General features: G+C 42.8%; 1 protein-coding gene and 1 long non-coding RNA gene across 3 annotated transcripts in view; both read right to left on the bottom strand.

Moving 5' to 3' along the window:
* Positions 1-6,308: 6,308 nt before the first annotated feature.
* Positions 6,309-42,077, bottom strand: Slc35f5 (solute carrier family 35 member F5). Of its 2 annotated transcripts, XM_059280543.1 has the most exons (16): positions 41,771-42,064; positions 40,651-40,741; positions 40,381-40,522; positions 35,221-35,364; positions 32,150-32,212; positions 30,078-30,159; positions 28,619-28,809; positions 26,659-26,740; positions 25,367-25,454; positions 21,794-21,858; positions 18,736-18,840; positions 18,051-18,210; positions 15,779-15,869; positions 11,564-11,718; positions 10,436-10,529; positions 6,309-7,445 (listed from the first exon to the last, which is right to left on the bottom strand). In XM_059280543.1, the coding sequence occupies exons 1-15, from the start codon at positions 41,808-41,810 to the stop codon at positions 10,454-10,456; spliced, it is 1,575 nt and encodes a 524-aa protein (XP_059136526.1). In that variant the 5' UTR covers positions 41,811-42,064; the 3' UTR covers positions 6,309-7,445; positions 10,436-10,453. The 2 variants fall into 2 exon arrangements, 1 of the variants encoding a protein (XP_059136526.1); XR_009383199.1 differs by lacking the exon at positions 6,309-7,445 and having other exon boundaries at positions 11,564-11,690; positions 41,771-42,077.
* A 21,134-nt stretch (positions 42,078-63,211) lies between these two features.
* LOC131925818 (uncharacterized) overlaps positions 63,212-72,089 on the bottom strand; it is a 9,574-nt gene continuing 696 nt past the window's right edge. The window contains exon 2 of the long non-coding RNA XR_009383359.1: positions 63,212-63,371. This is a non-coding gene — a long non-coding RNA (uncharacterized LOC131925818). The remainder of the gene's footprint in view (positions 63,372-72,089) is intronic.

The following is a 72,089-nucleotide window of genomic DNA, read 5'->3' on the forward strand; positions in this document are numbered from 1 at the left end:
GGATAGTAGGAAGAAAAGACAGCAACCAATAACGCTTAGAGCGTCAATGGCATTTAATTCATTTGTTAGTAAGATTATAGAGAATATTGTTTCCTAATTAGCTCCTGTGTCCTTTAGGGAGGTTTTATTTATTCTGCAGGCATGCCGAGGATGGGTGGTATAGATCTGATGAGAAAAGTGGCTTCTAGAAAGTCCCAACCCCAAGTTGGTCTTCCATGATTGATATCAAAGTGGACATTAGCATTCTTCCTGAGACAAGGCCGGACACCTCTGAGAACATTCTCACTTAACCTTGTGAGCTCACTTCTCCTGAGACAATGAGTCCTATCCATCAGCTGCCAGGCAAAACCCAGTTTAATGTGAAGAATTAATTACACCAGCCTGACACAAGCCAGCATCTCAATAAAAACTTTGAAATTTACTTAAAGGCGACGCATAGATGCCCGACACATACTGAATAACCCTCCGAGTTGCTAGACACATTCATCCACGCTTTCCTGACACTGTCTCATTTCCATCTTGTTGTCCTTGGGGTTCTGATGGTCATCAACCAGGAACTTGTCCAGACAATACACAATCAATAGTGTCTCTCATGGAAGCATGAGGACCCCAGTTCAGATCCCCTGCACCCACAAAAAGCTGGGCATAGCAATTTATGTCTGCAAGCTAAGTGTTTGTGAGGCAGAGACTGGGAGAACTCTGGGGCTCACTGGCCAGCCCGCTTAGCCAACTGGAATCTGTCAGCTCCAGGTTTGGTGAGAGACTTTTGTTTCCAAAAATATGGTGGAGGCTGGAGCAACGGCTCAGCCCATGGAAGCCCTTGACACCAAGCCTGACAGCCTGAGTATAATGTCTGGGATCTGTGACAGGGGAGCACACACTCCTACAGGTTGTCCTCTGGCCTCCCCGGGAGTGCTGTGGCATGCACATGCACAGAAAGAAAATGAATAAATAAAAATGGCAAAAACTAGGTAGATTGTAACATCTACTGTGAATTCTGGCTTCCATCTGCACACATGTGCAGCTGTACACATGTGTACACACTTACACATAAAACAAAGCAAAACAAAAAACAAACAAACAAGAAACCCAAATCCTAAATACACTGCCTCCATTGGGGCCATAATTTGAGACACTGTAATAACCAGACTAGGAGTCTTAGCTAGGGTCATCTTTGTGGATTCCTGGGAGTTTCCCTGACACCAGGTTTCTCCCTAATCCTGAAATGCTGCCCCCATCAAGATGTCTCTTTCATTACTCTCCACCTCCATCCCACCCCTAACCTGCCTCCCTCATCCGGTCCCACCAGATCCCTCACGTCATCAGTCTAGGCCTGAACTGGCCTGCTCCTGTATCAGATTGATGACTATCCTGTCATCAGACAGCATTCATCCAGTAACTGATGGAAGCAGATGCAGAGACCCACAGCCAAGCACTGGGCCAAGAGTCCTGCTGAACAAAGGGAGGAGGGATTATAGGAGCCTGGGGGTGGGGTGGGGGGGTCAAGGTCATGACAGGAGAACCCACAGGGACGGCTGACCTGAGCCTCCTGGGAGCTCACCAACTCTGAACCTACAGTTAGGGAGCATGCCTGGGATTGACCTAGGCCCTCTGCATGTGTGTGTGACAGTTGTGTAGCTTGGTCTGTTTGCAAGGCTCCTAGCAGTGAGATCAGGGCCTGTCCCTGGCACTTAGCCGGCTTTTGGGAACCTGTTCCCCATGCTGGATTACCTTGCCCAGCCTTGATACAGGGGGAGGAGCTTGGTCCTGCCTCAACTTGATGTGCCATGCTTTGTTCACACCCAGGGGAGGCCTGCCCCTTTCTGAATGGAGAGGGAGGAGTGAATAGGGAGTGGGGTAGATGGGAGGAGCGGAGAGAGAACGGGAGGAGAAACTGTGGTTGTTATGTAAAATCAATGAAATAATTAATAAAAAAGAGAATGCTTTATCACGGCATCATAATAGCAAACTAGGATACTTGTTTATTTATAATTAATTTTTGAGATAGAGTCTTGCTACGTTATATTAGCTCTAAACTCCAGGGTTCAAAGGTTCCTCCTACTTCTGTCTCCTTAGTAGGTGGTACAGACTACGGTACCCAACTTTCGGCAATTTACTTTTTGAGATAAACCCTAAAATACGAATCACGGAGGAGAGGCATACATCTGTAATTCCAGCACTTCAGAAGTTTAGGCAGAAGGATTAGGAGTTCTAAGGAGAGAATTAACTAGATAGTGGTTCTGGGGCTACCCTGGGAGTAAGGCCATCTCAAAACAACAAAAAGAACAAGAAGAAGGAGATGGGGGGGGGGAGAAGGAGGAGACCAAAGAAGAGGAAGGAAGCTCTGAAGAAGGGGGTGGGGAGGAGGAGGAGGAGGAGGAGGAGGAGGAGGAGGAGGAGGAGGACAGACTAAAGGAGGCGGCTGCAGCGTAGACAGTTGCTCAGTCTCCAATGGCTACAGCATTTAAATATAAGAATTACCCAGATAGGGGCTGGAGAGATGACAGCTCAGTGTATAAGAGCATATACTGCTCCTACCAAGAACCCAAGTTCATTTCTCAACACCCACATTGGGTGACTCACAACTACCCATAACTCCAGCTCCAGGGGATTCAACACTCTCTTCTTGACCAAGGGCACTGCACTCATGTGCATATATCCACACACAAATATATACATATCCATATAATAAGAAAAATGGGCTTCCAGCTGGAGCAGGAAAGAGCAGGGGCTTCAGACATCCTGACCTCCATTGAGACTGCAGGTGATGCATATTAGTCCAGAGGTTATGGGCCACCAGGACTGGAGCCATGAACACTTCTTGTCAACTTTTGGGCAGGCCACAGCAGAACTAAGCCCAGGAAGGTGTGGGTTCTGTCGCACACTGTTGGCTTGACGTCCCAGAGGACCTGGAACCTATGGAAATGGCCTACCCTAATGTGGGGTCTTTATAGGAGCCCTGGATGGGAGGAGGTATTGCCACCAATACAGGAGCCAGTAGAAGTGGCTGCTAGGTGACTTGGGTGGGCTGAGGCTGAACCAGGGACATTGCTTTGGCCACTGTCTAATAATGTTAGAGTTCAGCGAGATGTATGCTGAGTTCATCATGGGCAATGTGCCTACCACCTGAAGGGCATGTGGAGATCCTACTGCTGAAACTTGACATGCTTTGGGAAAAATCCTGTTGAGACTGAGCTGAAAGTTTCCTCCCTGCTGGCTACCTTTCATAGTACTAGACGTGCTATGCAAGCTCTGAGGGAGAAAAGCCATCAACAGGCTTGCTGAACTGTGTGGACTCTATTGCTACAAACAGACCTGCAAAGCAATATGCCCACTGGAGTAATAATGGCATGACCATTAAGGGGAAAACCAACTACTCTAGTTGCATTTGAGGCTGTGTCCACCAGAGGGAATCCACTTGCTTATAGTGGATTAGTAGCCTTTGGCTGGGGACCTAGACCCTACTGAGAAGATCCTACTGTTGTCTCAGATGGGGTAGGGGCTCCTGGGACCCTACTCCACAAGGGGAGATAATAACAGGGGAGGGCTGCTGGGGGAAAGAAGGTCATTGTCATTAGTGATGGAGCCCCTGGTAAGTCACTTGTGAATCAGTAGACAGTGTCACAACGGCTCACAAAGCAAAAGCAAAACCAAAACATGAAAAAAAAAAAAAAACCCAAAACATGACAGTGAGATGAGGTCTTGGTGGAGGTATGGGGCGGGAAGGTGTTTGTGGGAGTAGGAGGGTAAAGGGGTGGAGAATGGGGGTACCAGAAAATATCATATACATGTATAAAATGATCAAAGAATAAATTAGTTTAAAAAATAATAAATCACCCAGAAAAATAAAACTTGAGGGGACAGATGGCAGGTAGGAGAGTAAAGTAGTGGTAATTCACCCCAACATTCACAATTTCAGTGGTGCTTCCTCCAGAGACCTGCTGCAGATCTTTCGCTCAGGTTAACTGAGGCTTACTCATCAGTTCCTGAATCCCAAGTGGCAATGGTCATCTGTGAGACATGCATGCAGAGTATGCAGAACCCACCCGTTCTGCCCACTGTATTTAGAAAATTATCTGATACTTGAGTTTTACTTCCATTAACTCAATTATTTCACCCTGGAAATTGCTGGAGATCTTTGTAAACTCTGTCAGCAAATCCAGAAAACTAGCTATGGATAATAAACAACCAGAATTAGTCTTTTGAGTAATTGACATGTGTGGTGGTTTGAATGTAATTGGCCCCCATAATCTCACAGGGAGTGGCACCATCAGGAGGTGTGGCTTTGTTCGAATAGGTATGGCTTTGTTAGAGGAAGTGTGTCAATGTGAGGGTAGGCTGAGGTTTCCCATGCTCAGGATACAGCCCAGTGTGACAGGTGACTTCCTGTTTCCTGCAAGATATAGGACTCTCAGCTATTTCTCCAAACTTAAGACAACATAATACTTCAGTAAGTTATTTCTAAAAGTTCCTCAGAAATCCACATTGTGTGTGTGCATGCACGTGCATGTGTTCATGTCTGCAGTAAGGATGTGTGTGCACATATGAAGAACGTGTGTAGGTCGTTATCAATTGCCATTCCTCAGGTACTGTCCACCTTGATTTTTAAGAATGTTATTGAGTATTCGTGTGTTCAGTCACACACAAGCCAAAGTGTGTGTGGTGACCAGGGAACAACCCTCAGGAGTTGCTTGTAGTTCCCACCTTGTTAACCGTTTCTCCCATTTCTGCATGCACTGCATACTTTATACTGGTCGGCCAGCCAGCTTCTGGCAACTCTTGTGTCTTCCCCTCCCACATCACCACAGGAGTGCAGGGTTTAGAGAGCCATATCACAACTGGCTGTTTTACATGGGTTCTTCATCCAAGTCAGATCAGCAAGCTGCTGCAGCAAGCTGAGTCATCTCCCTGGCCCCACAACTTGTTTTTTGAGGCAGGGTCTTCCACTGATTTGGACCTTACAAAGTGGGCCAGCAAGCCCCAGAGGTCCTCCTTCTCCATCACCACCACCACATCTGGCTATTTTTACATCAGTTCTGGAGATCTCACCCAGACCCACATGTTTGACAAGGCAAGCACTTTACTGACTGAGACATCTCCCTATCCTTTGTATGTCTTTTACCCTGCCAACCAGCATTGGTTTTAGCATTAAGAATTACTTGTGGCCTATTGTGGAATATTATTTTAAGATGTGTTACATTTGTTTATGCTGTGGAACATTTGCCTTAATGATGCAAAGATGGGTTGCATTCTTTTATGTTGCATTTGTTTAACTCTGTGAAGCTGTGATACTTTGCCTGTCTAAAACACCTGATGGTCTAATAGAGTTGAACAGCCAATATTGAGGCAGGAGAAAGTATAGATGGGCTGGCAGGAGAGAGAATAAATAGAAGGAGAAATCTGGAAGAGAAAGAAGAGCAAGAGAACAAGAGGAGGAGGATGCTAGGAGCCAGCCACCCAGCCATTCAGCCAGCCATGGAGTAAGAAAAGGAAAAAAACCCAGAGGCAAAAGGTAGATGGGATAATTTAAGAAAAGCTGGCAAGATCAAGCCAAGCTAAGGCCAGGCATTTATAATTAAGAATAAACCTCCATGTGTGATTTATTTGGGAGTTGGGTGGCAGGCCGCAAAAAGAGCCAAAAGAGTAAAAATAATAATAATAATAATAACCAACAACAGTGGCCCCCAAGTGAAAAACACAGCTGTCTGCTATTTAAATTAACATAATACAGAGGACTCAGGACTAAGCAGAAGGACAGCTAACCTTCATTTTAGATTCAGGTCAACACCAGACCAATTTTACGAATGTGAACAGGATAAAGTGGAATACTATAAAAGGAATTTTTAAAAATGAGATTCATTAAGTGATTTGGAGAATAGTTCTTGTTCTTATTTAACTTGAAACAGGATTGGATTCTGACTACCCAGAATACAGAGAATCCTCAGATATGAGCTCACTAACAAGAAGCAATTCCAAAAGCACACATACTGTGAGTATGCTTAAGACCTCAATTTAGGAGTCACAGTTAGGAGTATTTTATATGTACTTTGAGATAGGTCTCACTATCCAAGGCTGGCCTTAAATTCACTAGGTATCCATGCATGATTTTGAGCTCCTGATCCTCCTGCCTCCACCGCCTAAGTGCTAGGATTACAGGTGTGCACCACTTCACTTGGTTTATGCAGGCTAGGAATGGAACCCAGGGCTTCATGTGCCAAGCAAGCACTCTACCAACTGAGATGAACTCCCAGCCCCATAATTTAATAGTGATAGACAAAAGAATCAAATATCATCTTTTCACCAAAGTATCTCCTTGCCTTTCTTTTTTATTTTAACCATTTACATTTACTTAGGAACGTAAGATTGTTTAAGGAAGCAGCACCCAGTTTTAGAGTAATTTATATGTGGAAAGAATACAAAATTACTTGATACATCTTTAATACACAAATACATATACAAACATTTTATTCTAATAATATTCTTTATCACTTCAATTTAAACCATTCCATTATGAAAATTTCTTAATTGAAGAGAGAATATTCCTTTAAAACTCTAAATTAAACAGAGCTTTCTCAACTAATGTATAGCCACACAGCCTGTAGAAGTATGTGATTTTCCAGTTTCCAATTCTTCCCCTTTAAAACTGTTACCGCTTGTCACCTTTTCTTTTTTCTTTCTTTCTTTCTTTTTTTTTTTCTTTTTTTTTTTTTTTTTTTTTGAGACAGGGTTTCTTTGTGTAGCTTTGGAACCTGTCCTGGAACTCACTCTGTAGCCCAGGCTGGCCTCAGACTCACAGAGATCCACCTGCCTCTGCCTGCCAAGTGCTGGGATTAAAGGCATGCGCCACCACCGCCCGGCTGGCTTGTCACATTTTTTAAGAAACAAGGCACCGAACACCAGGGAGGAATCACACAGGGAGTAATCACACAGGGAGTGCACTTGGACCAGATCTTTTCTCAAACATTTGTCCTCTAAAGCACCGCCCCCTTTGCATAAACATACTTGTTACATTAACTAGCATTTCTTCTGTGTGGTTATCTTACAATCTACAAAACTCAAAAAGATAATCTGCACCCACTGAAGACAATGCAGTTAGTGTCTGCCTGTCAGAATGCTCATCTACTCACTTAGGTGATTTCCTGGAAAGAGTCTTCCTCGGTCTGAATGAGCATTTTTAAGAGTCCCCAGAAAGATTTTCTTCCTTGATTAGTTCCAGTGATTTCATGAACTGAACTGATACATAAGGCAAGTTGGTCCTTTAGAGCAACTGGACTGCACACAACCTACATGGAACATCCTTCATTTTGGAAATGAAGAAAGCAGACATGAGGAGAATGTATTTAGAGTTTCAAAGAATTGAAACTGGTATTGTTCAGACTAGGCACTGAAACACTTCTACAAAGAACTTGCCAGATTGTCTCTTCACCGTAGAATGTTCCATTACACTAAAAACAAAAGGATAAGAAGACGGTTATTTATCATTTACATCATTTTACTTTTCTGTAGCAGAGAGAGTCTGAGAAGCAAATTTTCTTAATGTTGAAATACCCATTATACACAATATATCTATTTAGTAACTAGATACTTGATCTTGAGTTGAGAAGAATTCAGGACAGGGACAGCAAGATAGCTCAGGGGGAAAGGTGCTTGCCACTGAGTCTGATGACCTGAGTTCAATTTTTGGAACCTACATGTGGAAGGAGATCCAAGTCCCTCAAGTTAGCCTCTAACCTCCATGTACATGCTGTGGCAGTGCACATGAGTATGTGTGCACATGTACGCACACACAAACATGCATCAAGTAAATAAACATTAGAAAAATTAGGACAAGTTCCATGGCAACAGCAGGTCTGACACCACACTACGTAAGTTTTATTCCTGGCACAGTCTACCGTTACCCTATGGTGACAAAGCCTCCACTCAGCCTCTTCTAGTCTGTGCTACTTGATGGCGTCCCACCTTCTCTACTCGTCACCAGCTCATCTTTCTCTGGCTCTGGCTTTTCCAACCACTGAAACGCAGGCTGGTTTGCGGGGAAGGGGGTGTTGAATGTGACTCTGAGAGGGATGACGAGCACTCCACAGAAAGATAACCCATAAAAATGCGATGACATGAAGACACTCTAAATACCACCTTCACAGTTGTTTGTAAGCTACAGATTGTATTCTATTTGTGTGTCTGTCTGTGGGTGTGTACACACGAATGCAGTGTCTGAGGCCAGAAAGGTCATGAGATCCCTCAGCTGGAGTTAGAGGCAGTTGTGACCTGCCTGGTGTGTGTGTTAGGAACCAAGCTCAGCTCCTCTGCAAGAACCCCAAGCACTCTTAGCACCGAGTCATCTCTCCAGCCCTATTATTTTCAATTTAAAGATGGCACACCTGTTCCACAAGCCTCACTTAAAAGACAGCAGACAATAAAAGGCCATTTTCCTTAGGAGGAATAAACTACATGAACAAAGAGAACAAACAACAGCAATCAACTCTTGGGTGGCCATGAAGAATACAACCAAGAAAGGGTAAGGAAGTAACGGCTAGCAGGAATCGGGACATACCGAACAGAATGTCAGCTATGGGGTCAGGCTTCCCTGACAGAATGGAGAGCTATCCAAATGATGCAGCAACTGTACAGAAGTGGTGGGGAACTGCTGTTTGTTCTGTTGTTTTCTGTTTGATTGTTTGTTTGGTTGGTTTTTTGAGACATGATTTCATGTGGCCCAGGCTGGCCTCAAACTCACTATGTGGTGCAGGATGACCTTGATCGCTTCCTGCTTCGACTTCCCAAATTCTGGGTTTACATCGTGTGTCACCATGCCCCACCAGATGATAGAGAGGACAGAATGACATGGAATCAGGAGGCAAGCATGTGGTGTGGGAACAGAGATCCTCATCTACCTTAGTAAAAATGTTTGTCCACTGGAGATGCCTAAAGCTGGACAGACAAGCAACAGAGACATGAGCATAGTCTGTGAAGAGACTGGCAGGTCCATGAGAATCAGCCACAACTGGGGGTGACAGGCAGTTAACATTTGGCTCCACCCCTTCCTAAGGAACTATGGGAAGTTCATGGCTGCTGAGGAAAGGAGAGATGTTTTCTTCAGTGCTACAGCAGGTTGTTCATGCTGTTATAAAAATAACGCCTCACCCATGTTTCTATAAGGAAACTCAAGTTCACACACACACACATTTGCACACGGTAGGGAGGGAGAAGAGATGTGATACGTTCTAAAATATTTTATTTTTTATTTTTTCCTTTTTCTTTTTTTTAAGATTTATTTACTATGTATACAGTGTTCTGTCTGCAGGCCAGAAGAGGGTGCCAGATCTCATTACAGATGGTTGGGAGCCACCATGTGGTTGCTGGGAATTGAACTCAGGACCTCTAGAAGAACAGCCAGTGCTCTTAACCGCTGAGCCATCTCTCCAGCCCTTTTCTTTGTTTATAGAAAGAGTTTATCATTAGAAGAAATGATTTACATGAAGGAAAATAGAACAGAGGCTGAGATGACTCAGCTGGGAAAGTGAGAGCTGCACAAGCATGAGGACCTGAGCTCAGACCCTAGAACCCACAGGAAAGCCAGGCAGCACGGCAGCACACGCCTGGAATCCAGTGCTGGGAGGTGGAGTAGGAGGATTCCTGGGATTTGCTGGCCAGCCAGCCTAGCTGTATCAGTGAGCTCCAGGTTCAGGGAGAGACTGTTGAGAGTGATAAAGGAAGAGAACAGATATCAACTTCTGGCCAGAGGCCATACAGAAACACATGCACGCACACACACACACACACACACACACACACACACACACACACACACACAGAGAGAGAGAGAGAGAGAGAGAGAGAGAGAGAGAGAGAGAGAGAGAGAGAGAGAGAAAGAGAGAGAGAGAGAGAGAGAGAGAGAGAGGGAGTTCAAACTCACTGATCATCTAAGGAGAGGAAGGCACTGGTGTGACACTTGGAACTCAGCACCTGTAAGACTGCTCTAGCCCAACGCCACTTCCCAAACAAAGAAACAGGCTCAAAGAGGCCAAGAAGGTCCCAAAGTGTCACACAGCCAGCTGTGGAAGAACCTGGAGATCTGGAACCCAAGTGGTTTGACTCCAGGGGTTGGAGCACTTTGGGCCACCTCAAGCAACTCATTCTAGAAAATCTCCTGTAGGGGCAGGATGTGGTGGTGTTGCACATCTTTAATCCCAATACTCTGGAAGTAAGAGGCAGGGGATCTCTGTGAGTTTGGGTTAGTCTGGTCCACATAACAAGCTCCAGCCCAGCCAGGGCTACATAAAGAGATCTTGTCTCAAAATGGAAAGATGGAAGGGAGGGAGGAAGTGGGAGGGAGAGGGAGGGAGGGAGGCAGGCTGACCAGCCCCACATTTGAACATTCTGGAGACTAAGAACACCACAAAGCATTGTGTTTTGTGGTGTTTGCTCGAATACACACCTGGGCTACAGATGACTGCTAAGTAGCTCCATCCTCCTGAGAAACGCTGTGCATAGAAATGAGGCTCTCACACTGTTCACTGTCTTCTGGAACTCTAAAGAGAAGGCAACAGTTAAGAGAGCTTTAACCTCAGAAATAGCCTGCTACCCTGTGTGAAGCTGGGAGGTCAAGACACAGTTAGTGGCAGAACCAGCAATTTCCTTCATGGTTTTGAAGTGCAATACAAAAAGCCTTCTCTCTTAAAAAGAAACTTAGAAAAGGAAATGTAAGACAGTGCTAACACAGTCTATTATGAACCGCACCCAAGCCAAAGTTTTCTATATTTAAATTAATTACAGACTACCTGTGAACCAAAACATTTGCTTCCTAAACATTAGCAGTGAAGAAATTATCTCATCATCCAAAGAATTCACACGCATCTCTTTTTCCTTATACAACACAAACTATGTAATCCACTCTTTCAACAATTCCTGTCAAAATCCCTAGAGCCAGGCCACTGTGGTGATCCTCAGTACACTTAGCCATCGCTGTTGTTTTGTCTGTTGAGACAGGGTCTCCCTCTGTAGCCCAAGCTAGCCCCAATCTCAGAATCCTACTGGCCCTCCCTCTTGAGTTGCTGAGATTACAGGAAAACACAGCCACACCCACCTGCAGACATCGTTCTTTAAAAATCTATGCTGTGATCCCAGTGCTCAGAAGACTGAGGCCAGAGGATCAGGAGTTCAGGGCCAGGCAGGGTTACTAAGACTATATTTCAAAAACACAAACAAGGGCTGGGAGATGGCTTGGTTATTAATGCTTGCCTCACAAGCATACAGAGACACAAATTCAATCTAACCCATGTAAGATGGCCAGGCAAGACAGAAGCATCTGTAATCCCAGTGGTGGAAACAGGAGGGTCCCTGGGGCTCGCCACCGGCCAGCATAGTCAAAATGGTAAGGCTACCCAAACTAGCCAACACCAGTGAAACACTCAACAAACTAAGGTGGAGCTCAGGAAAAACATTTGACATGGACCTCTGGTCTCTCCTCATGCACGTGCACATACATGTAGGTGCATGCAGACACAAATGAATGAATGAATGCACACATACAAGCTTAAAACAATCTTTGTGGGATAAAACATACCTCTGAATTCGATGTTTTCTGCATATAAAGGCAAAAATTCTTCTGACCCCGACCATCACAGGATCCCAATTATTATAATGGCATAGGAGAGTAACAATAAAAAATGAAAAGAACACAGGGATAGCGCCTGCAAAAAATAACCAAGAAAACTGCACCTAAAACAAAAGATTCAAATAAAACCTCAAAATTATCATTAAGGCAATTTTTACCTTTATTACACATTAAAATACCAAGAAGACAGACTAAACACTGATAATATGTTATAAGGTATTATTATATAAAAGGATTTAGGACTTCACTTTATAATTCTACTTGCCTAAGTAACTAGTAGCAATAGTTACTGCTCTAAAGGAATGGGCAAAAGAAAAGCAATGAAAATCTGCCGATATTTGCAGATGCAGTGCCCAAGGTGGGGATGTCCACACATGGGGTTTCTGTCTCCAGCACCATGGTGCCCATTTCCTCTGTAATGGTCACTCCTGCTCACAAGTGTATTTTTCTTCCTCAGTTTCTAACACTATCTTCAAAATTTCAGATTTGAAAATAACCGTTATGTTATAGCTGTGTTAACAGTTACATCACAGTTCTTAGTGTTAAAACCAATTAAGACCCTTACAGACAACTTGTGCAAGCCTTTTTGAATAATTTGTAATAAATTCTAATTATTTATAATTTTAGTCTTTGTTTGTTTTGTTTTTAGACAGGATTTCTCGGTATAACAGCCCTGGCTGTCCGAGAACTTGATTTATAGACCAGGCTGGCCTCAAACTCACAGAGATCCGCCTGCCTCTGCCTCCCGAGTGCTGGGATTAAAGGCATGAGCCACCACCACCTGGCTATTACTTATAATTTTGAATATTTATTTACTTATTGTAGTCATGTGTATGTATATCTCTGCTGGTGTCAGCAGGAGCCAGAACATGGCATTTGTTTCTCTGCAGCTGGAGTTGCAGGTGACTGTGAGCAACCTGACATGGATGCTGGAATTTGAACTCAAATCCTTTGGAAGAGCAACAAGTGCTCTTAACCTCCAGCCCCACAAATTCAAATTATAACACTCAAAACTGGTTATTTCTCTATCAACAGATGAAAACATGCTCAGGATCATGTCCAGAGAGAGAGCTCAGCAGGTAAAGGCATCTGAAGCCCAGCCCGGAGACATGAGTTAATCCTTGGGACCCATACAGTAGAAAGAGAGAACCGACTCCTGGGGTCCTTCTCTGACGGCCACATATACACGATGACACAAATCCATGCACACACACGCACAAATGAGAAAAACGTTCAGAATTTACTTCTGACCAAGTGAACAGGAGCAGGCAAGAAGCCAGGCTTCAGCACTAAAGAGCCCTCTGATGCAACCCTTATGATCCTCTCATCCATCACCGATCAAGGTCCTCAAGAAACTGAAGATAATGAAATGTCATAAAGCTTAAAAGTCCATCCTTTGTGTTTAGAAGTTACCTTTAGTATCTAGATCTGACTAAAGCATCCAAAACAATTTTCCAAGCAGCCTGCACTGACTACTGAGGCTGATGAGGGACACAGTGGTGATCTGTTTTACAGAAGGAAATAGCCATTCCTGTTTGCTAAATGAGGAAAAAAACATTTGTCCTCTTCTGACAGTTACAAAGAAAAATAAAGGACAAAAGAGATGGCTCAATAAAGTGCTTGACTTCATAAGCATAAAAAATTAAATTTGATCCCCAGAATCCTAATAAATATTCTGGGTGATCCCCGGAACCCTAATAAAGAAACTTGGGAAAGGTGGTGCACTTGAAATCCTAGCACTTAGGAGGTGAAGCCACAAGGATCTCTGAGCCCACTGGCCAGTTAGTCTACTCAGAAAGCTCCAGGGCCCAAGAAGAGACAGTCTCAAAAATAGCTGGACAGCACCTTAGGAACAACACCCAATGCTGTCCTCTGCATGCACATACACACATGTGCACACATGTACTCATTCAAACATACACATGCACAGAAAAGAAAGGGAAAAAGGAGAGTTTTCATAGGGAAAACACCCTCTGCTGGAAAGCACACACTGGCCCATTAACACCACCATTAACAGAGAAAACAAAATAATCCTCCAACCTGATTTGCACAGTACATGCACACAGAGGTTCAGTGACCCACAGAACACCCAGGAATGAGTCCTCATTAAGAGAAACTGAGAAGCCCACAGTTAGCTATCAAAGTATTGATAAAATGTAACATTTTTTGGAATGATTACCAGAACATCTAATAATCTACAAATATCAGCAGCACAGAATTATTTTGTAACGATTTATTTATGTGTATATGTGTGTGCCTGAGTGTATGTGGGCCACACGTGTACAGGTGCTGGCAGAGACCAGAAGAGGGTGTTGGATCGCCTGCAGCTAGAGTTACAGGTGGTTGTGAGCTGCCTGATGGGAACCGAACCCAAGTCCTCTGTACAAGCAGTAAGTGCTCTTAACCACTGAGCCATCTCTTATCCCTACAGAACCATTTTAAATAAAAAATATACACATCACTGAGATTTTTTTTGCTTTTATCCATAAGGTACACAAAGACCTAAATAAAAATAGCACTAAAAATAAGGTTACTAGAACACACTAGAAACCTGCAGCTTTCAAATATTTCCATTTTCAAATTGCATTAAGCCAATACACATGTGCACAATATGATTACTTATGACTTAAAATATTCAAATTCCAAATGCAGAGTGAGTGGCTGTCTCCCTCCTGAAGCTTTAGGCAAAGGCACACCTCTCTCCTCTGCCCCCTTAGAAGCACTAAAGAAACTTTTTCCATAGGGTGAGGTAGCACACGCCTTTAATTCCAGCACTTGGAAGGCTAAGGCAGGTGGATCCCTGTGAGTTCAAGGCCAGCTTGATCAATGTAGTGTGTTTCAGACCAGCCAGGGTAATACAGTGAGACCCTATCTCAAGAAAAAAAAAAAAAGAAAAGAAAAGAAATTTGTAACTCATTGCTCGAAGCTGCAGTCAGAGATGCCTCAGAGTGTTACTTCTGCACCATAATTTATCATCAGAATCCCCATGGCCAGACCAGGACATGGTATAAGAGGTCAGGGACACCTTGGCTAACTGTGACAGAGCTGAGCATTCTCCTGGAGTTCACTTCGACAGCAGTGTTAGCACAGCGTTAAAGCAAGCACTGGTGCTGACCTGAGAAGCCAAGTCACTCACACTAGTGTGCTAGAGCAATCTCCTATTGCACACAATGGACCTATACCAAAGACACCTGGAACAAAGAGCTACTCAAAAACTACAAGCCCTGAATAAAGCCACTCCCCTTAACCTGGAAACTAATGGGAAAATATTGGAAGACCAAAATTAAGATTATCTGTTTCTTTTGAATTTTATATGTTATTTATTTATATAATTTACTTATTTATTTAGTGTGTATGCATGTGCATATGGGTATGGGTGTATGTACATTTGATATGTCATGACGATAGAGACCAGAACCTTGGCTGTTGTGGTGGTTTGAATGGGTATGGCCCCACAGACTCATGTGTTTGAATAGTTGGCCCATAGGGAGTGGTACTATTAGGTGTGGCCTTGTTGGAGGAAATGTGTCACTGTGGTGGTGGGCTTTGAGGTCACATATGATCAAGCTATGGCCAGTATGGGACACAGCTGTTTCTGCTGCCTGCATATCAAGATGTAGAACCCTCAGCTCCTTCTCCATCATTATGTCTGCCTGCATGCCAACATGAAGACAAAACTAAACCTCTCAAACCCCAGTGAAATGTTTTCCTTTCTAAGAGTTGTCATGGTCATGGTGTCTCTTCACAGCAATAGAAACCTAAAATGGCTGTCTTTCCTTAGGTGATGTTTTTTGAAAGAAAGTCATTTACTGGCTTAGCCCTGTGGGCTAGGCTGGCTGGTTAGTGACAGTGAACCCCAGGATTCCTCCTTTGTCCACCTCCCCAGCCCTGGGATTACAAGCATACAACACTACTCCGGGCTTTTTTTTTTAATATGGATTCTGGGGATCAAGGTCCAGTCCTCACACTTGCAGAGTCACTCTATGGACTGAGCCATCTCCTTAGCCCCTACTGTTTATGTTTCCATGTGGTGGAGTCCCTTTTAGAGGGAGAAGCATCAAGTCTTATCCATCCCTGCTTCCCGTACTATTAAACACACCCTTAACTGTCCCTGTGTCTGCTGTAGTAACGTTCCTAGGGCATCACAGGAAGAGCCTGGCTTACCTTTTGCATGCACATGTCGGCTATGATGGAGAGAGGTATTGTAAGGCTTAGTGCAAGTGTGCCTATCAACGATGAGGTAAGAAAGCAGCCCCTGAAAAGAAGAAAGGAAACATAATTTCTATATTAAAAACATTTTTTAAAATGCCATGGAATAAATTGAACCAAGATGTCCTATCCTATAATACGTGCCTGAGAGATCCCAAGCAGAGTTGTGAAAGCTGAGTATGGACAGAGATACAAAAAATAATAGTTACTAAAATGACTCCAAAGTTTGTCCTCTACTCTTTAGAAATACAAACATGGAATTATACAGTGTTCTGGGTGCTTTATACTATTTTTGAAATCTGTTTGCCTATATTATTCAACTTTGGATATATAGATTATATTTCATTAATTTAAAAATTACTGAGCAGAGTTTTTAGTTTTTTGATGATACCTAACAAAACCACATTACCTTTCTTTAGATTTTAAAAACTAATTTTTAATTATGTGAATAAGGGTGGGTCTGTACATGTGAATGCAGTGTTCTTAGGGACCAGAAGAGGATGTAGGATCCCTCTGAAGCTGGAGTGAGGCAGGGGTAAGCTTCCTAACATGGATGCTGAGAAGTGAATTTAGGTCCTTCGCAAGACCAGCATGCACTCTTAAAGACGGAGACATCTCTCTAGCTCCCAAACAGAATTATTAAAATTGAAATCACACACAAACTTTTAGAAACTGATAAGCCTGTGCCACAAGGCCCAGCTCTCTGAAAACTTCAATGTGATAGAAACAGTATAAGACTATAATGGAAGTCTCACACACTCCATATGGGATACTGTGTTCCAACTTATTTTAAACTTATTGTCATTAAGTGAGAAAAATTCTAACATATTATAGTATGCTAGCATCCCAAGTTAACCCATTCATGATTTCTACATCTGACTCATTCATTTGTAAAGCTCTGAATATAAATGTAACAACAACAAAAAGCCTGTGAACAACCAAATATTCCCAAGGTCCCTACGTAAGCAACACCCCTGGAGTCACACTAAGAATCAGTGAATTCTTACATCTCACACAAACATATGATGTCCACTAGTCCATGGCTACTTTCAATTGTATAACACTAGGCTTTATATATTCACTTGTACATGTTCATGTGTGTGCATATGCACTCAGGTGTATGTACCCATGTGTGCATGTATAGGCCAGAGGTCAACATTCACCGTCTGTTTTACTCTTCACCTTATTTCGAGATTAGTTCTCTCACTGAACCTCGGTCACTGATTCAGCTAGACTGGCTGGCTAGTGAGTTCCATGGCTCTTCCCATCACTGTGCTCCCATGTTAGTGTTAGAGATGCACGACACCTTGCTTAGATATCTAAGCTCAGACCCTCATGTTTGTGCAGCAAGAACCTTATCAACTGAGCTATCATCCCAGCCCCCAACACTATACTTTAAAAGAAATCTTTTACTGATTGATAATTTCATATATGTAAACCAACTCCTTGAAAGCATTTTTACAAATTTAAACAATTTGTATTGTCCTAGTTGGCTTCAGCTCTCAACTTAACATAGCCTAGAGCAGTGGTTCTAACCTTCCTAATGCTGCAAACCTTTAATACAGTCCCTCATGTTGTGGTGACCCCAACCATAAAATTATTTCGTTACTACGTCATTAACTGTAACCTTGGTACTGTTATGGATCGTAATGTAAATATCTGATATGTAGGATATCTGACATGTGACCCCTGTGAAAGGGTCGTTTGGACCTCCAAAGGGGTCATGACCCACAGGTGGAGAACCACTAGCCTAGAGTCATCTGAGGAAGTCTCAACTGAGGGATTGGTTGGCCTGTGTTATGTCTGTTAAGATTGTCTTAATTGATGATTAATGTGAGCGGGCCTGCCCTGACTTCCCTCAGTGATGGACTGTGACCTGGAAGTGTTAGCCAAGAAACTCTCTCCTCCCCTAAGTCACTTTTGGTCAGAGTGTTTAGCACAGCAGCAGGAAGGAGACCAGAACAGTATTAGTTCACATAGTTATATTCACTCATTTATTAAACAAACACTTTTGAGTTTCTTTCTATGTATCCTCTTTGTGATGGACCCACAAAAGTTAAAATCACAATCCTTGCTCTATCAGAATAAATATATTCAACTACAAGTACCCGTGTGCAAGAGAAGCACACAGAAGGGACCCTCAGAACTCAGAAGACACAGAAATGTCCCAACTACTCCTAAGGCAACAAACTGACAACAAATGAAGTGCAGAAGTAACAGCACCTACCACAACCAAAGAAACTCTGAAAGAACTGTTCCGACGAGGCCATTGATAACGATACACAAAAGTACCACTTTATTGGGAAACTCGAAGTCCTCAAAGCCAGTATAATGAAGTAGAAAGAACCCCGGCCATAAGAGCAGCAGATTAAACAGACCTACAAAACCTGAGTGTAGAAGAGACACAGGGTTAAAATCATGACTGATTTCAATTTTCCAGACTTGATAATACTATTAGAAACAGATCTCACAAAGGGCTTCAGTGGCTTACTTAACTGGAACTTGTGTTGGTTTGAAGATTAGTTCTACAAACCGCTCAATTCCAGGAAAAAACAGCATCAGCACCTGGCGACTGGCGACTGCGCTTTGGCTGGGCAGATGGCGCAGTCAGTCAAGTGCTCGCTGCTCAAACATGAGTGCAGTCTCAGCACACAGGTGTGCTCACTTCTACCCTCAGCTCTGGGGACACGCAGACATGGCTCTCTAGGACCCAGTGGCCAGCTAGTCTGGCTGAACCGTGAGGCCCAGAAGGTTCAGTGAGAGACCTTGGAATCCACAATATTTCCAAGAAAATAAAAATAAATAAATAAAAATCATATGGAAGAGGAAAAAGGCCTCCACAGTCTCTCAAAAAATAACCTATATATTTACAATTTCAAGTAAATAGCCTAAAAGGTTAGACATATACTTGCCAAAGAACATTGGAATATCCAATTTATCTTCTCTGTCTACCTTTCTCTTGATCATCACAATGTAGACAGCATAGAGCATCGCTCCAGCAAGGGACCAAATGGAACCTGTAAAAACCAATACATGATTTAAGCTCTTCTATTCATTCATGAACTCATTCAACATACATTACTACATATATTAGAGTCTAATAATACATTGAATACTAAATTAAGAAATGAGAATGCAAAAATGAAAAAAAACTAACTCATTCCATCCAGCTCCTCCTGTAGGATAGGAAGGAACTGAATGGATAAATAAATTTATACAAAAGCATTTGCCTTAGTGACCTAACTGAACACCCACAATGAAAGTCAGATAAGTAACATTTTGTCTTTAATTTTGAAACATGCACTTACTTTTCTCTACATCAGTGGTTCTCAACCTTCCTAATGCTGTGTCCACTAATACAGTTCCTTATGTTGTGGTGTCCTCCAACCATAAAGTTATTTTCATTGCTACTTCATAGCTATAAGTTTGCTACTGTTATGTATCATAATGTAAATATCTATGTTTTCTGAGGATCTTAGGTGACCTCTGTGAAAGGGTCATTCCCAAAGGGTTGAGAAACCCATAGGTTAAGAACCACGGCTCTACAGGAACCATTTTGACACAGGCTTCTCTCCATCTCTAAGCCATTGTTGACCTTATTCTTCCCATCCCTCCATATGGATTTCCAGATACTCTACCACCACATCCATAAGGCCACACCTCTTCCACCCAGCATCCTTTCTACTCTGCCAAATTTCCATTTATTTCTCTTCTGTTAGACAATAGAAAGTCTACTAATATTAAATATGGTATTATGGGTTGGGAGATGGCCCAGTGGGCAAAGCACTTGCCACACAAATATGAGGACATGAGTTTGAATTCCCATGACCCACATCAAGTCAGCCATGGAAGTACATGCATCTGTAATCCCAGCACGCCTGCAATGAGATGGGAGGCAGAGACAAGAGAATCCTAGGAAGTTTACAAGCCAGCAGCCAGGCACACAGTGCAAATAACAAAAGACCCCTTCTCAAACAAGGTGGAAATCAAGGACCAACACTTGAGGTTGCCCTCTGACCTCCACACAAGCATGGTGTCTCATGTGCACCTATATTAACACACTCACGTGTACACATACACATACCATATATCCACACAAAGATAAAAAAAGTCATTAATTTATTCTCTAGTGGCTTTGTTTTATAATTCCTGTATCTTATTTTAAACCAGGAACTGTTTGAAAACTACAAGCACATAATGTTTTCTTATAATTGGTTGATAATGTGCAATATAATATGAAGCTCACAGTGTGTGACTAATTCCTGTCTTCATTAACTCGTGCTCAACAACCCTTAAGTAAGTCTTCATAAACAATTACCAATGCACCAAGTGACCACTCAATACTTTAATCTAGTCAAAGAACAATATTTATTAACTCTATTTTTTATTATTATCAAAAATTTTTAAGGCCTGTCAACAAAATCTTACAAAATATATATTATGGGTTTTTTTGTTCGGGGTTTTTTGTGGTTGTTGTTTGTTTGTCTGTTTGCATTTTTGGTTTTTCAAGACAAGATTTCTCTGTGTAGTCCTGTCTGTCCTGGAACTTGTTCTGCAGACCAGGCTGGCCTCAAACTCAAAATCCTCCTGCCTCTACCTCCCAAGTGCTGGGATTAAAGGCATACACCACTGCCACGGCCACTGCCGCCTAGAGAAATTAACTAAGTTGGGCTCTGCCTTTGTTTTTGCTAAATCCAGGCAGTAGATAAAAATTAAATGTTGGCCAGGCGGTGGTGGCGCACGCCTTTAATCCCAGCACTCGGGAGGCAGAGCCAGGTGAATCTCTGTGAGTTCGAGGCCAGTCTGGGCTACCAAGTGAGTTCCAGGAAAGGCGCAAAGCTACACAGAGAAACCCTGTCTTGAAAAACCAAAAAAAAAAAAAAAAAAAAATTAAATGTTTACTATAATAGTAACAAGACAAGGAACAAGACTGGATGAGAAAATTAATGAGTAAGACAACAGGATATTTCTATATCCTCACAGTATCTCCCCACAAGATGCTTGTTACTTCAACAACTAGTCACCTCGCCCTGGTGCTCCCAGACAGACACTACTTTAATACCGACATCACTAGCAAAAGGTTAAAGCAATGTCATGGGTCTTCAGAGAAGGCACCAACACCAATCAGATCAGGAAATATTACTGTCGTGGTATTACTACCAATCTGTACAACACCAATTTAACTAGAAAGAATTCTAGATGAACCCCAACTAGAATGGAGAAACACTGTACAAGACAAAAACGCTGTACCCTTCCTTAGTGTCAAACTCACAGAAGACAAGGAAGACTGCATTAGGATTCCTACTGAAGGGACTTTAGAGGAACAAGACAACCAAATGCAAATCAATAAAAGATCTCAGGCCATTATGGGAAAGATGGTTACATTAAGGATGGGTCTATAGCCCATACTATCAAAATTAAGTGTTCACTGTAGTAGTCACTGCTCATGAAAGATACAAAAGTGAATGAGAAAATTAGTAGGTAACATTCATTCCTGATTTCTATAATTGCTTTCTAGTTATGTAAGTTAAAATGTTGGGAGACTCTGGGTGAAGGTCATATAACAGCCTCTTTTTTGTTTTTATTTTTGTTTTTTAAGCATCACTTCCAAAGGGAAAGTTCAATTAAAACACAAATTTTTAAAGACTCTTGTTATTGGGTCAGTATAATGGCTTAGTCGGAAGAGTGTTTGTTTCCAAGCCTGGAACCTGAGTTCAATCCCTGGCGACCACAGTGAAAGGAAAGATTTGATTCTTACAGATTATCCTCTGACTTCCACACATAAGACGTGTCACATGCACGTGAGCACACACACACACACACACACACACACACACACACACACACACAAGTAAATGTAATAAAACTAAGTGCCTGTTAGTGACATGCTGTGTGTGCATGTATCTGCATGCAGAGCAGTATGCACAAAGCTTGCCTGAATGCCCTAGAAGAGCACAGTCACGTTCTTACCTATTGTGTCTCTTCCAGCAGACTTTTCAGACCCCGACAGATTCACCAGCACCACGCCTCCAATGCTGTGAGAGTAACATCCATTACTGATGAGCAATAATAAGCAAAAGACTAATCATCTAGATAAGAACTAAGAGCTCATCTTAGCTTTGGGTAACTGAGAATTTGGTGACTTTACTGATGAGTGCTCATGAGCTCATCAGCACAGTCCAGGAGAGTGCTGCACTGACAGTTAATCCTCACAAATGCACACTCATGGCTTATAGGGAAGGAATTCATGAAGAGGTGAAGTAACTTGACCAAGACCACATGACAGGGCTGGAACACAGGCAGCTTGTCCTCAAAGCCCAACATGCTTACATGCTACTGTCTTAATTATGGAAAAGATAACTTGTCGTCCCTTTGCCGAGCCTTCTTTCAAAGAGAAATAAGCCAGTTCCACATAAAGCTAGCGATGGCACTTTTTGTGCAAGTGAAACCTAAATAAACAGCAAGGCTGTTCTTTCACATCTGATGAGTCCGTTAACCCCAGGATTTTAATGGACCAAAAGACGACCGAAGGCTGTGGAGAAGTCAGGCCACTGATTCAACTGACTGTCACTGCTGAGCACCTAGAAGGAGCAAAGCAATGTGTCCCAGGGGACAAGATGGGTGTGTTCCTCTTCAAGGAACTTGCTTGGCCTTTCTACTTCCGGGTAGCTTATTAGTTGTGTATATTTTTTCAACACACAGAAATGCTGCAAATTTAGAAGACAGTCCAAGTCTCTTGCCTACTGATCAAAGAGACTCGGCACATTTGAGAAGCAGTATGGAAAAAGACTATGTTTCCCCTTATGGAACCATGTAATTAGAAGCAAACAGAATAGTCCTTACACTGGATCCTCCTACTCTCCTGCTATGATCATTGTTTGGATTAGAGTCAGCTGTTGTTTACTGAGTTCCCACAATATAACAGAAACCAGCTCATTTCCATTCAGAGGATGATGCCATGATGGTGCCTAAATAGACTGAGCACACGTTCTTAGAACCAGTTTACAAGTTTGACCTCATCCATCCGCATAACAGACCTATGAGACAAATTCCACTGTGATCCTCAGTTTACAGAAGAGGAAACAGGCAAAGAGATTTTAAAATAATGTGTAAGATCTCAAAACTAGTCATGGAGGTGGGACTGGATCACAGACAGCAGAATGTGATTTCTGAACTTTCATCAGATTTCTTTCAAGGCTGTAGCTATATCAAAGTCTATGCATGATCACAAAAATTCAATCTCATTGTTTAAGGACAATTCAGTACAAAGTAAGTATTAAATAGTGTTTATTGGAGTATTCTCAAGAGTGAAATTACACAAGAAAATTAAAATCAATTACCCTAAACTATAGTGATTTTTTTAAAGCACACAAAGTACTTTAGACTTGTGGCCATGTGGTTTCTCTTACAACTCTGCTGCCCCATAGCAGCCACAGATGATAAGCAAATGAATGAAAATGATTATGTCTCGATAAAACTTTATTTATAAAAACTGGCAGGCAGCTGACGTTAGTTTCCTAGTCCTCATTCTCAACCTACTTTTACAAGAATATTCTGTCACAACACTTGCAAACTCAACATTTTATATCCATTCCCTTCTTTATCAAACCTTTCTTTATTACATGGTACTAAGAAAAGTTAAAAACCAGCATCTATATTTCAGGTAAAGTTTAATAAAACCTTATTTACTTCCCCAACACAAATGTATTATATTTCCAAAATGCAAAAACATGTTTGGTTAAAACATTAGTCAAGCATACAAAAGAATATATCCCTGGTAGTTATAAAGACTAAATATAAATCAGTTGGGTCAGCCAGAGTGTCACTGAAACAGTCTTGATCAGCTTTCCCTTGTGTCTAAAAGCTGTAACACAGAATATAAGAAGAGCGACCAGTCATCTACAATTGCCAAGTGCTAGTCCCTCAGATACTTTCCAGACACAAAGCAGAACAGTTCTAGTCCTCTCTGCTGGACCAGAGCTTAGGGGAAGCAACAGAACTCTGACTCGGTCTCAGCTGCTGCTATGAAAGTCTCATCATTAAGTGCTTCTGTTACCCTCTTTGCTCTCTCGTTTTCCAAAAAGAGCTGCTTTGTCAAACTAAAGCATCTCCTTTGAGTACTGTCTACGGGAAAAGCTAGGCTCTTGGCAACACACAGAATCTGAAGTCAAGTTTCAGCCTTTAAAGGTTTACAGCCCAGCAGAGAAGACAAGAAAAACAAGCTCACAGTTACATATGAAAGACTGAATGTAGTTATTGACAATGTGGCTGCTGTGCCCTCAGATAAAACTGCCAAATGAATTAAACAGAAAGTAAGTGAAAAATCACTGCAGGCTAAGATAACTGGAGAAGATCCAATTCGATTTCTAGAAGAAAGGGACAAATAAAAGCCAACATAAAAAGAGGACTTGTGTCAAGAAAAGGAGATAGACAACTGATGATTACGTTGGAACATTACTGTTAAATGTGAAAGTTAGTTCAATACTTAGTAATTTTTCAGTCAATGAGAACCAGTGGATGAGAACCATAGCTGTCCTGGGACCTTTCCCTCCAGTTACCCTAATTTGACCCAGGGCTAAACAGCATCATGTCCATGGGAAGCCATCCTTTGCCTCATCTTTCTTTGCTTATGTATTATAACATAAATTGTTTCAACATCATATTTTAAAGACTTTATTATTTGTTTATGTCTTCATAAGTGTATGAGTGCATGTGTATAAAAATATGCATGCTTGTGTATGCGCAATGAAAGGCCAGATGAGGATGTTGGATCTGTCAGAGAAATGTTGTGAAATATTATTTTAACTAGGCAAAGATGTCTTACATTTGTTTATGCTGTGGAATATTTAACTGTGTAAAGGTGTGTTACATTTGTTTGTGCTGCGTTTGTTTAACAATGCAAGTATGTGTGTTTATTATGTAAAGATGTTGTTTCACCTTGCCTGCCTAAGGCACCTGATTGGTCTAAATAAAGAGCTGAACATCCAATAGCTAGGCAGAGAAAGGGTAGGTGGGGCTACCAGGCAGAAAGAATAAATAGGAGAAATCTAGGCTCAAGAGAAGAAGAGAAAAGAGAATGAGGAGAAAGGGAGACACACCCAGGGCAAGAAGCCAGGCAGCACCAGCCAGACACGAGAAGCAGTGAAAGTAAGATATACAGAAGGAAAGAAAAAGTAGAAAACAAACAAACAAACAAACAAATAAATAAATAAATAACCCAAAGCAAAGGTAGAAGAAGAGAAACAGGTTAATTTAAGTTAAAAGAACTAGCCAGAAATGAGCCTAAGATAGGCCGAGCGTTCCTAACTAATAATACATCTCTGTGTCATGATTTGGGAGCTAGTTGGTGACCCAAAAGAAAAAGCCTAGTACAAGAGAACACATTACAGGCTTTGTGGACTAGCCAGTTTGCTGCATGGCTGTTTAAATCTGACTCCCAGTCTTCATGATTGTCCAAGCAAGCTCTCTTAACTGCTGAGCCATCTTCCTGGATCTAAAATCTTATTTCTGAGCAGAACAAACTAGCATATGTTATATTCTTACCTTAAAATTACAGCTAACAGCTTAGAGAGGGTAAATCTGTCTCCACTGTTACTCGGAAATACAGCTGCAAGGATTAAAGTAAAAAGTCCTACAGGGAGGAAGAAAAAGGCAGAAGCTGATAAGTTTACTTCTACCACCAATACCGAGGGCGACATGAGCAAGTCACATATATAACTTTTAAGCTAATTGTTTTGCTCTTTTCAAACAATTAATACTGCATTTACTTAAGTGGAAATGTCCAAAGGTCAGATTAAGAAGAGCTTCTAAACTAAGCCACCTCTATTCTAGCAGTACAGATAAGGGTAGGCCTACTTATTTTTACACTGTAAGTACTAAGTTGAGCCTGCAGAGTAACACTGACCTCATCAGTCACGTCTGTGTTCTAAGTTATCTCTACAGCTTCAAAAATACTTCACTTAGCTTCCAGATTTGGAAGGTGAGTCAATGTAAAAAAATAAAACACCTACTAGAGTGCAAATTTTAGATATGAAATAAGCAGTGGCATTTAGCCAAAAGGATCTAGAAAAAGATCTCTGAAAAGGAAATATGCAGGAAAAGACTACCATAAAGGGAGGCTAGGCCTAGAAAACCGTCACACACTGCAGAATAAAACCACAGAGGGCTGGGTGTGGTGGTGCACACCTTTAATCCCAGCACTTGGGAGTAGGAGTAGGGGGATCTCTGAGTTGGAGGCCAGCTGGCCTACTAAGTGAGTACCAGAATATCCAGGACTACACAGAGAAACCCTGTCATAACAAAACGAAACAAAAACAAACAAACAAACAAAACCCACAGGAGGCCAAAGGAGAGCATGTGCCTAGCATGTACAGACCTAGAAAATGTTCATGAATTGAAGGATAAAAAACACAAATACCCAGTGTGTACTTGCGGGGGAGCGAGTGCCAGCATGCATAGGCCTGGGTTTGATCCCCAACACTGAACAAAAATAACTCCTGAGGGATCACCATTAACACAAAGTTCAGGCAGTCAACTGTAACCATGTAAACATGGTTGTACATGCCTCTAATACTGCTTAGAAGACAGACACAGGCTGGAGGATTGTCACAAGTTCAAAGCCAGCCTGGCCTAGTGTATACAGTAAAATAGTCAGAGCTAAATAGTAAGGGTCTCAGTAACAACACTTCCCCCCACCCCACCCCCAGTTACTTATAATATACTAATATACAGTATAACTAAAAACTTAGAAGATAGAATTGTGTCTAGGTACATACAAATATCACTAGATATGCATGCATCCATTCATAATACAGATTTTAAGACACATTTCTTACCAGAAGTTGAAGACAAAATATTCACTATGGCAACCTGTGTGTCTGAAAGTGCTTCTTGATATGACAAATTTGCCAAAAACCACTACACAAAAAGAAAAGAAAGTGAAACCTCATGAAAAAATTTATATCTGTCTGTTCAATTTACAGTCACCCCCTTCTAAGCACTATTACTATATGACATTCGTTTTTTGTTTTTAAGATTAAAAAAAAATCAAATGTTTATGTGTGTATCTGTGGGGATATGGGAAGTTGCACACAGTGCCAGTAGAAGCCAGCAGAGGGTGTCAGATCCCTTGGACTGTAACCACAGATGATTGTGAGCCACCCAGTACAGGTGCTGGGAACTAAACTTTAGTCCTCTGCAAGAACAGTATGTGCTCTGAACCCTGAGCCATCTCTCCAGTCCCCATAAGTGGTTTCAAAAGCTGCTCTTTGAGAAAAAAAAAAAAAAAAAAAAAAATCACAGGCCCCAAAATAAGAACAAGCATTAATGATGATACCTAAGATCTTGCTACTCAATTCTGAAGACACTAACCAGGCCAGACAGTGACACAAACCTGTGACCCCAGCACTCAAGACTGGGAAGATAAGTTCCACAAGTTGAAGTCTAGCCCGTGCTAGTGGAACTTTGTCTCAAAAGACAATTAAATTAAGTTTCAATAAAAACAAAAAGAAAACAAACAAAAAAAACCGAACTTCTCTAGCACGCAGAGAACCTGGTTTCAATTCCCAGCACCTCCGATAAAAAAGCATTCAGAGCTGGAGAGATGGCTCAGTAGTTAAGATCACTTGCTGCTCTTGCAGAGGACCTGGGTTTGGATCCCATCACCCACAATGCATGCCTCCTCAGAACTTCCTGTAACTCCAGCTCCAGGGGACCTGACACCTTCTTCTGTGCTCCACAGCACACGCACACACTGCTCATTCACACACAGAGACACACAATTTAAAAAGAAAAATCAGCATTCAGAGACTGTGTATGTGTAAAGGAGAGACTGAATATCAAATCCTTTTACGTTTGTTTATTCATGCACTGATCATACTCTACTAAGTTTATAGAGGGCAAACAAATCTGGGGAAATTATTTGACACTAAAACCTACAGGACCTAGAAAGATGGTTTAGTGAATGAGAGTATTTACTGTGCAATCATTTGGACCTGATTTTAGACCCCACATTTATGTAAAGAAACCAAGGATGGCCATGCCTACCCCTGCAATTTGTAAAACTGAGTGCAAGCATGGATTTGCGTGTATGCAGGTGTTGTGTTCTAGGCTCTGGCTTCATGTCTTCATTTTGTGGGGTGGTCTTTGTGTATAAATACACATGTGGAAGCCAGAGGTGAACTGTGGCTGTCATTCCTCAGGTGCTGTCCCTCATTTGTTGGGGCCTGGAACTCAATGGATAAACTAAGCTAGCTGGCCACTGAGCCCCAGAGATCCATGTCCCTGACTCCTTAGCATTGGGATTACAAGGGTATAGCATCACACCCAACTGTTTTACAAGGTCCTGCAATGGAACTGAGCTCCTTGTGCTCACAAGGCAAGCATTTTATCAGCTAAACTGTCTCTCCCACCTTAACTTCTAATTCTTTGAGGTATGACAAGTATTTACTGAGTTTGATATTCTAACATCCCAGTGTGCCAGATAGCCATTAACAGAAAAAAATAAAGAACTGTAGTAGATTTCTATTTCAATCATGCATTGTTGGTATGTGCACCATCTTAAATATATAAGAAAGAAAACAGGGCAGGATGGTTCAGCAGGTAAAGTATTTCCATGCAAGCCTGATGACCTGAGCTCAATTCCCAGAACATGCACAAATGTAGAAGGACAGAAGTGACCTCCTCAGGTTGTCCTCTGAGCTCCACACACATACTATGGCAGCCCCTCCCCCTCCCCACCATCCGTGTAGCATCCATATACACAACAATAGTAAACCTTAAAAAACAAACACCTACCACAAAGCAAAAAAAAAAGCTGATTTTTGCTACTTGGGTTGCAGTAAGTTTTCCTACAGTCTTCAGTATGGATTCGTGATCTTTCACAGTAGGATAAGACATTCGAGACAGCTTGGCCTCTAATGCATGGCTTGATGGAAGCTGTCGAATCTCCATGATATTGCTGAACCTTACACGGGACTTCTTGGGAGCTAAAATGGAAAGCATAATAAAACATTAAATGCACCCGCACATCCTACAAAAATGAAACAGAGTGTTTAATTTAATGATAAATGCAGACTATTCCATTCATTTATGATCAAAGTAAGGGAAAAAAAACCCACTAGAGTTATATTGTTACCTGGGGCAGCTTTGCTCAGTCAGAGGAGCTACTGGGAAAAAAAGATTTCATCTATGAAACGTTTTAAAGAGTTTAAAATAGGGCGGGCAAGACAGTTCAGTGGGTAACACCTACCACCAAGCCTGAGGACCTGAGTTTGATCCCCAGGAAATCAAATGGTAGAAAGAAAGAATTGACTCCTACAAGTTGTACTCTGATCTCCAAACAAGCATACAAAATAAATTAAAAATGTAATTTAAAATTTTTTGAAGAGTTTAAAATGATTAAAATTCCAACAAAAGGTTTACAGTTGTGTATATACACAACCACATGGCTCAGGATTTTACTATGTTTATTATTTTAGCATTTATAGCAAAACATGATTTTGATTATTCTTCATGGCTAGCAAATTGAGAATTACCTTCCCAGTAAAGCATTCTACACTACAGTCTCATGTCTTGCAATGGAAATAATAGATGAACACTTTGCTTTATACTATCGCTGACATTCTGGAAGAAACTCACCCAACTAGCAAAACTCAAGTAATGTTTATATTTGGCTCTCTGAGGACATGTTTATGAGACTATTGCTCATTTAAATGAATAAGTAAATAAAAACATATACATATATAGTTGAGACTGTGGCTCCATTGATAGAGTACTTGACTAGCTGGGCTCCTGGGTTCCATTCCCTAGCACTGACTAAACCAAGCATGGCAATATATACCTATAATCCTAGCACTCAGGATGTACGGATAGGAGAATCAGAAATTCAAGGTCATCCTTGGCACATAGTAAGGATAAGGCCAGCCTGGGCTACATGAGAGACAGTCTCAAAGCAAAATAAATAAATAAAATTTATTTATTAATCTATATACTAATTATTAATTTATAGGTTTCTTTATATATTATGATGATGAAACCATAGAGCTTCCTTGTATTTGGAAAATATTTCCTATTGAATTAATACAGATACTTTATTTTATCAGATTCACAATCCAATCAAACTTCCAGAAAACTAAGGCCATGTCAATACCCACAGAAGTCAAGACATACTGTATGAACCCCGTGAGCTCACAGTGGCTCAAAAGAAGCTAAATTTCCATTCACTCTCAAGCATGGAACCCTAAGCTTGACTCACTTTTTTCCGTTCCAATGTTTGTGCTCTCGAGCTTCTCACTTGGAAGATCATGAAACTTCACAGGAACATACAGGGGTTCACTCTGGAACATAATGTGAACAGAAACAAGCATGAGCAGCAAAATCCAAAGCCAAGCTATCAGGCAGAATTGAAGGGCAAGGCACGTAGACACAGGAACCACCACAACTCGACCGTTCCCCTGCACATCCATAGTCAGCACCACTTTCCCCAAAGACTGGGAAAGCAAACACAACCAGTCCACACACACACAAAAGAATGGTTTTAAAGTAGAAATGCCAGCCATGAGATGATGGCTCAACAGGCCAAAGTGCTTCCCACGTAAGTCTGAGAGCCTCTGTTCAATCCCTGCAATCCACAGTGGAAGGAAGGGAAGAGCCAGCTCCCCAAAGCCGTCTTCTAACCTCCCCATGTGTGCGCGCGCACACGCACACGCACGCACACACACACACAAACACACACACACACACACACATGCACGCCTCCCCACTCCCTCACTTAATAACAACAATAAATACATTAAAATGTAAAGTTCAGAAATGTAAAATGGTATCTTTGGCACATTCTGGGAACGAATACCTCAATATCATAAAAGTGATCCTCTCAGCCAACAGCAAACATTCATTCTTCAGATATACACACACAGCGTGCTGTGCTGAAGGAAGTACAAACACGAACCCCCTGCTACCTGGGCAGCTGAGGTGGAAGGATGGTCTGAGCCCACCTGTGTGGAGCCAGCCCATGCAACAGCGTGAACTCTCACCTCTCCCCACAAACAAAACAGAACAAAAGCACTCTGAGCACTCTTCCTAAACAGACACTGTTCTAAATCCTGTGACTAAGGGTGAGTAAATGAAGTTTCTTCCCTCATAAGCATGTACTCCAATAGGGAAGTCAGCCAAGGGACAAATATCCAAATACATAGTATAGCTGCATTTGTTGAATTCGTTTTACTATACGTAAGATTCAACAACAACAAAAGTCTTTTTGGGGTGGGCGATGGGTAGGGGTATGAGGTGTACATGTCTCTATGGTTACAGGTGGGGAGGCCAGAGCTCAATCTCAGTTGCGATTTCCCAGGAGCTGTCTCACTGGGAAATTCTTATTTAAAGTATAATTCCCCCCAATTAAACTGTTTCATTTTTAAAAATCAAATTTCTAAAATTTTCTTTGATTTTTATCTCCTGGTATAAAACAACAGCAGCACAACATATTCAGAAAACAAAATATATTCACTAACTAAATCAACGAGATCTAACAATTGACATGGTCTTTTTGCCACATAGAACTTTTTATTATAACATTTGGCCTAGACCAATTTGACTTACAGTCCCAGAGATAAAAGCAAAAACCATTGGAAGACTCGTCAGCACCTTGTGCACAGAACAAGGCAAATGGTATTAAATCATCTTGTTGATGCTTAAGACAGCAGAGAACAAACTTCTTCTCCAAGTTTACTAAAGTCTTCACAGTACCTGCTAACCCATCTGACACACAGTGTGGTTTAGAAACCAGATGAACAAACAACAACAGCGCAGTATTTTAAAAACTTGCTTTAGAAGAGCCAGTGAGATGGTTCAGCAAGAAGGCACTTGCCATACAAGCCTGATGACCTGAGTTTGATCCCCGGAGCTCAGATGATAAAAAGACAAAAGTTGTTCTCTGACCTCCACATGCACACTGTGGCACACACACACATACACACACATACAAAATAACTAAAGAAGTGTTAAAACAAACAAACAGTGTAGAATAAATGGATGAACAAATTTGCCCGTTCTCAGTGTCGAGCACCAATACTTGTTTCCAAATGGTAATAATAACGAGCATTAAGTTGAAAGTTGGTAGAGAGACAGGCCTGGCCCGTGCTTTATTATTTGCCTTCTGTAACTTGCTTCCCTCATCCCTCTCTCCTCAAGGGCAGCCTGCCTGCTCACCCCTCGGCCCTCAGTCTCCCTATGGAAGGGAAGTGCCGAAGCAATCCTCTCAGAGGGCACACAATGCTGAGCTGTCTGGCTATCCTGTTATGGCTGAACGAGAAAGGCAGCACTTACCAAAGAACTGCTCATACTCGTATCTGTTGTGCAAGCAGCAAAGTAACCCTCAGCGTCTGCAAACTGAAGACAGAGAACAGGACATCAGACTCAGAAACTCACGTCACCATGCAGGACTACTCACATAACTCGAATGAACACACAACACTCCAGAACAAAGTTACGCATCGAACTATTGTTCTCAACAACAGTAGCCAATGCCAAGGGTGCAGCCACGCAGAGTAAATTTTATCATCTTGTATTTCCTGATGAAGAAACTGAGGCTGGCTGTTTTGCCAAAGTAGCAGAACCTGGATTAAAACCGTGGTGTGTCATCCACGGCGAAAGCCTGGGCCCTTTTCCTTACACTATTGCACTATTTCAGACATGCAGAGAAAGACAGTGAGTCAGTGAAAGAAGACAGCAACCCTCTGGTATTGTTAGGAGACTAGCCTGACCTGACAAAGTCTCTGACACTTAATACTGTGCAAGTACGATTCCATTTCATAACCTCCGCGACGCTACCAACAAAGTACTATTTAAACCCACACAAACTTGTTGTAGAATATTATTTTAAGGTGTGTTACTTTTGTTTATGTTGCATGTGTTTAACTCTGTGAAGCTGTGTTACCATGCCTGTGTAAAACACCTGATGGTCTAAAAGAACTGAACGGCCAATAGCAAGGGAGGAGAAAGAACAGGCGGGGCTGGCAGGCAGAGAGAAAATATAGGGGGAGAACTCTGGGAGGAGAGAGAAGAGATGGAGGAGTGAAAAAAGGAGCAGCCAGAGAAGGAGGAGGACTCCAGGGGCCGGCCACCCAGCTACACAGCAAGCCACGGAGTAAAAGTAATATTTACAGGGCTGGAGAGATGGCTCAGTGGTTAAGAGCACCGGCTGCTCTTCCAAAGGTCCTGATTTCAATTCCCAGCAACCACATGGTGGCTCACAACCATCCATAATGAGATCTGGTGCCCTCTTCTGACCTGCAAGCATATATGTAGGCAGAACACTACATAATAAATAAATCTTAAAAAAAAAAAAAAAAAAAAGTAATATTTACAGGAGTAAGAGGACTGGAAAAGCCCAGGGGCAAAAGGTAAACAGGGTAAGTTAAGTTAAAGACAGCTGGCAAGAAACAAGCCAAACTAAGGCCAGGCACTCATAATTAAGAATAAGCCTCCATGTAGGATTTATTTGGGAGCTGGGTGGTGGGCGCCCAAAAGAGCCAAACCCTCCCAACAACACAAACTAACAGAAACAAACAGAAAAGTAGACCATGGTAACTAGAGACTAGGGAAGGAGAGATCAGGAATGCTTTTTTCTTTATTATGTTCTAATAAATCTTTATTTAAAGAACATTTGAGAGGTTGGAAAGACTGGATATTCTTGATTATTGGGCACAAAGTTTCTGTTTGGAAGAATACAAATTCCTAGAGATTGACAGTGCATAGCAAAGCAAATGCACTTGGTGCCACTGAACTGCACATCAAAAACAGATCAATTTGACATTATATATATTTTGCAATAATAAAAAGGGAAGGAAATGGCTAAAATTTGATGTTACATATATTTATTACAGTGGTGGAGAAAGGGAAATAATTTTTTAAAGAAAAAAATAAATTTGAAATAAAGAAAATAGAAAAAGAAAATGATAAAATCAAGAAGCTTTGATGACTGAAAAGCTGAACATCTTTAGGGGAACAAGAAATAAATATGGGCTTATTTAAAAAAAAAAAGAATGAATAGAAATGACAGTTTTATACTCTTCCTTCTCAAAAATGTAAGGTGCCTATTAAACAGAAGATAAGTTGCTACATAAGCTACCATAGTTTTCAATGAATGAAAAGCTTACAAAACATCAATGAAAGAATGTCCTAGCCCAGCGGTGGTGGCGCATGCCTTTAATACTAGCACTTGGGAGGCAGAGGCATGTGGATCTCTGTGAGTTCAAGGCCATCCTGGGCTACAAAGAGAGTTCCAGGACAGGCTCTAAAGCTACACAGAGAAACCTTGTCTCAAAAAAAAAAAAAAAAAAAAAAAAAAGAAAGAAAGAAAGAGAAAAAGCAAAGAATGTCCTTTGATTAATCAAATACCTGACACACACCCTGAAATAAAGAATTTTCACTTAATGTATGAAACTGAATTATCTCGTTTCTACAGTTAACTTTACAGCTAGTTTACACGACACTCATCTAAATGAGCAAAGACACTAGACATTGTTGTCATGCCTTCCTTTCTTCATCGTCTCCACAGAAGCTGATGAAGGCTACTTTAACGATCATTAACAACTCAAAGATGTCAGAAGAAAAGGGACAGAAAGTGACATACACTTCTGATTCCTCACAAGACATTCTGCTGCCAAGTTGGAAGAACACTTTAAAATTTTTAGACATGGGCTAAAGAGATGAGTCATTGGTTAAAAGTGCTTGCTCCAGAATCACAAGGATGGGAGCTCAGATCCAAGCACCCATTAAAAAGCCAGGCCTCACATAAATGCTTGTTAACTCCAGGTCTGTGGACGTGGACATCCTCTTCTAACCTCTGTGCATACATACCTATACACATGTGTGCGCTCTCTCTCTCTCTCTCTCTCTCTCTCTCTCTCTCTCTCTCTCTCTCTCACACACACACACACACACACACACACACACACACACACACACACTGGCCTCAAGAGATCCGCCTACCACTGCTTCCCGAGTGCTGAGATTAAAGGCCAGTGCCACCATTGCCTGAGTTTTGTTTTTATATTCTACCATTACATGCTCAAATGAACAATTTAAAAATCTGACTTTAAGAGCCAGGCAGTGGTGGTGCACGCCTTTAATCCTAGCATTCGGGAGGCAGAAGCAGGTAGATCTCTGTGAGTTTGAGGCCAGCCAGATTGGTCTATAAAGCAGAGTTCCAGAACAGCTAGAGCTGTTACACAGAAAAAACCCTGTCTCTTAAAAACCAAAAGCCAAAAGCCAAAAGCCAAAAAAAACCAAAAAAACAAACAAATAAACAAACAAAAAAAAACCTGACTTTAAGAAAACTGATAAACCACTAAACTTGGAAAAATAACATTTAACATACAAAATGAAAAACTTACAAAAGCAGCAGGCTTTCCTCGAAATCCTCTTGTACATTGTTGCCTCCAAGGTTTCCAAATGATGAAGCCCAAAAGGTACAGAACAAACATGGATGTCTTTGCAAAAGTGCTGAAGAACGGCTTGTTGTACTGAGTGAAGACATACTGTAGAGGAAATGTAACATTTTACACCAACAACCTTAGGAGGGTTAAAACCTTTCTGCACATCTCCATCTTGTCATCTCTTTGGAAGTCCATAAGGGTAGGAAGACCAAAGAGATCAAACAATACTTTAAATTCACCTCTGAATACTGTATATGTCTTGCACACAAGAGGTAATATTGTCAAATGAAGCAGCAACAACCATCAAAAAAAAAAAAAGCTTTTCAACACATCTACTGAAAACCTACTATGCAAAAGTACCTGTGTTAGGGACTAAAGAAGAACAAAGCAGCACTCCCTGCTCCTGAGGAGACACATGTGTGAAGAAATGTGCTGCTAAGTACCCATACAGGAGCTTCAGGGTACCACGGAAGTACCAAAAGGAGAAAACTGGTGTAGGGTTATGGAAGTTTTCAAAGAGGCTATCTCATATATTCTTCTCTCTCTCTCTCTCTCTCTCTCTCTCTCTCTCTCTCTCTCTCTCTCTCTCTCTCTCTCTCTCTCTCTCGGTTGGGGCAGGCATGTGTGTGCACATGCATGTGAAAGCCAGAAGGCAAACACTGGTGTCCTCTTCCAAAAGCCATCTGTTGTGTGAGCCGTAGCCTCTCACTGACCTAGAACTCACTGAGTAGACTAGAATGGCCATTAAGCCCCAGGGATCTGCCTGTCTGGGCCTCCCCAGCACTGAGATTACAAGTACACACCACCATGCCCAACTACTACACCTGGCTTTCAAAGATTATTCTTAAGATGTGTGTGGATGGCTGAAGAAAAGTCATACCATGCAGAAGAAATGGCATGAAGAAAATAAAGCAGATTAGCATATAACAAAAATATGAATGTTAATGTTATTAGGAAGCTATTTTTATGTGTAATTTTCTTTTAAATTGTGTGAAAACTCACCATATTTTAATTTTGTCTCCTAGGAAACAACAACAGCAACAAAACCTAGTTACATGCACCTAGAAAGATGACAAGTCAGGAAAAATAAAGAACTCCAAGACCCAGATGGCAGCCTGGACTATTTCCCACTGAAGAAAACACGGCTCTCAGTGACAATGGCCAAATCTGGGGATGGGGACAGATATGTACCAGATGAGCCTGGAGCATCTTGAGCCAGAAAGCAAATGAGATAAAGCTGAGATCATCTGAGAAGGATCCCAGAGCCAATCTGAGGGGCTCCTACTAAAGAAAGCTAGGGCAGTTTTAGCCTTAAAACAGAGTAATTATAATGGTTAGAGCTACATATAAAATATGTAAAAACCCATGAGCTACGATGGTTCTGAAAGGGATGTGTTGGGAGTTAGTACTAGAAGTTCCTCATAACTGTTCTCTAAAGGAGGTGAAATATCAAGATTTACCCAACATTTTATATATGACCCATGTTTCAGGATGGCCCAATAATAGTTGTAGAAAAGTTATCACTAAAAAGATTCCAGATAAAAAATACAGAAGGAATGGTTCTTTGACGAATCACCATTTGCAAATCCTAAAGAAAGAAACTCCCAGAGCAATCATCACAAAGACATTCAACTATTATCTAAAGGCTGGTGAGAAATTTTATTTTTTAATTATTTATTAACTTTGTGGGGTGGAGAGCATGTGTGTGTGAGAGTATAGTGGTCAATCAACAGCTTGTAGGAGCTGGTTCTCTCCATTTATTACAGGGGTCTCTGGGATCAAACTCAGGCAGTCGGGCTTGGGGGCAAGCACCTCTCCCCACTGAACCATCTCAGTAACCAGGTGATGAACTTTATACTACTTAAACTGACATCCCCCAAAACAGCTGTGCAGACATCATATGCCTCCTGTCCTGATGTCATAACCACCAAGATATCCTTGCCTGAAAACCAAACCTAAATCAAGACTTTCTGCCTAACTACACTTTATCCAAACTGAAAGAACGAGTTAGTTGACAGGATAAGGAAGCAATCAGCAAGGCCAAGGAGGTGATGTGTCTCACAGGACAATGACCTGGTTTCCCCAATACACAGAGGAGAAGAAAAAGGGGAGTGGCGTATTCTCAAACGTACAAAAAAAGCAATGTGGATCCTTGTTCAGATCCTAGCTGGGTTGTGTGTGTGAGACCTTGTTACATCAAGAAAAATGAACTGGTTATCAGGTGATTTTAATGAATTATAGTTAATTTTGTTAGACATGTTAGTAGCAGTGATTGTATTTTTAAAATAAAAACAATGTGATTTTCAGTGTGAGATAAGTAGGAAAGAAATTATATGGTGAGAGTTTGCATAAAGTATTCCAGGAAATTGGAATGACGTGATTGATGAGATTAGAAAGACTGATCACTGTTAAAGTGATGAGTCATGAGGATTTGTTTTTCCGCTTTAGTCTCTCCTTTCTTCTTGTGTCGGTGTCTCTAGTGTGTCTGTGGTGCACATGTGTGTACAGGTGTGTGTGCAGATGTCTGAAGCTGACATGAGGTATCTTTCTCCGTTCCTGTCTTCTTTATTATTGAGGAAAGGTCTCTCCCTGAACCTGTAGCTTGCCAATAGTCTAGTTAGTCCTGGGACCCCGAGCCCTGTCTCCTGAGCACTGCGATGGCAGGAGGCCCCACGCCTGCCTGGGCTTCACATCCGTTCTAGGGATCCAATCTCGGCTACTCCTGCTTATGGGCAAACGCTGTCTCCAAGTCAGATATGTTTACCTGGCTGAAGATTTAAACCTCTTACATACATATGTTCTAAGATGACAAAATTACGTATTTTTTTTCCACTAAAGCATGTTACTTGTTTAAAAGCTGACTTCTTTTCTGGCTTTGTGAAGTATAACTGACAAAGGAAAACGACGGCTGTGTACAGTGGTACACACAGATAGTCCCCAGCACGTAAGAGGAAACTGGCTGGGCTACATAGTGAGTTCCAGAGCAGCCTGGGATACACAGGGAGAACTTGTCAAAAGAAACTACTAAAAACTGAACACACAAAACCCACCTTAAAATGTATTTAACTGTGTACAATATAATGCTTCAATACAGGCATAGATTGTGAAATACTTGTCAGAAGCAAGTTGGTGGAATTTTTTTAACCTTTAGATATGAATTGCTAAATTATAATCTAATGCTTCCTTGTTCTAAATCCTTTCTTTTGTTGGGGGTGGCATGAGTGGGGCAGGGGTAGAGGGGAGTCAGAGTCTTGCTGTGGGCTGGAACTCACTCTCTAGACCACGCTGTCCTGAAAACTCAGAGATCTACCTGCCTCTGCCTCCTGAGTGCTATGATTTAAAGGCCTGTGCCACCATGCCCAGCCTTGTTCTAAAGCTTATTAGCTGATAAACAAAACCATTTATTTAATACTGCAAAGTTGAAAAGTTAAGTTCAGGACCCTCTCTCCTATTAAGGAGATTTCTTTGAAGCAAAATTATGGAATGTTAATCTAAAAAAAGATTACAGAGGAGTTTTCAAGTGAAATACAAAGGGCCTGTGGTGTTCCACCAGGGCCTAATCCCAGACAGGCAAAAAAATTATTTACTTACAAGGCATAACCTCAACTATTTACTTAGCTGTGGTGTGAGGTCCAGGATATCAAATGGCCTGTCCTGACATTTAAATTCATCGTATAAACTCAAGTTTCCTCTTGGATACTTCCTTATGACTGCAATATGTGAGTCCTATGTGATGAACTCTGAAAACAAAGGCTGTGACAGTGAGGTGGCTCAGTGGTGATGGTACCTGCCACCAAGCCTGACAACATGAATTTAACCCCTGGACCCCACAGCAGAGGGAGAGAACTGACTTCCACCAGCTGTCCTCTGATTTTTATATGAGTGTCGTGGCGCGCGCGCGCGCGCGCACACACACACACACAGAGTAGTCTAAATAAGTAAATAAATAAATATAATAAATACAAAATTGTTGTCTTCTTACAAAGATCACTAACCAAACAGAAGTATACAAATACAAAGTTAAACTGGCTTGCAAACTCAAAGAACCACACACTACCAAGGGGACATCAAGCAAAGCTTAGCTCCAGCCAATCATACACTGGGAATTTCATAAAAATGTGTGAATCAGCAAACACATAAATGTGGATTCACCAATGTATGCATGTGAATAACAGTGACTTGGACAATGAAAAATCCGATGACTCATGTTTACTTTTCCACTAATACTCTCTTTTTCAAATGTATTCATGTGTGGCAAGCAATCTCCTAAGCCATACACCTAGACCCAAAGTATCCCTGCTTTCTACTAGATGGTGAAAGACTTTCCCTCAATGTTTACTAGAAAATAGTATTTATGAAAAAATAGATTCAATTTTGATTAAAAAAGTACCTTTACCTAGTAAGAAAATATATTCTGAGTAATGCTCCCTACAAATATAAGAAAACTGTAGGTAGGGCTGGAGAGATGACTCAGTGGTTGAAAGCAGTGGCTGTTCTTCCAGAGGACCCAGGTTCAATTCCCAGCACCCCCATGGCAGTTCACAACTGTCTGTAACTCCAGTTTCAGGAGATCTGATGCCCTCACACAGACATACATGCAGGCAAAACACCAATCACTGCTCATAAAAATAAAAGTAAATAAATTATTTTAAAAAAAAAGAAGAAAAGAAAACTGCAGGTAGGGCTGTAGAAACGGCTCCATAATTCAAAGAGTTTACTGTTCCTTCAGAATTTAATCCCCAGCACCCATGTGGGGTGGCTCACAATTGCCTGTAACTTTACTTCCAGGGCCTCAGAAGCCCCCTTCTGGCATCCGTGAGCATGTGCACACACATGGGCATACATACAGACACAAACATGCACACATACAAAGCTTTTGTAACTTTGGGAAACAAAGAGCATCATCTGAGTTTCCACTTGAAATGACACTAATATTGAATCAAAGAAAAACAAAGAAGCCAACGTACTTAGAACACTGATTTCAGAAGCATGAGGCACTAATGGAGAAACATTACAGGTTGACATTGATTGCTACCCCAACGCAACGCCATTAGTGAACTACTACCCGTCAACGTTAATACTATCACCGCGCAACATCATTGGTTGAGACACACATACCGAGGTGAGTTCTGAAGATGCCACCCATATCACATCAACCAGCAGGAGAATCACTATCCCCAGGGCCATTCGCCTGCGCTGACAGAAGCCACTGTTCTGGGAATTCACTCGGTTCATGATAAATACACAAACCATTTGCAGTCTGTTAATTTAGAAAACAGGGATCTCATTAGAGTCTCTTTTAAAAGAACCACAGAAAAATCAGAAATTCGGTACAAGGAAACACCAGATATTTGCTAGTGAATGCTCACGATGAAGTGTACAACTTACCTTGTTGCCAGGGCTTCTCTGAGCTCCTCAAACGCAATGCCCACAAACCTGGCAGACTTCAGTCTTAATGGAGGTGAAGGACTCAGACCACCTACAACAGCACCACAGAAACTATGCTTAGGAAAAGTTCAAGTGTAAGATCACATCTTTTTCACTCTTCATCTTCAAAGACTATCAAAACGTGTACAACATAAGCCACACTCTGGGGATGTGGCTCAGTAGTAGAATGCTGGCCTAGCATGCATGAGGTCCTGGGTTCCATCCCAACCACTTCCCCAAACTGGACAAAGTGGCCCATACCTATAAGCATTTGGGAACTAGGACAGGAGAAGCGGAAGTTCAAGGTCAGTCAGAATAATACATAGTGAGTTCAAGGAAAGCATGGAGGACAAGAGACCGTATCACAAGACAACAACAACAAACAAACAAAAGACAGGCTGTGGGTGGGTGTAGCTCAGTTGGTACGGCGCTTGCCTAACATGCTTTAGCCCTGGGTTCATTCCCAGCACTGCATAAACCAGGTGTGGTGGAGCATGCCTGTAAGGCAGAAAGATAAGAAGTGCAAGGTTACCCTGGGCCACCTTCAAACATCGAGTTTGAAGCCAATCTCCCAAACGTGAGCCCTCCCGTGCCCACTCTTCTCCCCCAACCCCGCTCGCCCCATAAAAAGAGAGAAAAAAGATTACACTCCAAAAGGTCCTGGGTTCCAGGCAGGTAAAAAAAAGCAACGTTCAACATATGGCACATTTAAGAGTGCCATAAAAAGATCCTCGAAGTCTCATAAACCGATCCTCCCTTCAGGACCTTCGCCCCCCGGGCAGTCTGGACACGCGTGCGTGCATCAGAAAGTATCCTTATCCCCTATCTCCAGTGGACTGGGCTCGCTGACAGGAAGTGATGTGCGAGCTTCCACTCACCTCACGTGAGGACGACGATCGTCCTCGCTCCCCACCCGCCGGGTCACTTCTCCCCGGCCGGCCGCGGTCCCAGAGGACGACGGAAAACAGCGGGGACAAGGAAGGAAACGACGTGAGGAAAACCAAGCGTGCCGCCTCGTGAGGGGCGAGAGGACTCTGGCCCGTCCGCTATGGCCGCAGACGCCCGCCCGCCCGCCGCCTACCTGGCCTTCCTGCCCCTCGATGGAGTCGTGGCGGCACCATGAGCGGCCCCGGCCCGGCCCGCCGCCCAGCGCCGCCGTCTCACACCGCACGCACAGACCCCGGCATCGCGCCGCGCTACGGGCCGGACTTTCAGAAGCCGCGCTGCCCCCCTCGGCGCCGGGCAGCGGCTGTCACTCAAGCCGGGACAGAGGGGAGGGACCCAGGCCACCGGACCGCGCTAGCAGCGACAGGCCTGGAGGCCCGGATTGCGGCCGAGGCCCAGGCCCCGCCCCCGGCCGGCCAGCCAGCCGGGCCACGCCCATTGCTGGCCAAACAAGCCCTGCCCACTGCTGGCCAACCAGCAGGCCCCACCCCCGGCCCAGTCAGCGGGCCAGGCCCCACCCCCGACCTGTAGACCCGCCCCCAACCAATTAGCTTAGGCTACGCTAAGAGATCAGCCCGCCGTCCCTGGATAGTGAAGCTGCCCGGAGCACTCCGGCAGACAGGCACCACCCCACCCTTTCTGGGCCCCATCCCGGAGGCTCTAGGCCCCCCGCTTGTCCACCAACTAGGTGACGCCCTCCCCGTCACTCAGCGAGCCAACTGACTAAGCCCCGCCCCCAGATGATAACCCCGCCCTAGGCCTGGGTGGTCAGCCCCAGGGCCCCGCCCCCAGACCGTCCGGCAGGCTCCGCCCCGGCTCAGTCAGCTCCTGCGGCCCCGCCCCCTGCGCCAGGATAGAGGGCGCTCGGGTTACGTCACGCTGGGCGCGACTTCAGACCCGCCGGGACGCTACTCCTGATGGATGGTACGCTGATGTAGACTCCAGCCGCGTGTGCAGGCTTCTGGCGTGGAGACACAAGGGTGACGCGAAGGAAAAGAGATGTGAGGAGAGCGGAGGGAAGCGGGCGGAGGTGTCTAAGGGAGAGGCCAGCCCTGGCAAGGCGGCCAGACATCCCCAGAGCCCCACCCTGAAACGAAAGTTGGCTGCAGCATTTCCTCCAAAGTTCAGGCAGCATGCTTCCAGTATCCCTTTCTAGAAACGACAGGCCGAGTGACTTGGCACGCTTTGGATTCCTGGATCGTTTTGTCCGTAAACTAGATCTTCATTCTTGGAGTTAGAAGTTGTCTGGACCAAATTACTCATCTCCCTGGCTCTCAATTTCCTCATCCAAAAAGGCATAGGATCATGTCAATGCCTCCCTCTCTCCCTCTTTCTCTCCCTCTTTCTCTCTCTCTTTCTCTCTCTCTCTCTCTCTCGTGTGTGTGTGTGTGTGTGTGTGTGTGTGTGTGTGTGTGTTTACACTAAATAAATTATCTAATAGAATGGTATCAGGTCAGCCTGTGACACATAGGAAGAACTCTACAGATGCTAGCCTAACTAAACTATAGGATTTTGTTTTTATTTTTAAGTATCTTAAAGCTCCCATAAGAAAGAAAAGTTGGCCAGCATCCTGACTTGTATTTAGATAACAAACACGGGACTTAAGGCTTTCATAACCAGAATTGCATTGTTAGCATTTCTATCAAATGAGGCAAAGAAATAAAATTTTCTTGCTCGTGTAGTCATAATGTTGTTCATTCCTTCTCTTTAAACTTTTTGTCTACATAGTCTAGTGACTAAAAATAAGACGAACATTTTGTGTTATCTGGCCAGATTCTAATAAACAGTTGGCATCAAACACTTCCAGTCATTGAGAAACTCATCACTGGAGCAGAAGGGATAATTCAGCTGTGCAAGCACGAGGTCCTGAGTTCAGATCCCTAGCTCCCATGTAAACAGCTGGGCTTGGGCATATGCACCATGGGGAGACAGAGATAGGAGGATCAGTGCTTGCTGGTTGCCAGACTCTTCGGTTCAGTAAGAGATCCTTTCTCAGAGGAGTAAGACCGAGGATGACAGAGCAGAATACCAGATGCTTTCTGCCCTCTATATACGCTCCTGCACACAAACAAGCCCGTCCTTGCTTGGCCTTTTGGTTAAGATCAAGGAGCAAGCATACTGTCTGTTCTTACCAATTTAATATCTGATCCATCTTGTTTCAAAGAACAATAATGTAAATGGACTTTGGGAGCAAAAAAGGTGAAACCTGATCTGGTTCCATCAACTCCACACCTGAAATGTTTGCCTTCTTGGAGTTCTTAAAAGAAAAGAAAAAACAAAACATCATTCAGAGTAGAAAAAAACTATAGCCATATACATACACTTGAAATTACTAGGGGTGGGGAGTTGGTTATAGGCATAAATCATATAACCCTAGCACTAGTTTTTATGTCTCATTAACATTCTTTGGGAATCATAGTATGCTTAAGAATTTTTTCAAGACAGGGTTTCTCTGTGTGGCTTTGGCACCTTTCCTAGAACTCACTCTGTAGCCAAGGCTGGCCTTGGACTCACAGAGATCTGCCTGCCTCTGCCTCCCCAGGTCTGGGATTAAAGGTGTGTACCACCACCACCCGGCAGAATTTTTTATGCTACATATCTGATATAGTCCAGGAAAAAAGCATGGTGAATCAATCTCACTATCAAAGAGTAAAGGCCAGGTGTGATGTTGCATACCTTTAATCCCAGTGCTTATGAGGCAGAGGGAGACAGACCTCTGAGTTGGAGACCAGCCTGGACTACATAGTGAGTTACAGGACAGCTGGAGCTACATGGTAAGATTTAAAAAAAAAAAAAAAAAAAAAAAAAAGATGGAAGCCTCTGTGAGTTCAAGGCCAGCCTGGGCTACAGAGTGAGTTCCAGGAAAGGCACAAAGCTACACAGAGAAACCCTGTCTTGAAAAACCAAAAATAAAATAATATTTAAGAAAAAAAGGATGGGAGAATCAAGAAAAGTAGGTTCTAGGTTTTTTTGTTTGCTTGTTTTTTGAGATAACATCTCACTTGAAAGCCCTAGCTGGCCTGGAAGCCACTATGGATCAGCCTGGTCTTGAACTTAGAGATCTACCTGCCTCTGCCTCCTGAATGCTAGGATCAAAGGCATGCACTACCATACCCAGCACATGGGTTCTGAAAATCTGTTATAGAATCTTGAGGATTACCAACACTGTGCCTCAGTTGCTTCATCTATGAATATGGGTTTCTTAAAATGCTAGCACAAACATACGAGTTACCATTATTACCATGTGTCTTACTTAGGGTTTCTGTTGCTGTGAAGAGACACCATGACCACAGCCACTCTTACAAAGGAAAATATTTAATTGGGGCTGGCTTGCAGTTTCAGAGGTTTAGTCCATTACATCACGGTAGGACATGGTGGCATGCAGGTAGACATGGTGCTGGAGAAGGAGCTAAGAGTTTTATATCTGGATCCTCCAGCAGCAGGAAGAGAACTAGCTTGAACTTCTTAAACCTCAAAGCCTACCCCCAGCGACACACTTCCAACAAGGCCACACCTACTTCAACAAGGCCACAATTTCTCATTATGCCACTCCCTATCAGCCTATGTGGGCCACTTTCTTTCAAACCACTACACCATGTATTCCCAGAGCATCTACTAAATGACAGTGGTGCAGTGTTTATGTGGTGGAATAAAACCATTCTAGGTAGATTACTTTCATGTAGTCTCAAAACTAATGCAGTAATATTTTTCCCTTAGTTGTCTGAAAGAAATTCCCTAAGACTGCTCCATAAAACCAGGCTGTCCTGGTAAGAATTTTTTTTTTTTTTTTGGTCAACTTGACACAAGCCAGGATCACCTAGGAATAGGAAGCCAGGATCACCTAGGAAGTGGAAGTTGGGGAAATGCCTCCATCAGACTGGTCCAAAAGGTATTTTCTTCATTAATGACTGATGTGGGAGGGCACAGCCCACTGGAAGTGGTGCCATCCCTGGAGCATGTGGTTCTTGGTTGTATAAGAAAGCAGATTAAGGAAGCAAGGGGGAATAAGCCAATAAGCAGCATTCCCCCATGGCCTCTGCTTCAATTCCTGCTTTCAGGTTCCTGCCCTGCGTGAGTTCCTGTCTTGGCCTCCCTAAATGATGGACTGTGAACTGGGAATGTAAACTAAATAAACCCTTTCCTCCCAAGTCGTTTTTGGTCATGGTCTATAACAGCAGTAGAACCCTAACTAGGACACAGACCCTGCTATGTATGGCTTTTGTGCTGCAGCACCATCCTGACTGTGGTGGTTCATTTTATGTCAACTTGACACAAGCTCAAGTCACTTTAGAGATGGGAACCTTAATAGAGAAAATGTCTCTATGAGATTGGGCTGTAGACAAGACTACAGGGCAGTTTTTTATTTTATTAGTGATTCATGTGGGATGGCCCAGCCTATGGTGGGTGGTGCATCCTTGAACTGGTGGTCTTGAGTGCTATTAGAAAGCAATTTGAGGAAGCCATGAGGATCAAGCCATTAAGCAGCACTCCTCCATGACCTCTGCATCAGCTCCTGCCTCCAGATTCCTACCCTTCTTAAGTTTGTGCTCTGACTTCCTTTAATGATGAACTGTAATATGGGTCCTTTGATGATGAGCTATGATAAGCATCATGGCATTTTATCACAGCAATAGTAATCCTAACTAAGACACTGACCAACTCAGGCATTCCTTTCATTCTTGTCCCATGTGTATACCTATATTCTTTATTCAGGTTAAATCTTCAGTCACTTCAAGATCTTTCTGGAAAATAACTGTCTGTTGTCTGGTCTGGTAGCTCAAGTCCTTGTTGATTGTTTGTTTGTTTGTTTGTCTTTTTGTTTTCTCCCCAAGAGTTAGAGATCAAACTTAGAGCTTGAATATGCTAGGCAAGGTCACTACCATTTCTGATGTATGCTTATGGCTGTTCTCAAACTCCTGGGCTCAAGTGACCTTCCTTCTATAGAGTAACTGGCACCACCATGCATACACCACCATTCCTGGCCAGCCCCATCTCTCAATTATATGAGAGATAAGGAACATGTGTTGTTGCCTTTCCCTTCCCCAGATCTCAGTGGTATGCTTTCAAATATTATTTCCACAACAGCAAGGATTTGTGTTCTGTTCTCCACTGTGTACAAAATAGCACCAATCAACAAGCTGGTAGTCAATGTTTCTTAAATGAACTTGGGCATCTTATTGCCTCTTGATCATTTCAGTATAAAGAATTCCTTTCTTGTCTCCATTCCTATCTGCTTGTAGCTCTTTTTCTAGTTTCACAGGCTCTCTCTTTTTATTAATTTCCCTTTTACTCTTCAAAGTTGATCCCTCTAAAAGGCCCTGTGAAATCTATTATAGTTGGTTAAGATCCATCAAGTATTGAGTGTAATGCTTTTCAAAATATCCACAGAAATGCAGTGTAGTGAATGCAATCCCCCAAAGTGTTTATGCCATAAAAAGTTAAATTCGTGTGTGTCCAGCATAGTCCCTCCCTGATTCTCTAGTACATCAGCCTCATAGGCTACAGTTTAAGTTCAAGGCCTGGGAAATTACAGATTATTCTGCTCTTAGATATTGGATCTCAAAGTTGTTAGTTGAACCCTCCTTTTAAATTCATGAGTCACAAGTATGGAAATAAGTGAACACCTAAATGAAAAGAAGCAGAGATAATGACCATTCTTGTATCTATAGGTCATATGCCATGGATTTAACTAGCCACGGATAGAAAATGGTGAGGAAAATTGCACTGTATTGAACATGTGAAGACTTTCCTCATCATTTTTCCCTAAACAATGTGATATAAAAAACTGTTTATATTGCTAGAAAGATAAGTTAGTGGGCAAAAATACTTGGCATGCAAGCACAAGAACCCAAGTTCAATCCCCCAGAACCCAAATTTAAAAAAGAAAAGGCTAAAGGTGGTAGCACACTTATAATCCTAGTGCTGGGGAGGCAGAGATAGGCAGATTTCTGTGGGTCTCTGGTCAACCAGAATAACCCATTTGGCATGTTCCAAGTCAGTAAAAGACTGTTTCAAAAACTAAATGGGGAGCTGGAAAGATGACTCAGTGGAAACTATTGCTTTCACAGAGGACCTGGGTTCAGTTCCCAGCACCTATGGTTCAATTCCCAGTACCTGCATGGCAATTCAAAACTGTCTATAGCTCCAGTTTCAGGGGCTCAAACACCATTTTCTGGCTTTCACGGATACCGGGCATACTTGGTGCATATACATTCATACAGGCAAAACACTGATACACATAAAATAAAATAAAAGAGGATTGCACCTGGGGAATGATACCCAAAGTTGTCATCCAACCTTCATGTACACACACACACACACACACACACACACACACACACACACACCCCTATGAGCACAAGTGTTTGTACATTCATGACCTGCACACATGAACACAGAAAAACTACACAGCATTTACTTTGTATTAGGTACTGTAAATAACAGAGAAATTATTTAAAGAAGATAAAGGGAATATATGTGAACTTTATGCAAATAATACATATGTGTGGGACTTGAGTATCCCCAGAGTTTGGTGTATGAATGGAAGCAGACTCCCAGGAATGCAAAAGGGTCCACTTGTATTTAGGCTTGCTCCAGCTAGTCAGAGACCCAGCAGCAGTTGTATTTGGCAGTGCCTCAAAGCAAGGAAAGCTTTGGTGGGAGTGGAAAAAGATACAGGTATGCTCTCTAAACCTGGGAAACTCTTAGTAAATATAAGTTAGACTCCAGTTAATTAAAAGTAAGCATACAGCCGGGTGGTGGTGGTGCACGTCTTTAGTACTAGCACTTGGGAGGCAGAGGCAGGCAGATCTCTGTGAATTTGAGGCCAGCCTGGTCCACAGAGTGAGTTCCAGGACAGCTAGGGCTGTTACACAGAGAAACCCTGTCTCAAAAAATCAAAACAACAACAACAACAAAGTAAGCATACAAAAAGTTTGGCTAGGGGTGTGTTATTGACTTTCTCTAGTCTAGGAAGCTGGCAGTTCATTTTTTGGGTCCTGGCCATCTGGCATTGATTTGTTACAGATATCGTTACTTTATGTTCTGGTTGGGGCAGTTAGGGTCCTGGAGAAGTCCCACAAAAGACCACCATCCACATATGCAATCAACAGCAGCGTTTATCATCTCAAGAGTAAAGGTACCAGCATGCTGGGGCCACACATCCTACACAAAGGCAAAATGGCAACCCCCGAGAGAAGCTTGTAGGCTCCTTTTAAGCACAGCTAGGGGGAATTTTAGGGACAGTTAGGTCATCTCAGATATGACTGGATTATGCAAGTGGCAATCATAGAACACACTTATTAGTGTGTTCTAATTGGCTAGGGCTACCAGAGACTACAGTTTTTCAATTTAGGAGCAGGCCTGGACATGTCCCAGGCTTTGTCCTTATTTGTTTATTACCTTGAGCCACTGACTGTGGGGACTGGCTCAGTGGCCCAGGCTTGGTACGTGCTATCACCCTTATCCCTGCCATCAGGAGCATTGAAGACTGATTGTCCTTGGTTTGTGGCTTCCTCAGACACTGCCTGTCCAGTTTCAAAAGGCAGGAACTGAGACTCAATTCTTAACTGAGTTATTAGGAGCCTGCCATGATATTTGCCTGGCCTTCTCACACAGGAGGTAGGTCAGAGTCTTGTGTCTCTATGGGCCCCAGTTAGGGTTTGTGGCACATTCAGACTCTCTCCTGTGTTGACTGTATGACATCATACTTTCTGCAATACCTACCACCATGCTGGGCATATGGCTGGCTAGAGAAGTACCAGTTTATTTGATTTGCTTCTGAGAAATGATGAAGTGGGTTAGGATTCTTGATCTTTAGAAAACACGTGTATTGTTTTAACAAAGACTACTGGGGTCCAGCTCCTCCATAGCCTTTTCCCAGGGTCTGTGGAAAATCTACAACCAGCTGATAATCTAATCTTGGACTATATCAAATGAATCTACATACATGAAAATCTTTAGTCCGTTCACTTTATTTTTCTGAGTCAATTCTCTGTCTACACAGCTTCTTTCCTGCTCTCATGCCTAGCTCCTTTCTTGACTGATTCTCTCTACATTTTTCTGCTGTTCCCTTTAAGTGCTATCTTAGTTCCTTCATCTAGTTCTGCCCCATCTGGTTCTTCCTCATCGTCCATCTTGTTCTTCTAGTTCTCCAGTCTAGTCCTCTCCTAGTCTCTGAGGCTTACAGTTACATACCTATGCAACGGCAGTGCTCTGGCTAAGGCAAGGTCACCAGGCTTGAATTCCCTTCAGGTCAAAAGGAGGGACGATAAGATCCACACAAAGTGTAGTAATTGTCAGCTATCATAGCAACCTAAAAGGGAAGTGGCTAACGGGGAAAGAAGTCAACTAAATGCTAAATTGGGTTAATAGATCTGAAAAGGGAGATATATGTGCTCAAACTATATTCTTAGAAGTGGTTAGGTAAAATGCTAAGAGCCTATAATTTGCTAAGTCGCTGGTGAAAATAAAACTGCCTTATTTTCCTTAGGAGCTGTATCTGTCTCAGCCTAATCTTGGCTGTGCCATTTTTTGGCAGGTAGCTAGGCAACCTGAGTCACTGCTTGACATACCTGATAAGTAAAAACCCTTTATTTCTGAGTTAATTGATCTAGAACAGAGACAGCATTTGGAAGAAAGAAGGTTAGGCTTAATTAGCATATCCTCCAGGCCTTCTCAAACAGATAGTCTAGATGCTTAAGTCTGTTTTCAGGTAGTCTGGGAAGTATCTCAGATAAGATACTTTCATCAGGAGAAGGTCCTGGCCGGATGTTGTTAATGATGATAATTAAAGACAGGTCTGAAATTAGGGGTCTGGCTGTGTGACTGCTGTTAGCACAGTTGGGAGATGTTATCCAAATACTTTAATTGTATAGGGGAAATTGTACTCAATGAATGATCAAACACACTGTTCTTAGAAAAAGAAGTGAATGGAAGAGCTACAATAGCACATAAGAAATTCATTGCAGGAGACACTAATATTCAAAAGCCAATATCACCAAGACTTCCTTGAGTCTTGGCTTTATCCTCTGGAAATGCCCTTGACTTCTTCCAGGTATAACTTTGTCATAGTCAGCTGAATTCCTACTTCATATTTCTGCATCCCCCAGCCTTGTTTATACAATATTTCTTTTAAAACATGAAGTATATTGCATTTTATGGGTAAATACAGTGAGACAAATGTCATAAACTTGGGAGGTTCTTAGACACCTAAAGTCTGAAGTGTAATTGTATGCAATATAACCCTGAGTTCTGTGAAGTTTCTGGACAAGTTGGAGGAACAAGCCTGTGGGGTTTTAAAAATAGATCTGTATCGTTGTACTTTGCTCACATTCACCAGTCTTTTTTTTAAAAAAACACCCTTTTTTGTACCACCATCCCCACTGGTCTTCTTCCTGCCCCACACAATCTTCCTCCTACGTGCACATCTTGCATATCAATATTTTATTCTAACTTCCACAGTAAGAGAAAACATGATACTTGTCCTTATGAGTCTGACTCGCTTCACTTAAAATGAAGATCCCCAGGCTCATCTGCTTCCCTAAAAATGACGCGATTTCATTCTTTATGGCTGAATAAAATACCACTGTAAGTATATATGTGTATATGTGTGTATAGTGTACATGTACATACACAGTGCATATGTTCATAGGGTAGGTTATCTCTTAAGCAGTGCAAGATGTGTTCCTGTATATGAACTTGTGTGTGTATGTGTGTATAGTGTATATGTACACACATACACAGTGCATATGTACATAAAGTAGATATCTCTAAGTAGTGCAAGATATGTTCCCATATATGAACTTGTGTGTGTGTGTGTGTGTGTGTGTGTGTGTGTGTGTATGTGAGTGTGTCTTAAGCATGCTGGCCAAGTGTTCTACCATTGTTCTATAGTAATTTCCTCTCAGTTGAAATATTCCCTGCAGGAAGTGCGAGAGAGGTTCATGAGACTCGGAAAGTAAACACACCTCTCCTGTTGGGAAAGATGAAACTTAGAGGATTCAGGAATGCCCCTCCTCAAGGTTAGAGAAGCAGTAAACAATTGTTGGGGAGGAGACTGACCAGCTGAGCTGCTGAGAGGAGAGCCTGGGACCTGTTGAGCTGCCTGCAAGTCCTACAGAGAGCTCCAGGACTTGCAGCTTCTGTGAGAGGTCAGCATGGGGAGAGGGGCTTCTTAGTAATGCACGTGAGTGTTCTCTATTCCTGTAAGTAACAGCTCCCTCGTATCCTATAAATAACCCTAATACAAACTCATGTTTCGCCAAGTTGGACTTTTATAGAATCATTAATTTGACCTATTTTTGGTTCCCTATCTGGCATGAATAGACATGTGTGCATATGTTGTGTCTTCCCAGGAAAAGGCTTTCCACAACAACCGCTGAGCAACCTCATGAGCCTGGGGCTCAATTTTAACGATGGAGACACAATGTTAGGAAAGGTGAAAGTTTTTTTTTTTTTTTTTTTTTTTTTTAAAGTCAGTAAAAAAATGTATGAGGAAGAGGGAAAGGTGTGTCCAGAGAGAGTCAGAAAACTGGTTCGGCAGAGCAGAGTGAGTATGCAGTGAAGCAAAGGAAAATCAGGTTGGTCAGGTGATCCCTGGGGAGGCCAAAGTGTGCTCTAGAAACAAGGCAACAGGGTTTAGAGATTAAATCTGTGTGTGATGAGAATCTACAGGCTTTGGAGTAAGAGATGTGCACTTGTGGGCAAGCGTTCTACCAGGGAAGCTCCGTGCCCCGCTGGTGAGAAATAGTAAAGCAGACATAATCAAGTGTCCACTGAAGTTGAGCAGCATGGTGATCTCGTGGGAGTACCCTTGGGCCTGGCCTCAATGGAAATTATGTAAACAAAACTTACTGTCAAGTCAGGGTTGGTATTTGCTGAGCCAGAAGACAATAAATAGACATTTTTCAGGCACATAAAATGCCCAACAGATATATGAAAAATTCTCAAAACCACTAATCATTAGGGAAATGCAATTAAAAGCGGGTGAGGGAGCCGGGCGGTGGTGGCACACGCCTTTAATCCCAGCACTTGGGAGGCAGAGACAGGCGGATCTTTGTGAGTTCGAGGCCAGCCTGGTCTACAGAGTGAGTTCCAGGAAAGGCGCAAAGCTACACAGAGAAACCCTGTCTCGAAAAACCAAAAAAAAAAAAAAAAAAAAAAAAAGCGGGTGAGGGTCAGAGCGACAGCTCAGCAGGGAAAAGCACCTGGCACACAAGCCAGACAACCTGAGTCTAATCACAAGAAACCCTGTAAAGAGCCAGGAAGGATGGCTAGTGTCTGTAATCCCAGCACTCCAACTGCAAGATGGGAAACAGAGACAAGACTCACCAGGAAGCTTGCAGGCCAGCTAGCCTGGAGTACTTACTGTGGCAGAAACAAGAGGCCTGTCTCAAAAATAATGTGGGAAGTGGGAACTACTGACTCCCAGAGGCTGTCTTCTGATGTCTACACATACACTACAGCATGTATCTTCCCACCCTGGAAAAATAAATAAACGAGCACAGTATGAAAGCACCATGAAGTGCTAGTATAAATCCAACAGCTAGTATAAAAAGACAAAATGGGGACTGGAGAGATGGCTCAGCAGGGAAGAACTCTAATGCTCTTCCAGAGGACCCAGGTTTGGCTCCCAGCATCCACATGACAGCCCACAACCATCTGTGGCTCCAGTTCTAGGGCATCTGATAACCTCCTGGTCTTCATGGGCACTGTATGCATGTGGTGCCCTTACATACATGCAGGAAAAACACTCATCATATACCTAATATGTAAATAAACATTTAAAAATAAGTCATTAGAAATGAATCTTTTAAAAAAGACAGAAGGTAACTTTGGAACTGTACAGAGAGAAGGAGATTCTTATATGTCCTTGTTGAGAGCATGAATAGGTAAAGCATTCTGGAAGATAGAATTTAGGGTCCTCAAAATTTTTAAATTAGAATTATGGTATGATCCAGAAGTCTCATTACTGATGAAACCTCCAAAGGTAATTGAAGCATTTTGTTTGCACTCTTGTGTTCATTCAAGTTTTATTCACAACAGCTAAGACGTGTTATCAACTTACTTCTCCATCAACAAATACGTAAAGAAACTGGGTATCTATGTACAGAGTGGGATAGTGCCTTTAAAAACAGCAGCATTCCTTTAACAGAGAATTTCGTCCTCCATGACATAAATGAAGCTGAAAATATTAGGTAACTTAGACATAGACTGATAAGTGCTGCATGATTTTACTTCTGTGTGACATCTAAAATAGTTGAATTCATACAGTGAATGGCCTTGAATTCCCTATGTAGCTGAGGATACCCTTGAACCACTGATCTCCCTGATTCCACTTCCCAAGTGTTGAGATTACAAGCATGTGCTGCCACATCTCATTTATGAGGTGCTGGGGATTGAACCCAGGGCTTTGTGCATGGTCTGCAGGCACTCTATCAACTGAGCTACATTCCCAGTTATATAGAAAGTTGGAAGCCAAGGATGACCTTGACTTTCTGTGTCTCCTGACTCCACTTTTAAATGCTGAGATCACGGACATGTGCCACCACCCTTGGCTCTGCTAACAAGTTCTTGAGGAAGAACATTGTTCTCTGTAGTCAGTACCTACCTCACATTGGCACATAGAGGTATTCAGTAAATACTTGTTCAGTGAGTAAATAGAACCCTGTCTCTTCATTTACTACTTTCTTTCCCTGGCCGTCAATTTAAATTCTTGCTCCCAGAATCTTGCCTTTAGCCAAACTCTTATAGTTCTTTTCCAGCATTAATCACACTCCTGGATTTTTTCCAGAAATAAATACACCAGCTACTGGTTAGCAGCCGAGCCTTTGGCAGCCGAGGTGAAGGACGCAGATGCTGTTCTGAAATCTAATCTCTACAGCCTCAGAGGTGGCTTGCCAAGAAGCTGATTTCAGCCAGCCCTGGGTTCCCAGCCAGAACCTCCCATTCCAGGGTGGCTGGCCTTCCCACCAAGTCCCAGGGCATTTTTGTTCCCTTTAACTGTTCCTGTGTTCTTTATTGTGCCTTCGAAATCAACACACATTTCTTGGAGTTTAGATCAAAGAATAACCCTTATATAGATCTACTTTTATTATTCTATTTTATAATGTGTATGTGGTATATGTGTTTGTGTACCAGGTCATGCACGCATGTGCATATGGGTGTGTATGTCTGAAGAGTCCAGAGGTCTCTTTAATCACTCTCATAATTAATTAATTTAGATATGTGGTCTCTTACTGAACCAAAAACTTAACAATTTCCCTAGACTGTCCAGCAAGCTCTGAGGATCTGTCTGTCTCTGTGCCCCCAGCACTGGGTTTATAGGTACATGCTACCAAGTCCAGCTTTGTGTGGATGCTAGAGATCCACACTCAGGTGTTCACGCTTTCAAAATACACACTATATCAACTGGAGCCATCTCCCAAGCCCTAATAATCTATACTTTTTTTAATAGTAATAATAACAACAACCATTTTTATTGAGTATCCACTGTATTAGACATTCACATACACTAGTGTCTTTTTTAATTAATTAAATTTTTTTAAATTTTATTTTATAATTTAATTTTACATATCAGCCACAGATTCCCTTGTTCTCCCCCCTCCCATCCCCCCTCACCCCACCTTCACCCCCCACCCCCGCCTTCCCCCCAGTCCACCCCCCATTCCCATCTCCTCCATGGCAAAGACTCCCCTGAGGATTGAGTTCAACTTGGTAGATTCAGTCCAGGCAGGTCCAGTCCCCTCCTCCCAGGCTGAGCCAAGTGTCCCTGTATAAGCCCCAGGTTCCAAACAGCCAGCACATGCACTAAGGACAGGTCCCTGTCCCACTGCCTGGATGCCTCCCAAACTGATCAAGCTAATCAACTGTCTCACTTATCCAGAGGGCCTGATCCATTTGGGGGCTCCTCAGCTATTGATTCATAGTTCATGTGTTTCCATTCGTTTGGCTATTTGTCCCTGTGCTTTTTCCAACCTTGGTCTCAACAATTCTCTCTCATACAAACCCCCCTCTTTCTTGCCAATTGGACTCTTGGAGCTCCACCTGGGGCCTGGCCATGGACCTCTGCATCTGGTTCCCTCAGTCATTGGATGAGGTTTCTAGCATGACAATTAGGGTGTTTGGCCATCCTATAATCTATACTTTTAAAGCATTTTTTTTTTCTTTCAGAGCTGAGGACCGAACCCAGGGCCTTGCACTTGCTAGGCAAGCGCTCTACCACTGAGCTAAATCCCCAACTCCTAAAGCATGTTTTATACATATTTTTTTTTTCTGGTAACTAAATAATTGAATCTCTCAATGTTTAAAAGTAATATCTCTTCAGATGCATTAAAAATTAAATTGACTATTAGGCTCTTTCTTAATTATAAAATTAAGTAAATACTGAATGTTTGAACTCAGCTCCAGGACAACCTGTCATACCAGAAAAAGGGAGTGATCAAAGATTTAGGGGCATCTTCACATGATTCCTAGCAAGACATGGGATAGCTGAAATAAGAGTAAAGAAAAGAGATTAAAATGTTAAATATGTCTGAAGTCATACATTGTTACAAATCATATGGAACTTATTCATGCATTATCTTTTTAAAGTTCTAAGTATCAGCTGGCTATTTTTTAAAGGATAAATATCTAGCTAATTAATATAAATTAAGTATTTTGGGTGATTAAAAAATTAAGACTAGGGTGTTGGAATGGCACTTGCTACCAAGCCTGACAACCTGAGTTTGGTATCAGGAACCCCCACAAGGAGAGAACTGACTCCTGCAAGTTGTCCTGTGATATCCACCTGCATAAACACACAAACAAAAAATATTAGAAAAGACAAGAAGGGAAGGAAGGAAGGAAGGGAGGGAGGAAGGAAGGAAGGTAGGAAGGAAGGAAGGAAGGAAGGAAGGAAGGAAGGAAGGAAGGAAGGAAGGAAGGAAGGGACAAGAGGGAGGGAGGGACCCATGAATGGAGGCATTTACACTTGACACAACAATGTGACTGTCCTGAGAAGGTGTGGATTCCCCAATGATTTCCCTGCAGAGGTTGCATCTCACTGGCAACCTCCCTGTAGAGGCCTGGCAGGGACATTCTGACCATAGCCTGAAAAACCACATGGAAGCTTCAAGCCTTGTAAGACATAACTCTGGAAGGGCTAGAATGAGATTTGTGCCATGTTCCACCCCGCAAACAAGTCTTTATATCTGAGGTCCAGAGTGAGGAGCATTAGACTCCAGCCCTCAGTGATGGAAGGGAAAAACAAGGGGCCATCTCTAATCTACCACTGTGGCTATGGCTTTTTGTATTTGTTCTGTGTGTATGTGTATATGTGTGGCACATTACATGTGTGTATATTCTGGGTAATAGATTTTCTGCTCCCCCAATAATAGTTTTCTCCACTGATACATAGTAAGCCAGATCAAGCCAAATTGAAGAAGTATAACAACAGGTTTGTTTGAGCAAAGCAACTTCTGGGCAGGTTCTCCAGTCCTAGAGATCGAGGCTGGAGAAGCTGCATGCCCAAACTAACATAGGGAGATTATGTAGGTTGTAGGCAAGGGTTGATGACGTGCCTGCCGCAAGCTGGGTTTGGATCCAAATATGGTCAAAAGCTGAATGCTTTAGGAGGGGACTTACTTGGGCAGCTGGCATCTTCAGGGGAGGAAGCTGCTGTAACTACCAAGAAGGTGGGTGGAACTGGGCTTTTTGGTGCCTTCCCTTTGTTTGGAGATTCTCTGAGTGGGAGGGGCTTGGAGAGACAGGGATGGGGCTTTCTGGATCATGCAGGGGAGAACTGGAAGTTCCAGCTGAACACTGGGGTGCAAGAGTATGGAAGCTAGAGGAGAGCCCCTGGTATTGGTTTTCACCTTCCATCTTGTTTGATATGGGAGTTTTTTGAAATCACTTATAGGCTGTAGTCCAACAATGGCTAGTTGTGAACGGGAAGTCCAAGAATCCAGTAGCTGCTCAGTCCCACGAGACTGGGTGTCCCAGCTGGTCTTCTGGATGTGCTGACAAGGCGAGGGCAATGAGGCAAAGAATGATCCCTTCCTTCTTCCCTTGTCCTTATATAGGCTCCAGCAGAAGGTGTGGCCCAGATTAAAGGTGTGTCTTCCTGCCTTAGGTCTGGATTAAAGGCATGTGTCATCCAGCCTCAAGATCCAGATCAAAGGCACGTTGTCTTCTTGCCTCAAGATCCAGATCATAAGTGTGCCCTCCATTTCTGGATTAGAGTTCAATCCAGATACAGTCAAGTTGACAACCAAGAATAACCATCACACATCCCAATTCCATTCATCTCTCAGTCCCCCCACGGCTGCCCCTCACCCTCGCAGCACCCCTAAAAGAAAATTAAAAATATTAAGACCAAAACAAAGCAAACAAAAAATCCTCTTCACTCCTCTCCAACACCTCTTGATTTGCATTACTGGCATTGGGAGCTGTGGTGTGTTACACAGTATACCCTTGAGTCCAATTAGCCTTACTTGCAAATGTTCATTGCAATGAGTCATTGGTCTGGTTCAAGGCTTCTGGTTTCTGGTATATCATCATCACTGGACCCTCATCAAAACTCCTCTAGATATCCCATGGCTGCCCTAGTCATGGAGATCCTGTGGTTTGTTTCACAGGACCATTCCCTTTACACACTCCAGCAGGTCCTAGATGGAGTAGATGCTAGGGTGGGCCAATCCAAGGCCCTGGATGTGGGCCTGAATGGCAGCTAAGCTGGTCAGTCTGGGCCACTGGGGCTGCCAACCTCAGATGAGGGGTGGATCTACATCCATGGCATCACAGCCAGTTCTCCCACACCAGGGTGAAGGGGTGGGGCCATCTCTCCCAAGTGGGGGACAACTCTTCCATGAGGGTCCTCTCTTATTTGCAAATGTGTGTGCCTAGCTAGTCCATGAACTTCTGGGAATTTTCCTGCCTTCACTCCCATTTCACCATATAAAATTGAAATTACAGTTATGTGCTACTGTGTCTGGCTGTAAGTGGGTTCTGGAGATTTGAACTAGGGTCCTCATGATTGAGCAGCAAGGACTTTACCCACTGGGCTATCTCCTCAGCTGTTTATTTTCTTTCAATTGCACTTTTCACAACCGTAAACTCTGAGGACAACAATATCAGATCACAGCATCAAAAGGCTAGAGACATCTACATGAAGTGTGTACTAACTAAAGTACTTAACAAATGCAAAAAATACAATGTGTGGGCTTCAAACTATTTAGTGGAAGAAAGAGACCAGGACAAATAGATATAAATAGAACACAAGACCAGCCAAGAATTTCTCATACCTGGGACCAGATGACAGCTACCTGGGATACCATTACATCAGTCTACTTTCATATATTTTTGACATTTTCCTTAAAGAGAAAGTCACCAAAACATACATACATACATACATACATACATAATAAAGCTTAAGTTTCTGTGCTGGTCAGATTCAACTGTCAACATAAACAAGAATCATCTAGGAAGAGTCTTAACTAGGAATTACCTTAATAACACACACTAAATAAATCAATCAGTCTTGTGTTGTTTTGTTTTGTTTAGTATGGGAATTGAACTTAGGGCTTCCCTCATGCTAGACAAATACTCTACTACTATATCCAAAGCCTTTTGGGGGCAGGGGGCGTCTTTAAAGTTTTGAGACAGAATCTGTCTTAGGATTTCTTTTTTTCTTTCTTTCTTTCTCCCCCCCCCCCCCCCAGGCTGAGGACTGAACCCAGGGCCTTGTGCTTGCTAGGCAAGCGCTCTACCACTGAGCTAAATCCCCAACCCCCTGTCTTAGGATTTCTATAGCTGTGATAAACCACCATATCCAAAAGCAAGTTGGGGAGGAAAGAGTTTATTTCATCTTCCACTTCCCCCTCCCAGTGCAACATCGAAGGAAATCAGAGCAGGAACTGAAGCAGAAGCCATGAGTGAGTGCTGCCTGCTGCCTTGTTCCTCATGGCTTGTTCACCTGCTTTCTTATACCATCCAGGACCAGTTGTCCCAGGGTCACACCACCCACAGTGAGCTGAGCCTTCCCACATCAATCAGTGATGAAGAAAATGCCCTATAGACTTGCTTATGTGTCAATCTGATGGAGGCATTTTCTCAATTAGGATCCCCTCTTCTCAGATATGTCTAGGTCTGTGTAAAGTTGACAAAAAAACAACCAGCACAGACCTCAATAAAGCTGGCCTTGGACTCACTGTGCAGCCCAGGCTGGCCTTGGACTCAGTGTGCAGCCCAGGTTAGCCTTGGACTCACTGTGCAGCCCAGGCTGGCCTTGGACTCACTGTGCAGCCCAGGTTAGCCTTGGACTCACTGGGCAGCCCAGGCTGGCCTTGGACTCACTGTGCAGCCCAGGTTAGCCTTGGACTCACTGTGCAGCCCAGGTTAGCCTTGGACTCACTGTGCAGCCCAGGCTGGCCTTGGACTAGTGATCCTCCTGCTTCAACCTATGGCTTAGCTGGATTATAGCCTATATGGACAGGCATGACTTAGAAAGTTTTAAATACTGTTGTATGTCAGGTCCTTTCTGGGAAGCAGTCAACTATTCAGGTAAACATTAACTTGTCTTAAAAGCAAGGCTTTCCCTGAAGGCAAAACCCCATACTTATTGTTTTCCTTTCTGATGAACTCACCGCTTATGTCTCTAGTCCAGACACAATAAAAAATGAGTAAGTGAAGAGAAAAAAAGAATTGCATGACACCTGAATGGAAAATCCATGGTGTTTCAGCTACCCCAACTGAATGTTGTGTCTCAGCTTCTCTCAGTTACTCCAACTGCCCGATGTGGTCTCACTTCTTTTCTGTTGCTGGGGTAAAATACCCCGACAACAGGAAGGGTTTCTTTTGGCTAGAACTTGCTAGGTCCCGTCCATCACAGCAGGGAAGTCAAGGCGGCAAGAGCTTGAAGCAGCTGGCCACATCGCATCAGAAGATGGCAGTGAATGCACATTGGTGCTCAGCCCACTTTCCGCTTTCTATACAGGGATCCCAGTCCAGGGAATGATCCTACTGTAGCTAGAGTTTTCCTGCCTTGCCCACAGTCAGGACAAATCTTTGTCACCCGCCAGTCCCACAGCTGCTCAGACCCAACCAAGTAAGCACAGAGACTTATATTGGTTACAAACTGTATGGCCGTGGCAGGCTTCTTGTTAACTGTTCTTACAGCTTAAATTAATCCATTTCTATAAATCTATACCTTGCCACATGGCTCGTGGCTTACCGGGATCTTCACATGTGGTTTGTCATGGTGGCGGCTGGCAGTGTCTCCCTCACCCAGCTTCCTGTTCTCTCAATTCTCCTCTCTGTTAGTCCTGCCTATACTTCCTGCCTGGCCACTGGCCAATCAGTGATTTATTTATTGACCAATCAGCAACACATTTGACATACAGACCATCCCACAGCATAATTATGATGGAATTTCCAACATTAATTAGTGTGATCAAGATAATCCCTGACAGGCATTCTCAGAGGCTAATCTTAATTCTACATAATCCTTCCCAGTGTGTCCAGAGGCCTGTCTCCTAGGCAACTCCAGACTCTGTCCAAGTTGACAATTAACACTAGTTATCATATTCTGTCCAGCCACTTATTTTTACATTCACAGTCTATTATTGAACAATCTGCAATTGCAAATAACCTGATCCTTGTTGCCTTCTTCATAAATAATCATGAAGGCCGGACTGATAACAGCTCCTTCAGTAGCTCTATGAGTGGATGTGTATAACCCCCAAGCTGAATCTGTGCCTTTTGGAGGATCCTGAATCTACACAGTAACCTGTGCAACAGCATCTGATGCCAACACTTGTTGCTACACCACAGTGGCAGCATCCCAAATAGGTGGGATGATTCCAGCCATTGTTGACAAACACACAGTGATTCAGAGAAGAGCTGCTTTATGAGAAAGCTGTTGGTTTTGTCGTCGGGTAGTGTTTACAACAACTTCCCACCCATCCCAGGATAACTGAGGCCCTGTAGGGAGCACTCTCCATCCTACAGTGCTCCTACATGAAAGTAAAGTGGAAAGAGATATCTGTGAGAACTAGCAGCCATGCGACCTGGAGGAAGATGCTCTTCTGTGTCTCAGCTTCATCCTCCACAGAACAAAGATGGTAACTTTGGTCCTGCCTGTGACACAGGGCTCTTAGGACCATTGATTATACCCCATTATATTCCATTGTGTTCCCTGGGATAGCATTGAAGACAGTCTAGCTCCAAGATAAGGCATTATTAGCACTGTTATATGGGGCAGGAGGGAGGGAGGAAGACCAGCCACCAGTTTCTAGTATTTTCCACCGTCTCTATTTAGATAATCAGATGCTATGACTTTTTTTTCAGTTGTTGTTCTTTGTGACACAGTCTTATGTAACCCCAGTTGACCTCAAATTCACTGTAGAGCCAAGGATGACCTTGAACTTCCAATCTGCCTGCTTCCACCTCCCTGGTGCTGGGATTACAAGCAGCTACCACTGCACTGGGTTTATATGGTAGTGGGAATAAAACCCAGACCTTTGTACATGCTAGGCAAGCTCTACCAACTGAACTATATCTTCATTCCCAACTGTCATATGCTATCACTTTTGAAAGTTTATTTAGTGTATGAGGGCACATGCGCACTAGGACCTGGGGCTTGAAGATTTGGCTGGCTGGCCAGTGAGCCCCAGGGATCCACCTGGCTCCACCTTCCCAGTTCTTAGATTACCAGCATACATACACCAAAACTGTTTGAGAATAGATGGGCTTAATATAATTTTTCAGTTTGAAAGATTAAAAAGAAATTAAAAACATGAAGTCCTTACATACCATAACATAAATTCCTAGTGTCTAGAGAGGAGACACACGCAGGAAGGAGTGTATGAATGGATGAACGGCAAAGCACAGCAGCATCCAAGGGCTCAGCTGGCCTCTGGAGAAGCTTGGGCCTGTTGGGTTTTCCCAAGTTGCTGGGCTTCCATTCTTCTCTGTCTCCTACCTCTCACATTCAAATGAAAACTGCCTTCAGGACTGTGATCTTGAGTGAGGCAGGTGTCAACCTTCAATAAACCCCCAAACCTAGAAAAAATGATAGCTGGATTCTCAGAAAAATAAATGGAGCTAGTTGTGAGGGGGAGATAGATTGACCTTATTGCAGGTAACAACATCCACTATGATGAAAAAAAATAAATAAATAAGCCCTTTAAAATAGTTAAGTCCTCGGGGCATGGTGGCTCATGCCTTTAATCCTAGCACTTAGGAGGAGGCAGAGGCAGGAGGATCTCTGTAAGTTCGAGGCCAGCCTAGTCTACAGAATGAGTTCCAGGACAGCCAGGGCTACACTGAGAAACCCTGTCTACAAACAAACAAACATACATAGTTAAATCCTCCCTGAACCTAAATCAAGAGTTTCCAAGCCAAGGCCTGCCGGCCGCTTGTGTCAGCTAATGGCTGTGGATACGGCCCAACATAAAATCATAAACTTAACACAAGAGGTTGTGTGTGTGTGTGTTTGTGAGGATTTCTCCACAGCTCAATTAAGTGCTTCTCCAGTGTGGACCGGTGGAGATGACAACTCATTGTCAAAGTGTCCTGCAGAATGAATGCCCATGTGCACTTACAATTCCTAGGCCACACATTAGACAGCCCTGGATTTAATGCATGACTCAAGACAATGTGTTCCATGGGTACCACTGTACCAGGGGATCCTTTGATCTCGTGCGGCTTCTGTCTTTGCCCTTGTCACAACACTCTGAGGCAGAAACCGGCAAAGTCACCTGAGGATAAGGAAAGAAAGGAAAATGTTCTATGAACACATCAAATGAGTCATTCAGTGAGTTATCCTGCCACCTTAGGGGAACGGCTGTTCTCACTCAGCATATACTTCCTACTGGCCTAAGGAGAGTTCTTTTGTTTTGTTTCTGTGTATAGGTGTTTCGCCTGCACATATATCTGTGCACCATAAACATGCAATGCTCTTGGAGGTCAGAAGAGAGCATCAGATCCCCTGAAACTAGAGTTGCAGACGGTTGTGAGCCCCCATGTGAGTACTGGGAATCAAACCCAGGTCTTCTGGAAGAGCAGCCACCCTACCTGCTGAGCTACCTGCCAGCCCCAAGAGCCTATGTCTTCTTCAGCATCTCCTAACTAACTCCACTGTAAAAAATCAGGTTCCTTCATAATTCTTTTTTTAAATTATTTTAATCTAAATTGTGTGTGTGTGTGTGTGTGTGTGTGTGTGTGTGTGTATTTGTGTGGGCATGTACACATATGAGTGTTGGTGCCCCAAACATCCAAAAGAGGGTATCAGATCTCTTAGACCTGGAGTTACAGGTGGCTGTGAGTCACCCACTGTCAGCTCTGGAAACTCACATAGGACCTCTGGGGCTGAGAATCAGACTCAGGTCCCCTGGATGATGGGGCTGAGAATCAGACTCAGGTCCCCTGGATGATGGGGCTGAGAATCAGACTCAGGTCCTCTGGAAGAGCAGTATGCACTCCTAATCACTGAGCCATTTTTCCATTTCCTCCTTTGTGGCTCTTGAACTTGTCAGCAGTCTTCCTTCTCACGGTGGCCAGTCTCTAAGATGTGATCACTGCCTCATGGTTCATACCCACACTAATAGGGTTGATTTGTGTAATAGTTGGAAATTGCAGAAGTACGGGTATCCTGAAAGTGTCCTGAAGTCACATCTGTGCTTTTCTTCTTGTTTCTGGGAAGCCAGCCAGCTGCGCTATAAAGATACCATCTCAATGCCATAAGCAGACTTACCCACAGCATGGAGAAACCCCAGAGAAGGGAAATAGCTCTCCTCCCAGGGATCATCATCAGGTGAGTGAACCATTTCCAGCTTTCAGAGCCAAAAATGCTCTTAGCCCTTGAGAGTCCCCGAGCTCGTGCCACCCTGTCAAGTCACTTTCAAATGACCAGTCCACAAAAGAATGTGCAATAATAAGCATGTATAATCATCATTTTAAACCTAAATTTTAGGATCATTCATCTAAAATAATATCACAGGCCTTAACGTGCCCTCGGCTATAACACCTTATCTCAGAATTCCTACATGATCCCACATTTCCTCTGGATACCTTTCCTGCTGTCACTTGAGATGGCTTTCTCTGTCTAGTTATACCAAGAGCATCCTTCCCCTCCCCCATTACATCATGCTCAGCCTCCATCTCCTTGTTTCACTTTCTTTTTTTTTTTTGTTTTTTTCGAGACAGGGTTTCTCTGTGTAGCTTTGCGCCTTTCCTGGAACTCACTTGGTAGTCCAGGCTGGTCTCGAACTCACAGAGATCCACCTGGCTCTGCCTCCCAAGTGCTAGGATTAAAGGCGTGCGCCACCACCGCCCAGCTGTTTCTTATATTGTCATTTATAACAACCTGACATACTAAGTATGTGGTGGTTCGCTGGCTGTTATTATCCCCACACTCAAACAAAGGCTCACTGAGAACAGAGACCGCCCTGTCCATGGTGTCTTTCTGAGGTTTGTAAATGTATCTGCCCTCTAGTATAAGAGCAACAAATATTACTTGAGGGAAAAGGGAAATTAAAGCTAATAAAGGGGCTCAGAAGAGGTCTCGGTCGGTAGGATATTTGCCATGTTAGCGTAAGGACCTGCACTCAGTCACCAGAACTCAGAAAACAAGCCGGGAGTGGCATGCCTGTAATCCCAGCAGTAGGGAGCCAGTCAGGAGGATCCCTAGGGGCTCTCTAGCCTAATCAACCAGCTTCAGGGTCAGCAAAAGACCCCATCTTAAAGAAGAATGTGGATGGCAGTTCTGAACAACAGCTGAAGGTATCTTCTGGCCTCTACATGTATATGCACTCATATGCCTATACAGCACACACACACACACACACACACACACACACACACACACACAACTACACAACCACACACAACCATACAACCACACACACACACACACACACACAAATACACACACACAAATACACAACCACACACAACCATACAACCACACACACACAATCACACACACACACACACACACACACACACACACACTCAGGGAAGAAGCATTGTGAAATCATGGGGTCATGTCAAGCAATATCAGAGTCAACTTGGCCTTGAACGTGGTAACAGATTGTTATTGGAGTGGTGTGTTCCAGCTCAGTCTAGGTAATGAACTGAAGAACAGTGTGTGGAATTAGAGGCTTTCAGGGAGTAGCAAGAGGCTGAACAACTAGAGGAGACTAAATTTGTGTAGGAAGGCTGTCAATGACAAGCTAGCAACATCTCTCAATATCATGAAACGTGAAATGTGATTCCAAACAAGCCATACAAGCATGAGAGAAGTATGCTGTAGGAAGTTCGATGAAAAATCCCACTTTATCTCCTGGGAGGACGTTTCTAAAGTCATTTATGATATTCTTGACGGCCAACTTAACTCTCACTTTATATAAAAAAAAGAAAAATGTATATAAAGCCATTCATACTTCTACAGGTTGACCTAGAATATATCATTGTCAGGCAGAGGGTACAAGGAAACCCACCTGTTAAATCTAAGACCCAGGCCAGCGAGTTAGCTCGGCAGGTCAAGACACTTGCCACCAAGGCTGATGACCTGAGTTGAATCCCCAAGACCTACATAGTGACAGGAGAGAGCGGACTCCCACAAGTTATCCTCTGACCTCCACACATCTAACTCTCCCGTAAAAAACATAAATACAATTTAAAAGTTAAAAGTTGTGTTAGCAGGGCATGGTGGCATATACCTTTAATTCCTTCAGTCTGGAAGTAGAGGCAGGTGGGTTTCTGTAGGTTCGAGACTAGCCTGGTCTACCCACAAGTGCCAGGACAAGCAGGGCTACATAGAGAGACTTGTCCCCAAACAAAACAAAGGTCACGTTTTAAAAGAGCCTTCCTAACTGACAATTCATTTGCTTGAGCATTAGTCTCAGCTCTGCAGCAGATAGACATAGAGAAAATTATCAAGGAAGTCATGGTCTGTGCATGATTAATCCCACAGAGGCATTTAGTGTCTTCATTATCAGATAGACATACTATACTAAAAACTCACAGTAGGGTGCCGAATAGGAAAGCTTCCTTAAGCAAAACAAAACCTACGTTAGTTAACGAATATTCAAATGGAGAGTCTTTTCAAAAAAATATGCATCTCGGGGCTGAAGAAATGGCTCAGAGGTTAAGAGCATTTGCTGCTCTTCCAGAGGACCCAGGTTCAATTCCCAGCACCCACATGGCAGCTCACAACTGTCTGTAATTCTAGTTCCTTGGCATCTGACACCCTCACACCAATGCACATAAAATAAAGTTAAATAAATTATTTAAAAATGCATCTCTGTGTGTATATAGATATGCAATATTCACCATCCTCTAAAAGAAAAAGGATGGAAGAAAACCCACTGAAGATTGCCGGCATTTCTATCTAGATAGTACGATTAAAGGTCTTTTTTTAATTTGGGGAGAATCTTTGTTTCTTGTTGAGTATGCATTTTTGTCATATAATATACAGTTAGTATGTGTGTATATATACATGTAATAAATATATGTAATATAGTATTACACATTATATGCATTATTAAATAATAATAATAATAATAAATACATAACTGACACAGAGAAATGATGTTGGGGTACAATAGGCTTTCTCCCAGAATACAAAACAAAGACGCCAGTGCCTTGGTGGCAGTGGAGAAATGTAGACCGGAAATAGTTTGCTGAGGCGGTGAAGAGAAGGGAAAGCACACTCCGCAGAACCCATCCATCCTAGTTAGGCTGTGTCTGAGAAGAACTGCAGGGGGCACTCAGAGAATGCTGAGTCTTTGAAGGAAAACTTTAAAGTGAGTTCCCACAGGACGGCTGCTGTGCTTTCAGACTTCATACCTGCATGAGCTGTTCCTTTCTAAACACCATTTCACAACACCAGGGAGTCCGTCCGCACATGTGTCTAGAGACAAAGGTCACCCTCGCAGCAAGCATATATGTTATGTTTTGTGTCCCCTAATTCCTGCCTCTTGGTCTTCATGTCCTCTGTATTTTTCTCTTCTTTTATAACCATCCCTCCTAAGTCCTTCAAGACCTGACCTCTTCTAATAGTAGCTTCTTTCAAATTGGACTTGTGGTCTTGAGAAAACCGGTGTGTTTCTGGGCTTATTTCCTTTCCTCATGGAAGGAACTGGATCCAGGTGCCCTCCTACGCCAAGGACCAGAGATGCTGTGACAATGAATTATCATAGGAAACTGGGAATTCACCCAAGTTGTTTTTCCAAACTTCTCCAAGAAAAGAAGCAAGTTCCTTCCTCCCTCCTTCTTCACTTTCCCTCCTTCCTCTCCCCTCCTCCTTCCCCTTCCCTCCTCTTTCCTCCTCCCTCCTTCCTTCTTTCCTTCTATCCCCAAACACTGAAGGATTTTGAGGTGTCTGTTTAGTTTTTCTGACTCACTTTTTATTTTTCATCTTTTTATTATTAAATCCTGAGATCTTTATATATTATAGATATATATCCCTCATCTGATAGAGGTTATATTTTTACTTTTCCTTAAGGAGTCATTAAAGCACAAAATGTTTACATTTTTATTGTCAAATGACTCTGGTTTTTCTCTTGTTTGTGGTTTACATGCCTTAGCTCAGAAGCTTCTGCCTATCAGAGAACACAAAAATGTAGGTCTATTTTTTCCTTTTTTATCTAAGGGCTGGGAATTGAACCCAGGGCCTTGTACATGCTAGGAAAGAACTCTACCACTGAGCTATAACCCCAGCTCTTTGTTTATGTCTGCGTTTTCTCCTAAAGACTTTACACTGAGTTCTTTAAGAATTTTCATTTAATTTTTCTATCTTTTCTCTTGCATTTGGATACCTAGTTGTCCCAGCTCTGTTTGTCAAAAGGCCTAGCATTCTTTTTATTGTTGTTATTTGAATTCTGTTTCTTGGGTTTTCTTTTTGCCATTCATGTAAGTATATACCATGCAGTGAACAGTCCCTTCATATGCCACCTTCCATTCGTCCCCTTGGCTCCTTTAGATACATTCAGTTCATTGTCACATTTTAGACACACAGGATTTCATGATTCTATATAGAAGCTGAGATTCACAAGTGAGAGACAATATTTGCCTTCTTGAGACTGTCTTTATTCACTTAGTAGAACTATCCACAGTTGCATACAATTTCTTGTAAATAATACAACCCTGTTCTATTTTATGATGGGAAAGTTTTATTGCCTACATAAACCACTTACTCATTTGGCGGTTGATGGACATCTAGGCTGCTTCTACAACTTAGCTCTTGTGACTAGTGCTGCAGTAAATGTGGATGTGCAAGGATCTCTGTGATGGGTTGACTTAGTGTTCTTTGATAAACACTCACGAATGGTCTAGCTGGGCCACATGGTAGATCTCTTTAGATTTGAGGACACTTCACACTGATTTTCATGGAGTCTGGAGTAGTTTACGTTCCCATCATTTATGTGTAAGGCTTCCTTTTGTCTATATCCTCACCAGCATCCATTGTTTGCTTTCTCAGTGACTGACTTCTCACTAGGAGGACATGGGTGCTCCATGTAGCTTTAACTGGCATTTCTCTAGTGATTGGCAAGGATGACATTTTTCATATGTTTGTTGGAAAGGCACAGTACTTTAAAAGTTTTGATCTCTAGTTATAATTCAGGATAGGTTGCCCAGGGGTTAGGAACACTTGCTGCTCTTCCTGGGGATCCAGATTCATTCAGTTCCCAGTACCCATGTCAGGGGGCTGGCAACTTCCTATAACTCCATCTGTTGTTCCTAACTACAGCTTCAAGAGCTCTCACACCCTCTACTCGCCTCCATGGCCACCTGCACACACATGGCATGCACAAACATGTGCATGTAAGTAGAAATAAAAAAAAAAAATAAATAAAAAAAGAGTTCTGTGGCAAGTGTGCTGTCTCTATTGGCCAAGGGCTGTAGTGTCTTGTGGAATCTCCTGAGACTGGCTGGACTAGTGGTTGATGTGTTTTTGCCTTCAAGCCACTAGAGACAATTGTGAAGCCAGAAGAGTGACTCATAGCTAACAAAATGTGAAGCAGAATGAACAAATATCTGATTGCTTAACCAGAGTTGGAATAGACACTATGTTAAGACATTGATTTCAGTTGTGTGCAAACATGCGCGTGCACATGTACCCATACATGTATGCACGTGTGGATGTGCTTTAACATGAAAAGCACATATGTGACATTTTATAGTTTTCAAACTTACAAATTAGTTTGAAAAAAAAATTGATCTGAGGTATTGTGTTTTCCCCCAAATGGATGATCATTCGGTGGGCTAAATGAACTAGGCAAGCCTGACTTCTCTTTCCCATCCTAGAAACACACTTACTGGACACATAAAACTAGAGTTCCAAATGCCAAGTGTCTCCTTTACCTAAACGTTCAAGTTAAGGGCACAACTGTGATGGTTCATGCCACCTGTCCTGTTGACAGGGTCTAGAATCACATGGAGATAAGCCTGTGGCCGTGTCTGTGAGGGAGTTTCTAGATTTGGTTAACTCAAGTGGGGAAACCCACCCTGACTGTGGGCAGCACCATCCCCTGGGCTGAGGCCTTGGACTTGGAAGGCAGCTATGCTCACCACTATACCACCAACACAGATGAGGCCTTGGACTTGGAAGCGAGAAAGTGAGCTGAGCACCGGCCTTCCTCTCTCTCTGCTCCCTGACAGCCGATGCCATGCGACCAGCTGCCTCACGCTCCTGCAAGCATGCCTTCCCTGACACCGTGGACTGTACCCTCGAATGAGAACTTAAATAAAAACTTCCTTCCTTAATGTGCTTTTATCTAGAAGTTTGGTGCAGCAATGAGAAAAGTAGCTGATAAACAAGAGTAAACATTCTTGAGCCTGTCTACAAGCAGGATTCAACCTGCCCTTCATCGTTAGCATTTTCAAGTGGTGATGAAGATTACATGCAGGTGCCCAATAGGGCTGTTTTCTCTCCTCTGGTTGCTCAACTAATGTAATTCTGATTTCAGCTATGATGTGCAATCTGAGCCACGGACTTGGCATCTTTGATTTTCATGGTGAATCTTTTTGGCTCATATACCATTCCAACAACAACAACCCTTCCTTAGAAAAGCAACCTGTTAATTATAGTCAATGAATAATGTGAGATTATTCAAAATATGTATACAGGTATAAGAATAAGTTAAGATGTTCAGTACACACACACACACAGACACACACACACACACACACAGTCATTTACCAAGTAGTGTGTCTCATACAACATAAACCAAAATTGGAATAGCTACTAATATCATGTGCTTTTATATTTTAGGTTAAAATACATGCTAATGTAGAATCTGTGGAGTTGTGTGACTTTTCTGGGGAGTCATGATATAGCACCAACAGCAGGCCAAAGGAATGTCTCCACCCAAGCCTAGTGAACCAGTGAGTTCGTTGGGATTACTCACAGGCGGATGGATGACTCAAAGGCAGCCGCATCCATCCTCAGCATCATCCCCAGGATGATGACTCATAAAGGCTGTGTCTCTGGACCTAACTGCACAACTTGCTACAGGCAGCTCCACAAGACTTTGTAGCTAGAGTTTTCCTGCCTGGCCCACAGTCAGGACAAATCTCTCTCACCTGCCAGTCCCACAGCCGCTCAAAGCCGACCAAGTAAACACAGAGACTTATATTGGTTACAAACTGTATGGCCGTGGCAGGCTTCTTGATAACTGCTCTTACAGCTTAAATTAATCCATTTCCATTAATCTATACCTTGCCGCATGGCTCGTGGCTTACCAGCATCTTCACATGCTGTTTCTCATCCTGGCGGCTGGCAGTGTCTCTCTGACTCAGCCTTCCACTTCCCAGCTTTATTCTCCTCCTTGTCCTGCCTATACTTCCTGCCTGGCCACTGGCCAATCAGTGATTTATTTATTGACCAATCAGCAACACTTCTGACATACAGACCATCCCACAGTAAGACAGAGTCATCTCCCCAGCAATTTTTATTGCTTCTATAGCCCAGGGAAAGAGCCTTGAGAATCTTGTGGGTTTAAGGAACATCCTGAGACTTGTGGGTTGTTTAATTCCCCAGCCTTGTAAGTGTTGCTTTTTTCCATGGAGATGGACCATTTCAGTTCAAAGGAAATTGCTACCAGATATGTGGCATCACACAGTGTAATTTAGATGCCATGTCTTAGCATCTCATCAACTGAGCTTGCAAGAACTTGGAATCCAAACTAACTGGAAAGTGGGACAAACCATGAGCCACTGTTCAAGAACTTTAACCAGAGCACAGAATTCCGATAGCATTTTAGATAAGTACGAACTTGCCTGAGGTTACCCATTTCATCAACCCAGTGAAGCTGAAATCAGAGGCCTCCAGACGTCTCTCCCAACACTCCCCCTTCTCACTACTCTCCACTTCTTCCCTTGGATTCTTCCCTACGCTACTTTAGTGAGGGCACAATTATTAATTCATAATGCATTCATCAGAAACCCATTCAATGGAGCTGAGGATGTGG

Source organism: Peromyscus eremicus, chromosome 15, assembly GCF_949786415.1.
Source record: "Peromyscus eremicus chromosome 15, PerEre_H2_v1, whole genome shotgun sequence".
NCBI lineage: Eukaryota > Metazoa > Chordata > Mammalia > Rodentia > Cricetidae > Peromyscus > Peromyscus eremicus.

Bases quoted from the DNA above. Each gene is read 5' to 3' on its own strand.
- Slc35f5 (XM_059280543.1), bottom strand. From the start codon at position 41,810: ATGGTGCCGCCACGACTCCATCGAGGGGCAGGAAGGCCAG. The intron at 40,523-40,650 runs GTAAGTTGTACA...CTAAATTAACAG, and splicing joins AGAGAAGCCCTGGCAACAAG to ACTGCAAATGGTTTGTGTAT. The intron at 26,741-28,618 runs GTAGGTGTTTGT...CTTTTTGTGTAG, and splicing joins GCTTTTTTTTTTGCTTTGTG to TGGTTTTTGGCAAATTTGTC.